General features: G+C 44.1%; 2 protein-coding genes across 2 annotated transcripts; both read right to left on the reverse strand.

Moving 5' to 3' along the window:
• Positions 1 to 13,385: 13,385 nt before the first annotated feature.
• Positions 13,386 to 14,279, reverse strand: T265_06149 (hypothetical protein; the record flags this gene model as incomplete). Its single annotated transcript, XM_009171342.1, has 3 exons — positions 13,386 to 13,721; positions 13,760 to 14,011; positions 14,049 to 14,279. 3 exons carry the CDS (start codon positions 14,277 to 14,279, stop codon positions 13,521 to 13,523), a joined length of 684 nt encoding a protein of 227 aa, XP_009169606.1.
• Positions 14,280 to 27,559: 13,280 nt separating this feature from the next.
• T265_06150 (hypothetical protein) lies at positions 27,560 to 59,187 on the reverse strand (the record flags this gene model as incomplete). The annotated part of the gene is made up of 9 exons (XM_009171343.1): positions 27,560 to 28,053; positions 33,462 to 33,596; positions 34,063 to 34,360; positions 37,063 to 37,395; positions 38,885 to 38,977; positions 51,149 to 51,378; positions 52,591 to 52,678; positions 55,710 to 56,040; positions 58,884 to 59,187. 9 exons carry the CDS (start codon positions 59,138 to 59,140, stop codon positions 27,641 to 27,643), a joined length of 2,178 nt encoding a protein of 725 aa, XP_009169607.1.
• Positions 59,188 to 65,890: the final 6,703 nt, after the last annotated feature.

Consider the following 65,890-nt stretch of genomic DNA (forward strand, 5'->3'; position numbering starts at 1 on the left):
ACCTCGTAGCCGCGGTAGCTCAATGATTAAGACACGAACGTACTGACCGGAAGGTTCGGGGTCAGAACCTATCTCCTGCATCTCGAGTGCCCCCGTCTAGGTTTGGGCAACCTGACAGAATTTCAACCCTCATGATTCCTTTGGGTGACATGGCAGCTAGGCACCGAGATGGTGTTACAGCTGAACGATCGTATTCGATCCGTACTTCCTAACATCTAGTCTGCCATAATTAATAACCAATCCACAGATTTCAGTGGACACAAAAGTGATGATTTGTGAATATACCACTTAGACTGCCGCCATAAAGAAGCTTTCTCAGGTTTACGAACCTACCTTTCATTCATTATACACCCGCTTCATGTATTTGAAACAGTCCTACCAAGACCCGAAAACACTCGCAGATTGGTCTAATCTGCAAAATCAACCGATCTGCTTCCCCCATATTAGTTCACATCAGACGATAATTCGACCTAAAATGTCAAACAGTACTGTTTGTGCGGTTCATCGCACTGTCAGTGCATACGTCACCGAGATCACAAATCTCCGGGACTGAATTCAAACTTTCAGTCAAATGTAACAGATCAGATGTGAGTAAATTGAACTCATATGATGAAGTGCATTTCTACCGCTGCAGAGGAAACTGAACAAACCCCAAGACAATCGTTTGCTCAGCACAGGCAGTGGGGTGGCAATTTGCGGGTATTGATTATTCTGGATTCACATCCCTTATTCGTTCCTTAAAATAACATACAGTACTGTATTTCTAGTATTTCTAATCCGAAAAACAGGATTTCCTATCTTGAAGCAATTCAGATTTAAAAGAATGATCCACATTGTAAAATAATATCGAGAAAATTCAGAGATGATAATGTCACAGCAGTATGTGGAGACTACTGGTGGTAGTATTGGTATTCGCGTGTTTCCATACAAAATTTTTTTACATATGTTGGTATTCATCTCATCTGATAGGAACTTTTGGTGGCATGACTTCGAATAAGGCGTTTCTCTATTTTATCTCATATTCTTCTGTTACACTTGCGCATTCGTCGCTTGCATTCACTGTTTATGTCTGTGACCATGTCCTCCAACAATAGTAGCAGTTGTTGTCGGCGCGTTGAACCACCTCCTCGTTGTACCGACCGGGTAGCCCGGACTTCAGTCTGAGTGACATTAGAGTTCAGCAACTCCAGACAGGGCTAACCAACCTGTTTGTTTTCAGTGTGTTAGTTGCTTTCGACAATCTACAATACGAATTATCTGACGCCTCCGCAACAGTTCTAACCAGTACACAGGAGGGGGTTGTGGGGCTCACGTGTAAGGAATGTGGTAAGTGCTGCAAATCGAAAGCTGGTTTGGTAGCTCACCATCGAGTTCACTTGCCTGAAGATGCTGACACGAACGTTGTCGCCTAGTTGGCATGCGCTGATTGTTCCCACCTTTTTTGACAAAGATTGGCCCGGGGTTACCACCTCTGACACTCACAACTCGCCAGCTTAGCCGAGTGAAGAATTCCGCTGTCGCTTGGTCCCAACAAGTAGCATAATCATTCTTGTGCCTGGCTAACAATCTATATCCTCTCATGAAAAGCAAACTACGTTGTTCGCGAGATCGGAGCAGTATTGTCCTGGTCGATCGACTATCAGCATCAAAACCAGGTTGTGGGTGCTTAACTGGCAAGCACACTAGGACGAATCATCATCTAATGACCCTGACGAAACCACCGATCAAACAGTGGCCTACTCGCCAGAAGCTGATGACTATAGTGCCTGATAGTTCGCTTGCTAGTGCTGACCTTCTGGCGTTTGCCCGAGGGCTGCGGTCTCACATCATGACACCGGGTCAAGTCCTATCGCTCCTGGAACTCCATGCATCTACATTTCCATACACCGAATCCTGTCTCCCGACGCCGTGGTCAGCTACCCATTGGGTTCCGGCCGATCGGAACCAGATCCGCCGAGCCAACTACGCCGTCATTCGCACTCTATACCACCAAAGACGGAAAGATGCAGCATCTGCTGTGCTTGATGTGTCGTGGAAGCATCTATACAAAGGTAACTGTGGCCTACCGTTGGACACCGAGAAGTATTGAAAACGGGTGATCATTGCTCCAAAACACGTGAACAGCCGACCAAGTCGCGCAGTGTTACCATCCGATAGGAGTTTGATCGCGCCAATCTCAGGTGAGGGAATCGGCCGTATGATCCGTTTAATGGGTAATTCGTCCCCAGATCTGGACAACCTAAGCCAAGGATGCCCCTTGCCGATTCAATGCCAATGCGCCGCCTGGTTATTTCAACTTATTCTTGTTGTCTGGGGGAGTTATCCGTTGAATATGTGTTGTGATCGTACTAACTTAGTTCCGAAGGTCGCAAATCCGACTTAAACGGACTAACTGAGACCGATCTCCGTACCATCCACTCTTGTCCGATGCTTTCATAAGGTGCTTGCTGATCGCAACTTCCTTCACTCCAGGTTTCACTTCTACATCAACACGCTGGTTTGGGAGCTATATCGCTTTACACTCTCTGCATCGTCACTCCTCAGCGATTGCTTTTAAATTCAGCTTGCTTTTTGTTGATGTCTCGAAAGCGTTTGATTTGGTTCCGCATATAACACTTGTCAGATCTGCTGGAGCTTTCGGAGCACCATCACACCCTGTTTCATACATCGCATAGTCTTATGAGAATGCTGTGGAAGTTTTCCCCAATTCCGAGGTTCACTGCCACAGAGGTGTGAGGCAAGGAGATCCACTGTCCCCATTATTGCTCCTCATGGCAGTGGGTGAGGTTCTTGTATTGTCAATGCGGCAACTAGGATACCAGTTTCATGACACCTGAGTGAATGTCTTTGACTTCGGTGACGACTGAGTCGTGTGTGCGGAAAGTCAGGCTCGACTTAAGTAGAAGCTTGAAGCTGCTGCGGTCGAGTTGGGAAGAGTCTGTATGAAGAGCAGTGCCCAAAAGACGAAAGCGATGGTGATTTTTGTGCACAGTAAACATTGAGCAACAGCAGTCCCTGTGGAATCATTTTCCTTCGCCGAGGAACTCAGCACTCCTCTGGGTACCACAGACACCGTGACATATTTGGGAATCCCTTTTACTTTCGAGGAATCTGCGGCCACTGACATTAGCTGCTCAGGGTGCTTGATTAGGTGTCGCGTACTCCGTTGAAACCGCGTCAAAAGATGACGATCACAAAGGTCTACCCGAAAAGGAGGCTAACATATATGCTCGTTCTCGGCCAAGCCCACCGAAATACGCCCAACAGGTTGGATAATTGTATAAGACAATCTATTCATGGATGGTGACGTCTACTGAAGAATAACCCGATCAACAACATCCACGCCGGTAGACAACATGGGGAACTTGGTATCCCAAGTCTGAATGCAACCATCCCGATGCATCAGAGAGTGCGTATGGAAAAGCTCCAGTCTACACAGTGCCGAGTACTGTGCAATGTGGTCAGTGATTCCGCATTCGGCAAGCGCTTTCTGGACCTTAGTCTCCCGATCCGAGTCCCAGGTGCATACGTAAACCAAGGAAGAGCTGCTGGCTACCTGGAGCAATAGTCTGCACAACAGCATTGACAGTCACTGTTTATGGAAGTTGGTAGCTTCGCTTCCATAACGAGTATTTCCTCGGATATTTATTCGTCGTATCCAGATCCTATGCAACTTGCTTAGGACGAGATTTAGAAGTGCTCGGCATGGTTATATTGACAAGGTGACCTTCTGTCGAGGAAACTATGACCAGTCGGAGAGTTTGGCGCATATTCTACAGTCCTGCTGGATTATGCATGATGTTAAATTTGCTCTTCATAATCGAGTTGCAAGGGAACTAGCAAAACGTCTTCTTTGACTGGATTGCGCCTTTTGCGAGGAGTTAAGAGTACCTACGTCGACGTGCTTCATCAAGCCTGACCTAATCGTTGTTCGGTGGCGCCTAGCAACTGTGATAGACTTAAGTATAGTTTCGGGAGGGCGCGGAGCGACTGTGCGGAATGAGAAGAGGCAGAAGCATGGTGCTGATGAATGTTCCCTCGTCGTATCAACCCCACGTGCAATTGATTGTGATGTATTTTTTGGTTCATAAACCTATGATTATTTCTTATCGAAAGTTTGCTTTCCTCACTCTGCCAAGCCAGTTGTTGGACTGGGACTTCCAGTCATTGACTTGTGCTTGCTTGTCAATTCAGGCTCTCTGTGTACTTACGACACTCTTGCCATTGATTTTCACCCCAGTATGATGGATACTTTGTGCCTGTTATGCGAGTTTTGACTGTGCTAGCGCTTACCTCGCCTTGAAGAGCATTTAGCATTGTTTACTCTTTCTTCGGTGGTTGGTTTTTACACGCGTTTCCATACCAAGTAATTCTACACAATTTGAGGTTCATCTTGCATGATTGGAACTATTGGTGGCACGCCTTCGAATGATGTGCCTACATTGTCTTACATAATATTCTCCTGAACACTCTTCCACATCTATCGGTCGGATTTACTTTTTACGTTTGTGACTGTGCTTTTCAAAATAAATGATATTAGTAATAGTAGTGGTTGTAGTCAGTGCACTGCATCCCCTGCTCGTTGTACCGACTAGTTAGCCCGGATATCAGTCATGATAAGCTAAAATTTCAGCAACACCGAACACCCTGTTTTGCTTTAACGTAATGACCCCCAGTTGAAGTGAACAACACGAACAATATGGTGTCTCTGCACCAGTTACGATCAGTAAATTGGATAGAGTCATGTGATTCACCTGTGAGGACTGTTGTACATGCTACAAACAGAAAGCTGCCTCGGTAGTCCACCGTCAGATACACATTTCATGAAATTTCAGACACCAAAAACCTTACCAACTGGTACCAATTTTCTTGTCATCCATCCGTGTTCGATGACTCCGTAAAAATTTACCGTCTACACGAGCCGTAGTCTGCAACGGCCTTCACTCCGATTTGCATAAGTATATCGAGAAGGTTGATTGAAAGCCCTCCTTGTGCTACGTGCTTTGCTTTGTCACCCCTCAATGACTGTTTCCAACCTTAGTTTGGCGTTTGTTAAAATCTTGATTTCTTCCAATACAGTTGTGGACTCTGCCTGGCAGTTTGGTCCATCGCTGCCCCTAATCCTATATAGCAAAGTCCCACGAGAATGCTGCAGCAGTTTTCGTCATTCGAAGTTTCACTGCTGTAAGGAGTAAAACACTTTCCCAAATATTGTTCCTCATGGCAGTGGATGAGTGTCTTAGGTTGTCAGATGGGCAATCAGTTTCATGACAACTTAGTAAGCGGTTTTTTCTTCACTGACAGTTTGGCATGCAGATGTGAAGAAAGACAGTGACCATTTGTGAAGACCAGGAACGTCGAGCAAACGTGGTTCTCGTCGAACCTTCCTCCTTTGCCTTAGGGCTTACCACTAATCTCGCTCCAACAGACACCGTGATATATTTGGAGGCGTCCTTCATATTCAAGTTGAAGGAAGCCTCTGTGTTACACAAACTTTTCTCGCCGTTCGCAAAGTTCCTGGCCTCTAATCTTATTGTCTGACACCTAATATGAAATCTTGCACGTGTCACTAATCTAATGATGGACGATTCCTATTCTCTTAAGTCCTTTGTATATATGTATATATAATATATATTCTTTCGCCACTAGTGTATAGCCCCTTTGTGCTTTAGACCGTACTGTTAAATAGCAGAAGATACTACCAATAGTATCAACAGCGAGATCATGTACCCTTCTCGTGAATATACAAGAGAATGTGGGTACGGAAATCTTTCTGTGAAGACAGGGAATGATGAACACATGTTTATTACGCGCGAACACTCAAGAAAAGCAGTTAGTTTTGTTTGGTCTCGAGGTAGTCTGATCATGGGAGGGATGACTATTTTTATTGAAATTGGCTACGGTAGTGAAGCACCGGTGTTGAACACTGATGTCATGCTGTCGATGATGATTATGATGATGACCGGAATTGGCACGCATTTCTTATGTTCAGTTGTAGTGATGTATTTTGAATATCAGCCTCAAAGTTGATTTACTGTCAAACATGCGCTGATCCTAGAATAGTCTTGACAATTTACACTTCTTACAATGAACAAAAGCCAGCCCAAACTTTTTTGTTGTAAGCATGGGATCTGCAAAACCATATATGCATGTACTCGTCGCAAAATCAAAAAAAACTTGCGATTCCTCCAGGTATCCTTGGAAGTAGACGTACGTCTCACGTGCCAGTTTTCCATTCTGTGTCATTGTTCTTGAGAGGATTTACCATATTAAATCCCTAAGTCGGATCCTCGCCGGTCTTTACGAATTTGTCTCTTCGTAAATAGTGCACACCTGAACTTTAATCACATGGAGTCGTTTTCTTGTCGCAGTTGCTTGATAAACAGTAGCGAATGAACCGAGTGTGGCTGCGGAAAATGTCTTGTTTATCAGAAACGCTCATAGGTGAACGGTTCACGCAAGTGAAATGTCAGTCTGTGACGACGACCCTTAAAGCGGCACCATATGTTCTGGTTAAAACCGCCTATACTGAATCTGATGGATTACGGCTAGCACAGCAATTAGATTATCGCTTGTGTTCATGATGACAGGACAGTGCAGGCGAGAAATAAAGCCGAAGTACAAAATGTTTTCTCCAAGTGTTCAGTGTGCGATCTTGATATGTTCATTATTTGATTCTGAAAATACATTGATATCCTAAGAGCCATCGCCGCGACAAAACCGGCGATTATCTATTTCGTTGTTAGTGCTCGAAACCCATGGCAAATTTTTGTAAACTTTGTATTTGAAGATAAGCAGTTGTACAGTTGTGATCACTAAAGATTCACACTTCCCAAGAAGCGCAGATTTTTGTGAAAACCGAATTAAATCAGGAAAAGCAAAATTTTTCCCTAAAACTGTCAAATAAGTGGAGTCAAAGTAACCCTAGTCAAGCAAAGCTCACCCGTAGCCAACAAACATAGCTGCCCCTTAGGAATGCAGTAGTGCCATTCGGCTCATCATATGAATAAAGACGTAGCCTGACATGCTATTCATAGGCCTTATCAAGTTTTTTTAGCAATGGTATCTCCAAGATCCCTACAAAAGTAAACGGATTCTCAGCGTGCATTTACAAATCCAACTGAAGGATGCGCGTTTGTACGGCTGTCTGATCATAGAATAATTCTGGAAACTCCTCAAATTCGAGAACAGTTGCTCAAGATTGCGCTCGCTACAAAATCGACTTACGCACCACAGCGTCAAGACATGACGTACATAGTCTAAAGGTTAAAACACGGAAATCACACAACAAGTAATGCTATTTCACTGGGTAGTTGCATACAGACTCCGTCTGTCCGGACGCAGTCCTACGTACCTGCAAACCCACTGGAACATGATGAGGATTAGATTGAACACGCAGTGGCGTGACCCCGTACGTCGTAGTAGTCTTGTCTCAATAGTACAAGTCAAACGATCCATGTCCTATTCACAAGTGCAGCGAAATCCACAGAAATAGCTACTTTTAGCTGTTGCATCTTCCATTCGTGTGAAGTAAAACGATTCACATCTATTGAGAAATCCAGTGTTTAACTAGGGGCAGCTATCGCTACCGACAAATCCATAAAATGGTTGGTAGTCTCCGGAGATTGGAGATTTACCAATATGGGTTTCGTCCTGTAGGTGGCGCCAATCTAAGCTGAAAAGCTGAGGAGTATTATAGGGTCGTTTCCTCCTCATTGGGAATACTCAGCAAGTCAATAGTTGACCACCTGGCGTGGATTATCTGAATGAAGGATGATTGGCGCTGTATATTATCTAAGTGCAGTTAGTCACACCGCTGATCAGTTGCTCGTCGGCGAACGGTTGAGTGTTCAAACTAATGGCTAGATAGTCGTGGGTTTGGAGCTCCCCGGAGTTTTGTTAACTACGCACTGCTGATGACTCCTATTAAGGGTGAAACAGCTATATAATGCTTCTGCACCTTACAGCATAGATCAGTTCCATTTATACGACTAAATCTCCATTGGAGATTCCCTGAAAATAACAGCGTGAAACTACCCGAGGGACGGCAATGGCCACGAAAAGTTGTCTGGGTCTGGGCAATTGTCCTAGAACTAGATAAGAACGATGAACTGAAAAACATTCCAAAAATACAGCAAAAAGTTAAGTGTTGGTGGGTACCATGCATAGCCACATGGTTGAATTGAAGCAGTTGTTACAGAGTTGATTGTTGTATAGATTGCTATGTGGCCGACAAATGAAGTGTGATTTTTCACAAGTTTGGTCCTCAGCATAGCACTTCAGCGATGCGCTATGAATGTACGTTTCTTCGTATGAACGTGGCAGTAATCGATAATCGTAACCTGAATGGCGGATGCACATAGACATGCACAGCTTGCCGCCAAATTGAAATGGAACAAATTCTGAACGCAGATGGAAACATTGTTGTATACGTACTGTACTTTATGGTCAGCCAAATGTTACCGTAACTCTGAGTTTAAAGGTTACTGGACCCAATTGGTGACCAATCACTGACCAGTTGGTCATGTCCATTAGTTGGCCATATTCTGCACTACAATGAGAAAACTTCTCCCCAGGCTTTTACCGTTCAACAAGTAGACTCTAGGATCTCCGACTGAACTAGTAGTCCCCATACTTTCTGGTTTACTTCTTCCTTATGAATATGTATCAGAAGTTCATTCTTACCGTCAAAAGTTACCACCACTAAGCTCAAACTAACATCTGTTACTCATCGCCTTTTTAACTGCCGCAATTTTGAAAGCTTTACAAGACGATTCTGTTCCGGCTACTTACCATTAAATTGTTAATAACGAGGTGGCGGACAAAATACAAAAACCCAGCTGGAAGTCTGTTGGTACTTTTGTTTTAAATTAATGGGTAGCGACCGAGATATGGAGTACGAAAACTCGATTGAAAAATTTCTCCCCTATCAGGAAGGTCAGATTCCTGAAAATAACCCCAGAACGCCCGGGACCCACTGAGACCCTAAACTCCACCACAATCTCAATAGCGAAGCCGACAGGCATCTGGGACAGTCAATCACTCAATCAGTTCATTAAAAGTCGGTGAGTGTTCAGGCACGCCACAGAAGCACGACCGACTATGATGACTTCCGGTGTTTCACAGAAGCACGGATGGGTGTTCAGCAAACGCCTTTAAATAGCGCTACGTCGTTGTAACTTTCGCACTTGCATCACTCGCTTGTTGCAATAAAGCTGTTGTGTTTTTGTCGGCGAGTCTTTCCCAGTACTATGCGCTGGAGCGGAGACAGAAGTCATATATAACATTCCCACAACTGATTTCATTTGCACTTTGTTCGAATGAACGGGCTTCGGTAAATCAGTGCAGCAATAAAGGCTTTTCCTGTGACTTTACTAAGGGCCCGAATCTTTTGAGTGATCTGCCTTTACACATTTTTTTCACCGGAGCATTCTTTGGTTACCGAAATTCAATATGACTTTTTTTAGAAAATTTGACAAGCGTCCTTCTAAATGTACTTTGAGTAAACCACAAGCATTTAAGTAGAATCTGGTAACCCAACCAAATTCTTTTTTCCAGTTTTCTCGACCAACAGAATCCCAATCTTCATGACCACCCATCGTTACGCTCCTCCGCGTTTCATAACAACGCACTGGTGATGCCACCTCGATTGATGATAAAACATTTGTAGTCAAATTGCCCAGCTCAGCGTGCATACCAATGACCTAGGCTACAAATATTTTCAATAGCAAAGCAATATCTCATTTTTAACACACTCTAGAAGCGATATGTCATTGAGAAGATGAAAAATGATTGAAAAAGTTTGTTCCAATCTTGTGGATCTGTTCGGTAGTGTGGTAGAAAAGTTTGAAGTAGTCGTCGCTGGGGCTTCTTCGATTTACCTAAGGTGGTCGGGAAAATGAGATGGCAGTTTGACCCTACACCATTCCCCAATGGCATCTGTAATGTGCACACTTTTAGTATATTTTCTGAGGAAGAGGTGAGACACCAAAAGTCGAAAGCAATGACACTTCCGGTTTCTAGTACTAGAATGGTTTTCTTGACTTGCAGGAGTAGTTCAGACCCAATGAGACACTGAATATTGTCCCAGTCGATCGAAGAAGGCTTTCAGAGCCAGACAAGTGCTGCAAAAGCAAGTCATTTCGTCACACTTTGAAAAGTCACTTTAGCCAGTCCTCCGACTATCAAGTGCTTACTGAATATACCAACAAATGCACGCATACTCAACGTGAACAACGGAAATGCTTTTTATAACAAAAATGTACACAAGTTTGTTTCGACCAGAAATTTAGGTTTGGTTTTAATGCATTTGATTACTTTATGGTTCCGATCATTTGCCTTTTCTTGTGGCTTCCCGCGCATTCAGACTGTTGGTAATTAGCGAAAATCCTACGCGGTCACCTGCTCTTGCTTATTTGAGCTATTTTTCTCTCAAAGAAACTTGACTCCTCCACAAACGCTTCCAGCTGGAGTGCAGGAAAGTGATGGATCCAACAGCACATTACCCTCTTCCTATACTGTACGTAGAATAAATGGCTTTTTATGGACCTCGGACTGAAATGTAAATGAAATTCACTTCTCTGACATTATTTGCAGTGAATGGCGTTTGTAGATTTGCAAAGCAATCATGTAGGATGTCAGTTTAACCACCCTAACCACCATGATATTGCTCTTTTGGCCAGAAGAGCTATAGTGATCACTTTAGGCTATGATTTAACCACACTTAAAGATATAATAAAGAGAAGACTTGTGCCAGCTGTCTTTCGCACTTTGACGTGGGTCAGAGCTTAGTATTCATTTTAAATTTTGGACCTTCTCGGGGCAAGCAAACAATGTATTAGAAGAGTAGAGGACGGACTACGAACTACGCAGTTTACTTCGTGACAAAATGGAATCGCCTGAAGGAGAATTCCCTTTGTAGGGTCAACCGGCGATGTTGCTTTTCTCGTGCGTGTGCACGTTTACCAAACAAAATTTAGCTACCAAATATATTCCCTTTATCGCTTCAGTAAACAAATCTGTTCCTCGTTGGGATGCAACCACACCTAATTACTGCGCGCTATCGTCTTCAACAAGTAGTCAACACCGGTCCACGCCCTCGGCGACTGACGAGTAAAACTGGTACCCAGAATCAGCACACCCCATGTTAACTGACAGACTGAAGTGAAGCATCACCGTCAACGCTGACGTTGCTGTCCCTGGTGGTGACGACGCTGATAATGATGATGGCGATGATGGCATACTGAATGAATTGCTGAATGTAAGCAAAAATAAGAAAGGTCAGGATTCTGATAGATCATTGTTCATCATTGATTACAGGCTAATCTCTCCATCTTGATTTCAAAAGTGCCTAAGAGTTACACAGTTTTTTTTTGTATTTTCGTCACCCTCGTTTGAATTGGAAAGAATTGGAAAAAGAAAGTTACCAATTACAGGTAGTAAAGCCGATTTATAAGAGACGATCTAAAGAGGATCCGACCAACTATTAACCGGCGGATCTAATGTCTGTCTTGAGCAAAGTGATGCAGGAACGCATTTGCCCGGCGCCAGAAGAAGAATTTTGAGGTCAACTTACGATGGAGTTAAAAACACGGATTTCTGTAAAGACGACCTTGCGTCATGAACCAGCTATTTACCAGAGGAATATGGACAACTGATTGATTCTGGAAATATGATGGCACCTGTCAGTTTAAGCAGAGCTTTTGACAGTGTTTATGGTTGATATTCACTCAATGAGCCTCCTTAATCCTGAGTTCAAGAAAAAAATATTTGAATGGCTTACAGCAGCTACAACCACTGTACGACGAGTACGCGTTTATTACAGCTGACAATGATGATGATGACAGCAATTATGACTAATTAGGTAAAGAACGTTAAGAGGGGTGGCACCTTTTGAAGCCTGTCTGGTACAAGTAGAGAGGTCACACAGGTTCGTGGGCCAGCGCTTTCAAAGAATTTTTCAGTGACATTCCAACATTTACCTGTTAAATGTTCCATGAATTAAAACGGGACACGTTTTGTCCACGATCCACGTGGGTGTGACGCGAAATGCTCCGGAAATCTTCCGCTGGAGGCCATCAGTTAGGCACAACAAATACTTATTTTTACGATCGAAAACCGGAAATGCATTGAAGCCTATCAAATTGGTGAATTTCTACTGTGTGAGGTGCAAATGAAGGAAGACCTTGCCGGATTCCATTGTCGATCTCGACTTGAATGTATAAAGAAAAAGCGGTGGCCTCTACCAGGAACATTTCTCATCCCTCATATGCGTGAGAATCTAGAGCATGGACAACGAGATCATTCACCAAGCGTGAAGCCGACCTCTTAGAAAAGATACAACAAAGAGACTCAAGTTCTGCTCAGTTCAATTCAATTTATCAGCTATAAACCATGTGCCATATGCTCACTGTTTCCAACTGCTACAGTTTTGATCACCGGAAAACGGGAAAGTGGAATACAAAACCAAGCCTCGGAGGCGAAGGCATGCTCAGTTTGTTCGAAATTGGATAGCTACGCATTGAAGGCGATAGCTTTGATGCAAAAGCGTCACTGATTGCGCGATTAAGCCATTTCCGCCAATGTCAATAACCATTGGTGATTTGAGTCCCGGGGTCTTCAACCAGGGAGGCGGCAGTTGCCAGTGATGTCAACGAAACAGCAGGGAGACAAAAGATTCAGGGGCCAGGAAAAACGCTCTAGGTTAGTAACAATCAACAACCCGATAAACTGGAAGTATAAGCAAACATGGGAGCAGGAGATCCCCAGTAGAAATCAAGCGGCGGACCACAAGTGGTATTTAGAATCAGCGCCAAGAATCTGATTACGATGGGGATGAAGCTGATTCCTCCATGTTAGCCAAATTGCAAGCACCCTTTTTGAAAACCGGCACAACTAATGTCTCATCTCTGTTGGCTGGAACGGTCCCCTCTACTCAGAGAGCGCCCCTAAGCAGAGCAGGTGACAACAGCAGCTCTGTAACGCTTGAAGAAGGAAAGATATTCGCATACTTCCAAAGGAAGCAAGTTTGGGATATTACAGGTTCACTACTGAACGCTCCCTCATGGCTCGACACACTGTGCTAACTGCAATGTGACACCCTCAAATAGCTTGTCCAAATTCGGGATGTAATGAGGCTCACAATCAGTCAACCGATCATGTAGTCGGTCATTTATCACCTACAAACCATATACCGAAGTGCATGAGCATTCAGGTCATCTAAATTCCACTCAACGTCCGTTCGGCTGGTTGGTGATCATACATGTGGACATGAACAGTCGTTTCTCCCTTGCTGTTTTCTTGTAGGCTGTTATCACGGCGCTTGCTTCAAGAGCCATCCAAACGTGGCACTAGTCGACCCACTTGGCAGTGAAATTTACTGAGTGCCGAAACTATGAAAACAAATTATAATCAACTTAAATGTGAGAAATATGCAAAAAAACACTGGCGAAGAAAGAGTACACGAAGAAATTAATGGAGTGGGTAATTTTTGAAGAACCCATTTCTCACTGATGAAACCATTACCCCTGCGTTCTTGGTTGGTCAACGTTCTCTCGCTGTTGGGTTACAGTGGGGTCTTTTAGGTTAGATTCGTAGTCGTTCAGCTGATCTCTAGCCAGTCGTTCATCTTGGAGCCTTTTCTTTTCCCTCTTCTGAGACGATAGTCTCTCAACCTTTTCATGATGTTCCCGAAGTTTCTGCTGTTTCTGATCATCTAATTCCTGACGTACTTGCGGTAGAAAAAAACAAAAGCACATACCTTTTTTCGCTGCTCTTGTTCTCGTCTCTTTTCTTCAGGGCTTTTGGTTGAAACAGGTCTATTGGTCAGTCTTTCCTGTAATCTGGCTGGCATTTCTCGTCTGTGTTCGGATTCTCCGATAAAAAACTCTACACTATTTCCAGGAAGTTCCATTTCATTGTCATGTTTAGCCGAATCGCCCATTGAACTGATTGTGAGCTGTTTGCCGAACAAATTCCGCTCCTCAGGCATGCCAGTTAGCGGTGAATGAGACTGACGTACTGCGGTAGAAAAAAAACAAAGCACATACCTTTTTTCGCTGCTCTTGTTCTCGTCTCTTTTCTTCAGGGCTTTTGGTTGAAACAGGTCTATTGGTCAGTCTTTCCTGTAATCTGGCTGGCATTTCTCGTCTGTGTTCGGATTCTCCGATAAAAAACTCTACACTATTTCCAGGAAGTTCCATTTCATTGTCATGTTTAGCCGAATCGCCCATTGAACTGATTGTGAGCTGTTTGCCGAACAAATTCCGCTCCTCAGGCATGCCAGTTAGCGGTGAATGAGAGCAGATGATTTATTGATCTTTGCCGCTGTCGACAATTTCAAACAGGACCACAAGTTGGCGAATGAAAAGTTCTGTATTCCTAATGAGTGACATATGGGGTGTTTTCAGAACAAGACGGAAGATAGGCCAAGATGCATGGTCAATTCAGAACTACTGCTGGTAACTGTAAATAGTCAAGTTTCTTTCCAAGGAGGTTTCATTGGCTGTGGGCAGTTGTCGATTAATTCAGGCAATAATTTACATTGGACTAAATATGTGGTTGAAAACTGTTGTGCGCTGTTCTACTGCCAGAAATTTGTGGCCAGATTGATCGAAATTATATCCTGCTCATCACAGTCTGACTGGCTTTTACGCGCGATGTTTCGGGGCAGAGCAGTAAAAAGGCTGTACGAAAACGGAAGTGAGATAATTATGTAGCAACTTACTCCGATTTTGCATCACGCAGGGTTACAATGATAGGCACGCCTTAGTACAGGAATACTGGAAGTTGAACTTGCTTCATAATGAATTTTAACTTACCATCGTACAGCGCAACAATATCATATCAGTGCAGAACCTACACCAGAAGTGTGTGGATTAGAAAATCCATTCTTTTCAATCGTGTTATCTTGGTATTTACAGTGGCAATCGAGAGATTCAGATGTAGTTTCTAGTAGGCAGTTTGATTAACATGCATCTGGACGCATTAAAGAACCCTATGTATATAGTCTGCAAACAGTACACACTAAATAGCTAACAGAAACAAGCGGGATTTAAAGTGGTAAAATTGTCGGTTGGTCGTGGATAAACAAGATGCTTGCTCACATACAATTTTTTGAGGAATGTAATGTGTCATGAAGTTGTGTGCTTCCGAGAATTCACATGTATTGGGAGGTCAGATGTGGCACTGTAAGAAGTCGAATACATCAATGAGGCCAGACAGTTCGAAGATTGAGCAGCGGAATCCCGAGTGCTTAGGACGCTCAGGCGAGAGATAATAGAACTATGGACCGAGATACAACCAGTAATGAACTCACCATTACCAGGGCTTCAACGGTAAACTTGCCGGTCCATGATTGCTCAGCGAATCTGTGCCAGTTAAAGATCAGCTCCATGGAAGCTTGACTGCTATCCGATGCTGGCCACTGAGATGAAGATGGCAAAAATTGGAAGTGAATGGCCAAGCATTACTTAGTGACTCAGAGGGTAAATGGTTGTAATGGAGGGGAAAATCTGTGGCGACTTAAGTGGCTGGAAACGAAGAACCCAGATGGTGGTGTGGATTAAGTAGGAGGGGCAAACAGTACTGTGGTCGCTGCGAATGGAGATGGCCGCGTGACTGGGTTACGAAGCTTCTGGTGAAGATATGTATAACAGGATGAAAAACTGCTCTCCTGTTGCTCGTATTATGTTCAGGTATTGAAAGCTTCTTGCTGGCCGTACGTATTCGGTGGTTCAAGGCTCTCTTCAGTTTTGGAAACCACTCACTCACACGAACAAATACTTTTTAGGGGTAATCTGAGTTCTTCGTGTGACCCACAAGTGCAAGTGCCTGAAGACACTGAGAAAAAATATCGATAACAGGTATAAGGCCAAAAGATAGGTATACTTGAAGTAGATTAACTTGACATTGGTTCATAATTTGGTCAACATAACCGTCCCATCGAACGCTCGCTCTTTTTGTTTGCCGCATTCCCAGTTTCTGCAGAGACCAAGACAATGCTGTTTGCTTTATTCCACCAAGGTATCGATTCGGAAACGTCGTGAGAGTCGAGCCGAAATCCTGGGGACGGGTAGTCCGTTTAGCCATGTGAAACTAGGACTCACATCTGTGTTGCTGGGAGGTGGGTTTCCAAACACGAGAAGAACTATATTTGAGATACGGCTACTGGAACTGAAGAAGTGAACAATTGCAATTTTCGGCAATTGTACGGAACGCGTGGAACGGTTGCATAAGTGTTGTGGTTGTTTGTCAACTTTGACTTTTGAGGATGCATTAAATGATTCACTGATGAGCGCAATAATTCCTGAATTTGGGCTTGAATGCTTCTATGAGTTTCTCTCTTTCTTGAGGCAAGATTGCCTGGTGATTTCGTGTTTTGACTTGCCTTCTGCATCACTGTATTCGGCATGCATATCATTTAGTGAATGCTCGTGTCTGGATTCAGGTTCAGGTTACACGATGCAACAATTTAAAGGCCTCCAATTTGTGGCTCCAGCATACACGCGGGCAGTACATTACGGGTTGTTCTGAACAGATGATGTAGCCGTTCTATTAGAGTTATCCACTCAAAATCCACACAGAAGAGAAGCGAATTTGAAACGGTTTGATAGGGTCGAGGCTTTGATAGTCGGTCTAGTACGTCAAGGATGGTGAGGCCGCTAGCACGGCCAACTTAGTTAGGAAAGGCATATTGGCAGAGTATAGGCCTTTTTCGGTCAACTGTCTTGGTACTCACACGAAGGTAGCTGATGCGGCCCAATTCCATGCTTTCGCCGAAAGATACGCCTTAGTTATCGATATGCGGAAGCCGTAATCCACAATCAAGTGTAAGAAATATGACTGACGGCTGCTACATGGTACCAATGCCTGTAAATGGTGAGAGATTTCATGATTAGCATGGTTTGGAGTTGTACCGAATGTTCAAAAATGCTCCTTTGGTGAGAAGTGAGAACTATCAGACGGTGTTTCGGATGTCAACCCTATGGAGGTTCTATACATTACAGAATGTTGCCATTTAGCAAGACACCGCAACAACCTGGCTTAGTGCTAATTCACGATTGACCGTTGTGGTACGGCGACCCTACTGGGACTACCCCTACGCAGAATGATACGTACTCATGGTTACCAAAATGCACACGGTTCTATCAGCATTGATTCAGACACACCCTTCTACAGAAAGTGCTGATAATCATGAATAATATCCGTTTTGGAAGGGGCAGCGTTTATTTGAGTTGCCAGTAAATGATAAAAAAGGTTTGGCACAAAAGTTCTCCCCTACTTAGCTGATGAGATCGAATCCACCAGGCCGTTTGATCTCCTGACGGTAATTGTAAATAGAGGACATGTGTAACCCTGAAAAAAACAAGGGGTAATCACATTTCGTCTTTAGGATGACTATTTCCGTTTAATAAAGAGAGGCGACGACCTCAGAGACACAACCTTACTAATGAGCCCCGAAAATGGCGAACCAGGTAGTGAGCCGTTAAACAGTTTTCACCGAATATAATTTATGTGTTATATCAAGAAAGTCACTACATAATTTGGGGCTTCCATATAGTCTTTGGATGCGCCGAAGCGGCTGCATCTTAGGAATATACCGTCACTCAGCTTTGGTGGGTTGGCCGTTACTATGATGTCACAGGTTCACAGGTTTTGGCGACCGGTCTGAGGGTTCAGCTACATTAGGAAACCACGTTCAACTAGCAGTAGACACTGCTCGGAAATCAAGTTCTTTCCGGTATTCATCGTGAACCTGAGTCAAACACTGGGGACATATGGTGGTGGGAGGAAATTTATTTTCAATAATCGTTCTTCTGTCACGCGAAGAAACTGTTATTGTGCGGTTAGAATCAAATGAAATTAGCACCCTTCATCGTCGTCATTGACGTCGATACATCAGCAGTAGACGATGATGGGCAACTGCTGAGCATCAGTGAAGAATTCTTGGTAAAGAGTGGAGGGAATGGGGAAGGTTTCAGAGCTGGCCCATGTCTCCAGAAAACTACTAAGATTAATGTATCCAATCCTTGGAACAACAACGCATGTCCGTGTGAGGTTGACCAAACAGCATGCAGAATTCTGTACAGAACGACAAACAAAGAGTAGCTAGCGAGTTAGGTTTGGAAGAAACGGCCGACTCGCCAGTAGTACGGATTACGCTAGATATACCGTAGGTTTTCTTTATAGTATGCGAACGACAGTCTTGTGGGCCCCAGCAAGAAAGGTGTCCATGGCATTCATTCCGACACAAGCCGTTATCCTTTTGGGTGGCCTTATCAGTACCTTTACCTACGGGCCTTTCATAAGCAACAGCTCGAAGAAACAGTGGATGATGGACAGTAGCTGGACAGGCTAAGCATGTTTCCTTCACCTAATAAGGTTTATCTGCTGTTCTGTTGATTCCGATCATCAGCTACCGGCCTACGTGCCACTTCACTGCGAACAATGTAGCGCTTGTTATACTACGACTGCATTAAGGATAAGAGTAAGACAGTCTCTACAGTTGCTTCAGTAAATTGAAAGTATGGTGCCATAAATAACAGATTTGCAGATGCATAAACATCCGTCATAGAGCGTTCACAGCTTTTGCGCCTGCCAGTAAGGTGATCAATAAACACCAGTTTTGGGGAAAACATCCGTCAAGAGCGTTCCCAGCTTTTCCCCCCGCCAGTAAGGTGATCAATAAACACCAGTTTTGGGGAAACGCAGAGACTGAAAATTCTTGAGCAACACTGCATCCAGCACTTGATACACCAAATGATCCGTTCAGCCAGTTTTTCCATTCAGTCTACCAATAATTCTGATGACGACACGAGGCGTCATGAAGCTCTCTCTACAGAAATCCAGACTTGAGAATAAGGTTGCCTGCTATTTAAATATCTTAACATTTCCGAATTTCTTAGGTTTGTACTAACTGAAATCTTTCTACCGAAGTCGTCGTACTGCACATCATGAACTGCCTCAGGGGTGAAAACTCAAAACATCAGACGGAAGAATCTAAACGTTTTTACTAAAATTTTGAGTGGTTCTCACTGGACAACAGAAGTAATATTTAATCCAAAAGACCGAACGTTAGGAGCTTAGTGGAGATATGACCAGTCAACCTACTGGATGGGAAGTACAGACTAAAAGCCACCAAGGCTCCAGTAAGCAAGAATCGTGCATCAGTAGTGAAACGACGACCGACACGTGGGTATCAGCGGTTGATTGGCTGGTTTTCAGTAATTTTCGTTCAAACAATGCGGTCTACCCAATCCTGATTATCCCACTTCTTCCTTTGTCGGCCTAAATCAATAGCGCTTGGTAATCGTTCTTTTCCTTCTGCTAATTAGGCACCTATCCATGCAAAGGGTGAAAACCAAGCTCGCATAGCTTTGAGTTCGTTTGAGCCAATGATAGATACGCGTGAAGAATATGTGAGCCGATATAAAGTTACCAACTTTTCGTCGGATATCCCTTATGAACGACATGTTAAATCGCCAACAGCTCCAAACTTTGCGTATTGATGGATGGTCTGGCATTCCGATGTGCTTCTACGGGCTTGGAGAACAAAAAAAAATACGAATGAAGTTCATCCCGGAAATATCTGGTTGCATTAGAATTCCGCAAGTTTTCCATACAACCAAGATTAGGAGGTTAATTTGTTACACGAGACCCATACTCCTCGAAAAAATCGAAAGGTAAGAACACCAAAGTAAAATTCGACACGAATGAGTATAGCAGTGTAAGAAGCGTTTCTTTGGACGGATTTTACGACCTCCAAGTAGAAAGCAGGAGTGTCCACAGTTCTGATGATATTCGGGTGTAGTGTGCACAAATATATATGGAGTTGGTACGTTCTGACTGTTTGTCATCGTTCTGTAGATCCTGTTCTAAGTTTCCCCGAGGGCTGACTGGTGACACTGATGTTCTGAACGAAACTAATGGTGGGCCTGAACTTGTTAGCTGACAGAGCGAGCCAATCGAAGTTGATATGTTAGACTTTTCATGGAGATGAGGCTCACATACGTGAGCGACGCTTTTCTTCCAATCATGCTATTGTGCGGTGTTTTGGAAACCAACATTAAGGACCCACGTTGAACCAAGTAATCCACCGTGAGAATTGCGCCCATATGAGACTTATGGGGCCGGAATAATGTTCACACAAACTCACTGGAGCACCAACGTGCCACAGACCCACATCCAGCCATAAATAAATGCAAAGACGGACGACGATAAAACTGGTCGATAAAGTGTCTTTTTGCAATTTTCAGCGACATCTGGAACATAGCACTGTCACGGATGCCATTGAAGTTAATGGCCAGTTCCTTAATGAACACCTATAATGAAATAACCCTGCATCGTTTGCGAAACCCATCGGAATCCGAGTACAGCTGTGGAAACGGGTTCAGTTGGACCATCCGACAAAGGCATGATGTGACTTCGCTGTTGGAAATCGTAGGTTGTTTGACGCATGCATGCCATCCTGTCCGTACACAATTCATTTGCTTTACAGACAAAAACGAGTGTTCAGAAACAACGAAAAAGGCTCACAAAACATGGTGTCCACCCGAACACTTCTTTAATGATTCGATGGGCCGCACAGGACTGACACCACCCCAAGAAACAAACGTCCGAATGACGGTACGTTGAATCCCGCTGACTTGGTTCTTCTCATTTAACCTATCCACAAAATTCTGTTCCTTATGTCCTCATTTACTAGTCACGTACGAGCAACGCGTTCCCTGGTATGCGTCTGCTATCCCAAGCACTCATTTTACATCCCATTGGGGACAATGAATTTCCAGACTTAGAAAGTAACGCAACTACTTCTTGAATTCATGCTCGAGTCAGATAATCATTCCATTCCATAGCGGCCCCAAGTGGTTCGCCAACCCGAATACCTCAGTTGGTTTGTTAGCTTCTGTTCAGGCAATTATAGGTATGCATTGTGCGTTAGGAAAGTGTGCAACAAAAGCTTATTTAATGGCATCTTTGTGCCGGAGTTGTCGTCAATGAACTATTAAGTCTCATTAGCCAGTTTCATTCGTAACAGAAATGTCGAGACAGCGTACGAGGTCGCTTTTTCTAAGTTGCCTTCGGTGACTACGATTTATTAGATACAATTGCATCTAAGGTGAGATTGGAACCGTCGTTCGTTTTCGGTGGGGCTTTTGCCATGCATTCTCTCTCCCTGTTTCAAGTGTATCCACACCATTTTCAGGGCATTAAGAGGGAAGTTCAGTATTACACTCCGGTAGTTATTGGTTCAGACTAACCATGAGCCAAAATTTAACAATACCAGTGACTACGCCCATTTGTCGCTGCACTAATATGCGAACTGTTTTGACAGCTAGGTGTTTGTCACCTCAGCCGATTACGCGATCGTAAAGTGGGGTTGGAACCGGAGTGTTGGTTAAGACAGGGCTCGATCATCGAAGTCCCCTCTGTACGTCTGAGTGGAGTAACACCACCCGTATTTCACCTCAGAGGTGGGGCACCGACAAAGCACTGATCATGGACACACTGAGACCTTCCAATATTTGGGTTTACGTGAGGATTTTTATTGAACTAGCAAGAGATCTTAGTGCATCTTAGAGCTGGATCCCAAAACATCAATATTTCCAGTTTTTTGTTGTCTTTAAGAGCATGCTAGGTGCTTTTTTCAGAAAACCTAGTTCCTAACACGTAATCTATTGATGTAGTGAAGCACTGCCTGTTAAACATGGAAACTCTCTTCTTGATCCCCTGGAAAAGATTACATCTCCCGATTTTTCAGTTGCAGTGAGACTATTTCGAATAATGATGACATTCCAGACGATATCGCACACAACGGATACATCCTGGATTACTGAGACTCACGAAGCAAAGTTGTGTCAGTGCGTCACTGATTCTACCGTTGCTTTCGTTTTGTCAGTTTTAGAAACTGAGAGAGAAAGCTCGCCCCGGGTGTTTGGCCCCAGAGTCGTTCCATTGATTGACTGACACTAGGAAACCAAGCGTCAAAATAGCGCTTGTGAGAAAATTCCTTCCAGTTGTTTGGAAAGCTACAGGTTTGAAAAGTACCAATCTTCATTGTTATTGATCTACTAACTATATTACATTTAAGTGCACCTAGATGACAGTCCGTTAATTTCGAAAAACATGAACCTGTTGGAATTTCCCTATCTGACAGAATTATCATACAGACTAGGACCTTTCGTTATACTTCAAAACGAGTAAGTGTATAACAATTCCGTGAAACAATTTGGGTTAACGATTGACTTATGGTGACCGTGGGGTGTTTGAGGGGCATTTATAGGAGAAACAGAAATCAATGTACCGTCATCAAGATCTTCATATACCAACCATAGACGTTAACTTTCTGATATGCAGCCAAAAGGGAACATCATGTCGCTGAAATAATACACAGCGGACAGTTATGAACAACATATGAACGTCGAGTGTAATTGTGGGCTTAAGCATTAAATTATTTCATGAAGCTCAACATAGTACTCATCTAAATTTCTCAGATCGGAACTTTTGTAAATTCTCCGAGATCCTTAGCACCGTTTAGTGAGAGGCTACCAAAAACCTCCAATTTGCTTAAGGTTAGGAAATCATGAAAAGGCTACTATTAAGACCACCATAACGTTCTCCCAGAAGTCACATGAACAGCACATCACTGGCAACTCACAGTTTAAGAAATCAAGACCAATTAGGTCCAATTTTCCCGGTGGCGTAGGTGATTTTGGAACAAGTCAGTAAAAGCAGTGGCACCGACACGTAAACTCATATACTACCCACCCACTATGACGTGGAGTACTGAGTTCCGTAATGGGAGAGGGGATAAGTTGAACGGGCCTGAAACACTGCCGTCCGTTAGCGCATCAGTCTTCTGTCATTAAGTTTCTTCAATAGGGTGAATTTCATCCTGACTTATAGAGGCCAGGTCAAAGCCTATGTGAATAAGGCGTTTAGGATGAGCCTGTCCCAGCAAGATGTTTTGTTCATTTAAATTGTTTATATATGTTCATTTTCGTGTGCACTGGAGAGAGCAGCTGTAACTTGTACCAATGATGCTGTAAGTTTCAAATTAAAGCACGGTTGTCAAGCGAAATCACACTCTAGACCTGTCCTTACGTTAACTTTGGCGCTGTAATAAAAGGCGTTCAACCAACTGTTTTTCGACCGCAATTTGTTCTTCAGGCCTAATGCCTCGGGTAGAATGTGCGCCAATTGCGACGTGGTACGCACTTGGGCTTCAATCCGAATTCGCTACCAACAGTTAGCTTGGTATACAGTTGTCTGACAAGGTACGGCTATCGCGATGTAAAACTATTTCACCTTATGACGTTTTTTTTCGAAGGCTCAACAAAGAAGCACATGAAACATCTCAACCGACGCTGATTATTCATGTAGGACAGGATTAGCCACACACACAGATTTGAAGCAGTCTATCGATTTGTTCGATTTGTTTAGAATACAATACCCTTCTCGGGACTGGCCAACATCAACAACATCTCCTGGAAATGTACAGACCCTGAGCCAGAGTTTTTCACCATCTTCTCAGGTAGAAACCAAATATTAAGAAGGAACATAATCCTAGGAAGCAGTCCCTTTGGTCCGAACTAGTGTACATTGAAAAGGCTAGAAAATCATTCACGGAATAAATAAGTGAATTATTCAGAGCGCTTTTACAGCACGCTGTACCTTCATCAGTTCTGATTTTTAGGGTAGGGTAACCTGGAAAAATGGTTTGGTTAATCGGTAAATTTTACGCAGCTTGTTTCAGTATTGGATACACAGACAGCTTTTCATATTTCTCTAGAGTTAGATACGAAATTCATATCGATATATTTTCCAGGCATCCGTACTTACTACGCAGCTTAGTCTTGAAGACAGGTACAACTTTCACACCCGTCTCACAGTACTGATTAGGATGACGTTCCAGCAGGGTGTGATTACACATGTATTGTAATACATAATTGACTAGTTGAAAGCATACGACGGTACGTGATGGCCAGCATACTTAGTTATGTCTGGATACTCGAAAAAAATTACCTGCATCTGATTTGTCGAAAAGTAGCAGAGCACATAAAACGCCAACCAGCAGTTGAAATATCAAATGTAATTGAGTCGTGTTGTTAAAAATTATGCGTCAGCAAGGTTCGTGGTGACAAGAAGGCATACTGCTTCACCGGCTGTCAAATAATATCAGCAAACTTTGCATGAAACAAACCCAGTCTTACTGATCCCATCGTAAAGTTAAGAAGGAAAACCGTAGACCACTTCCAGCCCAATTACTGGAAGACATCAACTTATCGCGCGATAGCACCAGTCAAAATGCGAATGAGACACGCGGGGAAAGTCGCGTTGTTTGAGACCTAGGAACACAGGCTGTATCCCTCGCATGAACACCCATATAATGGATGCATTCATGATACGATTGTACGGTGACAGAAAAAGGCGACCGAGTCCTCAAATTGATTTTAGTATGGCTTAATCCAGGAACTGAACTCGTTAGGGATATAGCTACTTGTGAATAGTCAGGTAATTATCCCAAATTTGCACAATCCCCAAGTGTCGAACATAAACGCAATTCTCCTGAATTATTACCTCTGAACTAAACGAATCCAAAGGCAGTGTTTTTCACACACCGGAGTACGTTGATGTCCAAGCTATTTTCCGTCTAGGTGACCTCATACATATCTCTGATTTACTTTTTACTAGTCATATATCGATCCATAACATCCCGGAGTTCAATATGTGCCATTAATATCGGTTGAACTAAAACACTGATCGCATTCAAGCCATATCTCGGAGTAGATTTTAAAGAGTTCCAGAACAGAGGTACTGATTGTATCAAGGAGAAACGGGAATGTTGTAAAAGCTCGAGATAGCTCAGCGGTTGAGGCCCGAATCTACTAACCGGAATTTCCATGGTCTGAACGAAATCTCGGATTTCCTGAAGCACCTATCCAGGCCTAGGAAATCTGAAATCTTAGCATACACCCAGATGTGTCAAAGTTGAACGGATCAGGGAAGTATAAGGCTTCGAAGGAATGGGAGACCGAGTGGATGCGATTGTGAACTGACATGAATGAAGCTCTACATGATGCATTTAGATCGGCTACTGTCTTCCGTTCTGATAGACAGTGGACAAGTTCTCCGAAAAAACAGGCGTAGGAAAAATGAACCAACATGAGAACTGTTGTCTTCCTAGGACATACGGACCCACTTGCCATTCACAAGGACGAACGTTAATGGGCTTATTCATGTGCTCACATGGTTAAACGAGCCATCGGAGTATACTTGCCAATAAATCTGTTAGAAAACTACGAATAAATGGCTGAGTCACAGTCGACTAATGTATTTGCTTGGGAGAGTTTGCGATGTGAAATTTGCTTGCGTGTAGTCGGAACTTATCCACTTTATTGGTTGCTTTCATAAACTGGCCTGGAGATGCACCGTGACATCCATCCTGACGTGTTTTTCTCACCAATTTTGGACATGACTGTTCGCTATTTGCTGCGATTCACAACGACTCGAGCGACCTCGGTTAAGCAGTTTGGTGCGTGCCGTACTTCTTCTCGAGACAGACCAGTCGTTGATGCTGAGTCCGATAACATACCACTCATGATGGATCAAGACATGCATTCCCCCCACAGCTTTTTATACGGTTTCCCGCCCACGAAGGTGGAGGGACCAGTCTTGACGGAGGCTACTACGTAATGTGACCACCTAAACCTAGACTGATTCTTTCTCCAAAGTGATCTCTCTTGAGAGGGGAAGTATCGTGTCTCTTAGAGTCAACAACAGTCTACAGGACGGGCAGAAATTACCATTCGCATATAAACCTGAAGATATGCGCCAAATCCCGTGAGGACGTTTAATGAGTTAACAAGATAGCTGTCTAACGAGAAATCGACAATGATCACATTAGCAACCAATATATTCCAAAGATATGCAAATCTTTCAGGTAGATCGGCATGAAAACCTGAGCCTACATGCTTAGTCCGCGTTTTTGCTGGGAACCGATATGACCCTGAAACAAGAGGCAGCCACAAGCAGCAATGATAATTGTTCCGGTGAATGCTGTGAAAAGCATCTAGGGTCGTTTGCTTGGTTGTAACGGCACGACAGTGCAGTCTAAGAACAGTACTGGATCGGTACGAATTTTCGGTTGTGTGTGGACTTGGATACTACCGCGGTATCCTGGAGGACGCGTAGGTTCTTCAAACAAAACTCTGACCACAAGTTAGCGATGTTCGGTACAGGGCTACCAGTGTTTCAATCTTTATGGAACAAGTTGCCATAAACAGTCCACGCAACGACCGGAAAATCAGGCCCGTATACATTAATCAAAGTGTCACGAGACGAGTGCTATGTAGGACAGGCCCCATCATGATTCAGACGGTTACGGAAAGCGTAAAAAGTAGCAATCGAGCTTCTGAACTAAGCCACCACATGCAGTGAACCAATAAATAGCCTGAATTCACGATATTAATAAACAAACGCAGTCTGAAAGGCGTAGTGCCTGAAGAGAAACCATGGGTGTGTCGACACAGTAAATAGTGCCAAATTTAGAGCTGAACAAACAGGTCTGTGGTTAGAGAAGTAAAGTTATTTCAATAAATTCTGAATACAGCTAAAAGATTGTGTAATCCGACTAAGGAAAACCAATTTCGCTCGGTTAAAGTGGACTACTGTTCGGCTGAAAAAAATCTTCGGCGTTCTTTTAACATGTGCTTCTCACTCTACGAAAGTAGATTGGTTAGCGATGTTCGGTATAGGGCTACCAGTGTTTCAATCTTTATGGAACAAGTTGCCATAAACAGTCCACGCAACGACCGGAAAATCAGGCCCGTATACATTAATCAAAGTGTCACGAGACGAGTGCTATGTAGGACAGGCCCCATCATGATTCAGACGGTTACGGAAAGCGTAAAAAGTAGCAATCGAGCTTCTGAACTAAGCCACCACATGCAGTGAACCAATAAATAGCCTGAATTCACGATATTAATAAACAAACGCAGTCTGAAAGGCGTAGTGCCTGAAGAGAAACCATGGGTGTGTCGACACAGTAAATAGTGCCAAATTTAGAGCTGAACAAACAGGTCTGTGGTTAGAGAAGTAAAGTTATTTCAATAAATTCTGAATACAGCTAAAAGATTGTGTAATCCGACTAAGGAAAACCAATTTCGCTCGGTTAAAGTGGACTACTGTTCGGCTGAAAAAAATCTTCGGCGTTCTTTTAACATGTGCTTCTCACTCTACGAAAGTAGATTGGTTAGGAATTAGGTATAACGAACAACTGTGCGGCGTTTGAGCCTCTTGATTAACATGAACATCAATGCCCACCAAACTGAGAACCAGGAACGACTCTGCGCAAAACCTTGCCGAAAGTGAGATGAAGATCATTTCAAAAACGCCTTTCCACCCGGTAAGTGACCTGTTTGAGCTATTATACTCTTTGGTGGTCGTGTCGAATGATGGCAAGGATAGCGCAGAATGAGTTTGCCCGTGGACGTCAAACACACTAGCGAAATATTACGCCTCTAAACAACGTACTACCTATATTTCAATTACTCTATTCTCTGACTGATGGAAACACGTACGAAAAGTTGTCACCGAAAGGGACTCATGAAAAGAGAAAAACTCGTCAATTGTACAAGCTTCATTGATGCCAATTTGCATGATGACCTCGATGGAAGCTTGATAAATTTTGTCCCAAGGCCCTCACAGGGTCAGTAAAAGCTGGTAAATTAAGCGAGGAAGTGGCCGCTGTCAAAGCAGCAAGCATCGCAGGTGTCACTTTGCCGGTGTTCAACAAGCTGGAAACCAATGGGGCGTTGACCACAGACGGACGCAGCACTGATGACCCAAGTGTACCGGCACCAAATAGTTGTGTCTGACTGGCTGCTGCAAGTGCCATGGTCAGACTGTTTGTAGCAGCTGGAGGCCACAGTGAAGATAGGAGGCTTGCTTGTTGATTTGATGCGTTGGGTTGGACATCGATGGTGATATTGCGCGATGGTATTGTATTGAGGCAGGTACTTGTAGCTGTCAGAGCCGACCGGTCCCGCGTACCTGAGGTAAAAGAGTGAGAGACAGGCTGAGTGCCTGAAGACAACGAAATGAATACGGCATATGGCAGTCTCTCCATGAACCAGTGTTCCCGTTTAATCCTATATTCTCGAGCTCAGAAGATGTTAGCCAAACAAGGAAAGGATGTCTTTCTGGGTACCCTGAGTTGCCTGAAAGAAAAAATTAGTCGCTAGAACACTGTTACTTTCCACTTTCAGTCCCAATACACAACTTCCGGAACCGATGAATTACCCGACGTGATCGGACACAAGATTGAGGAGTTCACGTTGCAGTGCTTAACGTTTTGCCGGGTAGATTTCACCTGATGGGGCTTATGATCCAAGAAAGCGGGCTACAAAGCAGGGTGTGGTGGAATTTATTTTCGTTATCACATAGCAATTTACAATCTTGTTAAAAAAAATAGTGGCACTCGTGGCTGATGTTACTGCCGGGTCAAGCTGTGAAAAGGTCCGGGACGTACCGATCGATCAGCCCGACATAACCAAAGCAATGCACCAAAAACGTCCATTACTACTAGGAAAGCATTTTCAGTGTAAAACGACAGCAAAACATCCAGGTTCGAACAAAAGTACCCAACAAGGAACTTATTTAGTTCCTATTCACGGTACATTGAGTAGTTTAGCCCAAAGAACACGGGTTTCTGGCTATGATACAACTCAGAGTGAGGAAAAGCACATGGAATCATGTGATCAGTATTGTAGCGTAGGTCTGACGTGAGTGCGAAAGTCAAGAATGACGGCATAATGCTGGGGACCAATTACAGATACCAAGTGTGCAGTTTCACTTGTACTGAAAAGTACAGCTGTCGTTACAACGACGGTGTAGCGCAGTTGAAAAGAACATGCGCATAAACTCCAGCAACAACGCGGCGTCTTTTGATGAGCACGTCGACACGACTGAAACTTATAATAGCGGCCTTTGATTCGTTCGCTGGGCTGGGCTGGGCTAGGCTAGTCGACTCAATTGCAAACGTCTCACAATCAATCGGATGACATCATCAGCGTGTCGTTGCTCAGTGGGGTATAAGTCACCCACTAGCTAAGTGGGACAACCAAGAGCGAGGTGAATAAGTTTAACTTGTTTCTCAACGTTAATCAAATGCAACAATGTGAATGTTTTTATTGTTTTGTGAAGCGTTTCTCATAATTTGGGTCGCGTTAGCAAGAGTGTACATCTTAGGATTTTGAGGCATTATCCGTCATCATAACTGTATATTTTAATCGCAGATGGTGAAAATCCAATCACTTGGCGCTTGGCAAAACTACCCGTTCATTCTCGACTAAAAACCCATGCGCTACGCATGGACGGAGTAGTAAGCAGAGTGGGCAATAAGGTGGCGGTTCAAAGCACGAACACATGATTTAGTTACCAGCGCAAGTGTTTTCGGCGGTTGTTAATTTAGCGCAAAATGCAAGGCCTAGGACGTGGTCGTTAACACACAGGACAAAGTACTTCACAGTGGTAGAAGCATAGGTGGACGAATGTATAACACAGTGGTGTTGATCGAAGGTTAATACCCCTTCACCTCTTGCTACGGTCCGCGGCAACAATTTGACAAAAGCTCGGTTGGGAGGTGAATGTGCGCAAAAACGTTTGCTACACGAGAAATATGCAAACGTCGATTGAATGCTGAGAACCACACAATGGTGGTTTGTTACGAGTAAATCACGGTGATTGCGTTGTTTAGGTGCCCGAAGGCGCGACATCAACTGGACTAGATGAGAAATAGATAACGCTAGTTTGAAGCGATGACGCCGGAGCCTTTAAATGTTTGGCGACAGCTGTCAACACTTATCAATCTGGATGTTTTTTACCATTCAACATTCAACTACACTAACCGATTTAGCATCACCACGTTGACGCGTGGGTTCATGCAAAATGTTTATATACTGTCAATTGAGGTGCTGGTATTTGACAGGACTCCGGCGCCCAGCTTTGAAAACTTCTGGCAAGAAATTAGTGAGAAAATTCCGGTCCTGTGTATTTTGCCATTAGAATTAAGATCTGCCATGAAAAAACGATGACATGCGTCACGTCCTCACCAGAAGAATGTACAAGAACGTAGTTGCTATACAAGATTTCTCGTTGAAAAGCTGCCTATAACATCATCTCTGTGAGGAATTTTCGCTCGTACGAGCTGACAGAGATCCAACAGCTAAGAGTGAAAGTGATGTAACCACCAACGTGAATGCAGAATGCAAATCAGCTTCCCATAAGATATTTTGCACATGCATTGTCTCACCATTACATGCAATCTGAAATTCATCAGTCACTACAGATCCGTCCTTATGTTAAATGTTCACCTTCCATAGGCAGACCTCAAGGAGTTACCTGATGTCTTGGAACACTGGTCTTCCGTGGAAACTTCGTGTTTCGGTTTTGTCTGCGTTGACTTCAACCAGCAATGCCGACCGGGTTTTTGTGAACAATCCACCTGGATATACTTGCCAACTCGGGATGTTGCTTTATGATAATTCCCGTGAGGTATACTCAAATGACAACAGCCGACGCATGAGAACCCAAAATATGCATCATTCGAAGACAAAATAAAAGCTATGATAACTTGAACTTCCTCCTGCTGACACTCGAGTTCGCAGGCCTTGCATTGCTTGACGATGATGACGTACTAACAGGTTGCGACATTCTTTCAAGCCATCTAGAGTTCTGCCACGATTTGTGCTGTTCCATGGACACTACGTTTATCAGCTTACGTTGTTTTACTACGGCTACAATGAAGAAAATCTGATGACACTAGGATAGAGAATAAAAGTATGGGACCAGAAAAAGACAGGGCCTTATACTATCCTTACTGAAACCCAGAATTCTAGACTGAATAACCTTTACACCGATTTTATCCCGCAGCCAAACGTAAAGCATCTCAAGGACAGTGACGACTGTCTTGTGCCAAGAAACACTGAAAACGTTCTTTGGCCACATCGATCAACTGGGTTGCCCATTGTTCAACAAAGAGAGTATGTTGTAAGTCATAAGTTAGTGCACTTATTCCTCGCTGTCCGTTGCAAGCGCGTTCAAAGAGACCGAAGTAGCCAGAGGCGAAAAAGATAGTTTTCCCCTAATGTGTACTTGTTTGGAGTAATCTCGAACTATTGTGCCTTCCCAATGACGCACTGTGCTGCAACAACGCACCGATGATGCCAATTAGCTTGGTTATGGAAAGTATGCGACCCAAACGCTCGGGTCACCAAACGAACCAAAGTCCACCGATTAGTCACCTGCTCTGCTCTTTCCGGTATATTAGTCATTCGTACACGCAAGTGAGAACCGACTTTACTACATAAGACGCCCAGCATAGTGAAAAGGGGCAATCCATGTGGGTGTCGAAAAAAGTATCACTGATAAAAAGTACTAAAGAGGTGAAACCAGCTGCTTGGATGATGCCCCAGTATTACGGAAACGAGTGAACTGAACTCACAATATCTCCTTTATTTCTGCGTTAACGGGCCAACACGAGTACCTTATTCCAAACGAAGTCAGATATCATGCAAAAATGCAGCAATTTAAACTTCACTCCCAAAAAATGTGTTCAACTCAGTTCAGCTGGTCGGCTACATATTATGCACTAGGAGTATATTGGTTCGGTCACCGAAAAAACGCCAGGTCAGGGAAATATTATCAAGCATTGGGAAAGGTGACCCAGTCAGACAGTTGACTTCGAACCATTCCAGTTATCTAATGCAGTTACCGAAGATACTGTATCGTCAAAGCCTGCGTGACTAAGCTGTCCGTTTTCTTGAGGATTTATGAGACGGGTCCCGGAAAAGCGGCAGCTGACAAACTGGACGAGTTTACTGGTTAGTGCCAGATCGCAGAGCGTTCTGTCTTCGGTTAGTTCCACTCAACACGAGAACCAGCAAATAGTTCAGCGGGGTAGAGGGTCCTCTTGACCAGGGAAACCAACGTAGCGTGATTAGTTCGTTCGTTGCGGAGAAGTCCTTTTCTCCTATAACCATCTCGTTTAGCCACTGACCAGACACTGATACGTTATACTCTACAGAGTTGTCCATATGAAAAATTCGAGAGAGCTCAGTGGTCCGTGGTTTGAACTTACCAGCGGCATCTCGACTGCTACTGTCCAGGCTTGAGTAGCCTAGCAGTACCTAAGCTCTCTTGCTTCCTTCGGGTAGCATGGCAAGTAGGCACAGAAAGCGTGTTACATTTGAATGACTACTACTGTTCAAATAACTACCTGACTGTACACAAAAGCGCATCGAGCACCTTGAACAACGGAAGTATTTCGAAGGCCTGCGAATCAGATAAGATTCTTATGAGCAGACGAATCCCCTGGAATGGGGTAATCACTGGTGAGGTGAGGAATTCACAGGGGAAAAAAATTGAAAAATCGTTCAGCGGTAACACGTTTTCGGCGCCTAGCTGCCATGCCACCAGAAGGAAGCGAGAAGGTTGAAAGACTGCCAGATTGCCCAAGCCTAGACAGGGGAAGTCGAGGAAAAGAGGTTGGGTTCGAACTACTGACCTTCCGGTCAGTAAATCCACGCTCTAACCACTGAACCGTCTCGCCCCCAGGAACTCACAGGCCACGTAGCAATAATATCCTGTTTCGAGATGTCCGTAATATAGGTACAGGATACTATAGAATTAACGGGAAAATGGAAATCTGAACAAACGAGTGAGAAAAACAGCGGTCAACGAATTTCAAATGAAGTCATCTCAGTACTGATGAGAGAAAGAACACACCAGGACCCGTGGACTAAGACATACGTCACACCGCTTAAGAACGGTTTGGTAAATAAGTTTCCTTCATGAGATACCTTCGAAGTGGTCAGGCACCTGGATAAATGATGCGCAGAGTATGTAGAAGCAATATTCTCAGTATACCAGTTAAGCAAAGGAGTCGTAACTTCGACCGGTTGGACACAGGTCGCTTACCGATGGTAACAAAAAGTAGTAGTCACAAGACGAGATGCATGAACCTAAATGAAGTAGGTGAATCAGATAGACAACCTGAGAGAAAACCTGAGGTTACCTAGAACAAACAATCCTCTTTCAAGACAGCTATGATTCTTCATGAACGCATTCGGACCCAGCAAAATTTATTATCATTATTATCGTCCAGCTGTAACGCCCAAGTTGCCAAAGCCACCGGAGGGAAGCATGAGGATTGGGACAATGCCAGGTTGTCCAAGCCTAGACAGGATATTCAACAAAAACAATTGAGAAAAGCACAATCGGACATGATAAAACGAGCTCCTCGGCCTAGATAACATACTGAATGTCGAGCAAAGCCACCGGAAGCATGAGGATTGGGACAATGCCAGGTTGTCCAAGCCTAGACAGGATATTCAACAAAAACAATTGAGAAAAGCACAATCGGACATGATAAAACGAGCTCCTCGGCCTAGATAACATACTGAATGTCGAGCGTGAGGATCCAGGAAAACCGTCAATCGGCATGGGAGAAGGTAGCCCAAGTAACGACGGTTGCAAGCCGCCCGAACCGTGAAGTTTCAATGAGCCACCGAGACCTAACCGGCGTCCAGCGTAGCCTGAAAATACATATAAAACGCACCACATTTAGTTGTACGGACAAAGATGGAGTGGTTGAGCACTTTACACTTCACAGTCACGATGCAATCATGAACTACGCGGATTGTAAAAAAGTATGAAGGGATTCTGTGGGTAGAAGTGAGAAGCTGTCGGTAGACTAATTCCATGAGATAACCTGACGTTATAAAGTAATTTTCGCGAGTTTGTCCCGTTACATCCATGTGATTTATTTTATTACAGTCGTGAGATGTACTGGGCATCAACTGGAACGACAATGCAGAACCTCCAAATCAGTCACAGCGAGGTAGTAAGGACCGAGTGGCAACCATTCCGCACCAAACCAAGTCAAACCATTCATGAACCAAGGGCCAGCCTGACCTTCGCTCTGGAATTCGGTTGATAGTTTGGGTGTGGTCTCAAAGGATGAAAAAGCTACAGCCAAGATAATCAAAAGTATAGACCAACCTGAAAGCTCCACGTTACTGGTCTTGCTAACCGGTAGTGTCTGAAGCAAGTTCCGTGAGTGCGTCGTGGTTATCGTGGTCCCTGCGAGGCCCGTTAGTTCTTGGGACTTGGCTCCCACCGGATTGACCGCAGTCGATGGGTTGGAGGAGTGTCGAGGTGGCGGGGATTTTGGTCGGAGTCGTTCGACTTCCTCTGTGGTGCCCAGTAACGATCCATTTGGATCCTTTGTGAAATTAGCCGCATACAAACGGTGATCGAAGTTGGACGCCGAGAGTTCATTTCCGACAGTAAGCCATCCCTATCGAACAGAGGAAAATACCGTTCTGGGTAGGGGAAATGACACTAGCACGCCACCAAATTGTTCGACGGGTTAAGCCAAGTCAAAGATAACCAAGGCAAAATGAATCGTTGGAACCTACGTTCAGTTCGTGAATCCCGTTAATACAGTCCATCTTCTTTTTCCAAAGATCTAACATCACGTTGCACTTTTTGTTCGACGTTAATTTTGGCGGTATGTTCGAACTGACGTACAGATCTTGTTTGGATGCTGTGTGTAGCCAACAGTCAGCTGTATTCCAAACGAGCAGAAGTACAGCTGTATGGGTCTCAAAAATAAAGTTGGTTCACGCTAACGACACACCAGCACACACACGACACCTTAAGCCGTCTGGACTGTTTTCTATTAACTTTCGATCTCACTTGTGTTCCCACGGGGTAGATTGGCACGTCAGCAGTACTGACTGACGTTTGTTGAGAAGACAGTGAATTTCACTAAACACTGAAAGTGAATAATAATAAGATAGGAAAAGTCAAGCCTATTGGAGTGAGATCGGCTGTTGCACAATGCGTAAAGTAGGGCAATAAAGCACAGCAGGACAACAGAAGTTCTCATGCGGCTTCTAATCAGTTGAACAGTAAAAAATTAGTTGCAATTGGTTGAGGGACTTGTAGAAGTCACATTCATACACCGCTTTCGTTTGAACAGTTCTCCTGTTCTGATGCAAAAGAGCGTGGGGAGGAGTGGATTGGAGTTTCACCCCTATTAGGGCGTGTTTACTGAAGCAATGTATATCTTTGGCCGTGCCGGGGTCTGAACTCCGAATATCTGGAACGCCAAGTGAACGTATAAACACTACGCCGCCGGTGCACGCTGGACGCACCGGAATTGTCACGCCTGAAAAAACGAACGTGTTCACGCGCCATCTACACCTAACCGAAAAATTTTCCAGTAGGATACAAACGCCAGTGGCGCCATCTCGTTACATGGCCGAAGCTTGATAATTCCGGTGCCATCCATGTCAGATTTACGGAAATGAAGTCCCTCCAATATGGCAAGGCTCAATAAGAACAAAGATAGAGCCCAGTGCTTCGTAACCTCCACTTTGGTGTGGACTCATCAGAACAACTGCACTAGGATACAATTGTTCAAACAAGGATGACGAAAATGCGGATTGACCGATTGACCGATGTGTCATGCAGAGAAGGCGTTACGGCGTTGAGATGATTAAACAAACAGCCAGAAAAAAACGATCGTGTGGAGACTCACGCCGCAGCTTCCGAGAATTATTGTATACAACGGTCACATTTTTCCATAATTTGCTGAAGAATGCTAGCCGTTTTGGGGTGTCCCTGTCACTCTTCACACATACTGATAGTTGATTGGAATTTGTGGGAAACAGAGATTCCTTGCGTATGAACGTACCTGCACAGCAAGCGCGATAATTCACAATAGTCAGTGAAACCTTACCCAGGAACAGACGAACCGTTATGGCGCTTCATACATCCATAATGGACAAAACTGTGAAATACTGTATTATCAGGTCACTCAAAGGACCTACGCGGACTCCGTGTGAAAACCACTGGCCTTCACCGGCATCAGGTTGGTACCTGTGGCATCGAAGGTTTCCTCTGGTTTTATCCTTCGAAGGCTGGCTAAACGCAGAGACAGATCCGTGAAAGCTAAGCTACGTTTCATGCTGCAACAGCGTGCATCGATCACATTTTCACCCTCCAACGGATTCTCGAACAACGGCAATGCTTCCGCCAACCAAACATGATGGACTCTCTTGACTTGAAATCTGCCTTTGGCTCTGTAAACCGTCAGACACTATGGCAGTGACGACCATGCTGTCACTCCCTAAAAGAGATCACGGCTAGTGCATCTTTGTGCACTGGATGCTTGGATGTTTGAAAAGGAGACTGGGTCAATCCAACTGGTGGCATTTTGCGTTGGCTTGTTCCATTATTCCCTATAGTTTTCTCCAAAGCTTTAAAGCACCGTCTCCGCCCTCCTTTCTATTCATGCTCAACGAGGGTGCTCTTTCCTCAGTTGTGTAGCATTTAAGTGCCAGAATTCGCTACTGGTGTACGGCTACTGCTGGTGGCGCTATTCTTGAAGTTGATGATGACACTTCATCTTCTGCATCATGATTCAGGCCTTTGAAACTCACACGTTAAAGTCATCACACGCACTTCCATCAGAGAACGAAACTACCGATACATGAGAAATTGCCCACAACCTCTACTTCTTCCTGAAGTATATCGAGAGACTGCGTTTCGGTAGTTTAGATTGTCTGTGTATCTATCCACCCCCATTCTGCACTCCGTCGATAAACAGAAGTACGCCCACTAGAACCACTATCCTATATGTTTAAAAGAAGTTTATGAATCTGGAGTTCGACGAAACATTTGCACTGAATGTCACCATCGACTACGCTCCGCAAAAGGATGAGAAAAGCGACTCACGGGTAGCATCGTCCTGTGCAAAATGCAGCATATTGGATATCTCTACTCAAATAGCGTTACGCAACATATTGAGCGGATGCGCTTCGTTTCAATTCCCTGTACAGCGGTAAAGCATTGCCAAACCTGCCAAGTATTCGAACTATGCGTGTTCTCAGCAGTCCTAACAACAGAATACGGCTTCAGCAATGAAAAGCACACAAACAGTAACAGAATGACCGAAACACCAAGGCTCAGGAATTTTTTTAGTTGACTCACAGCACGCAGAGTACTGTCACGTCCAAAAAGATGCAAACGACGACGTCCCAGACAAAAGTGTTCGATAATGTGGAATATTTCAGTTGGTTTATCCTTCGCCGTGTAGCTACCATATTTCGGTGCATCTTCAATGATCAAATCAATATCAATGTTGGCATGGATGAAATCGCCGTCGGTAGAGCGCCGGACGGTGCCGTGGATTCCCATGAGGCAGTGCTCCTTTGTACGTTGAAATACAGCACCGGGTTCCAGAGCCTCGTGTCCTGGACGACCGTGGTTGGTTTTGATCCAGCAAATATCTTCACAACGCCGGAAGCCCCACTTTCGTAAGCACTGGAAGAAAGAGGGATAACTCTCTGATACGAGTGCTAGCATTTACTGAAAGTAGTATCTCAGGCGATCATTCTCGTTCATTTCATAAAAATCTTCTCTTTGTTCATAACGGTGCAGACGAGTGACCTTCGAATTCGCATAATGAGAGGAAAAGCAGTATGGAAAGATTGGGTAGTGACTGAGCGATATGCTGTACTCAGAATATTTATACAAGACGTGGTTGCCTAACGATGCATGTCGCTAATACGGCTTGCATTCAGAGACATACATGCCCCTTAATACTTTTGATGGACTTTGGGTCTCTTTCTTCCTCGTTGTTCTTTTACAACTAATAAGGTAGCATTAGGGTTGTACGCCAGTGGAATATAAGCATTCGTCCCCGGTGTTATAGGTAGCGAAACGCCATTGTAGCAACCTTTTTTCTTTATTTTCTCTCTTTTGATTTAAAACTTCTATGTATTCAACAGATCAATCACAGAACTGACTATCAATTCTGAATTAAGAAGCAGAGAACTCCACAAACACCACATTGCGTGCCAAATTTGCGAATTTGCAAGAGGCTAAAGGAGTACGAGCTATTTAGGCTGAAAACCGGATCGAGGTCTCTTACTATCGAACTGGGCACTCACTAGGTTGATATGAACTACCTGAATAATCCTGACACCGTTTTTCGAATACTGCATCAAGCACCTACTTACCTACCAATATCGATATCTGGTCGCAGTTGAGGCAATCGCATTCGTTAAGACAACCAAAGCCTGTAAACTCAGAATAAGTATGTACGCGCATTGAGTTTACTATGGTCTGCTCAAGTGACCACCGGCCCCTCCGGCCAAGTGATCGCGACATAAACTTTTACCTGCAGATTCCGACTTATACTTGTCTCACTTGTATGGATCACTCGCTTTCAGTTTTGTAATCGCTCGATCCATAGTGACCAGAAAAGATCGCGAAAACATTAAGGTTCGTCATCCAGTGCTCTTTCGGAGCAATAGATAGTTTTTCATGCGCCTTAACGTGAACTCGCTAGGACTTATATACTCGAGTAATTCTGTCTCATAAATACTGACGTGAATTCAGCTAAATATTCAAATAATATATCGTATTGTGTAAGGTTTTTCGACCAACCGCAGTGGAAATTGTTACTCAAGACGGCGGTGCACAGGCGAAAAGTTTCGTGAGCGTAACTCATCTCTTCTGGCTGATGAGTGGTTGTTGTACTATGGGCTATCTCAAACAGATGCCGCCCAATATCTCCACGCATTTCAGTTTGCCATGTGTACCAACGAACTACAACCGTGAATAGAGTGCATCCGGAACATGTCCGAGGTTTAAACGGGCAATTTTTCAACTAAATTCAAAGTTTTTTTCATGAATTGTAGGTACTTTTGGAGCGCAACTTCAAAAACTTTAGGCATCACGAAAAGATAAGGTCATTAGGAATGCACAGAAAAAAGCGACCAAACATACAGTGTTTGTACTAACCTACCCTTCGAGCAGCATCCAATCCTTCACCTGATCCACACCATATCCACACAAATGCGCGCGGAGCTATAATTTGTTCAATTTCCAACCGTTCAATCTGAATTTAAACATAAAAAAGAAGTGACTGTTTGAGAAGAACAATAGGAAAAGAAAATGGTATTTTCAGCAGATACTCAGACGGGTAGTAGCGCGGGTAGACCACTGTGCTTATCAATTTTACCAACTGGCAACTCTCGATGTACCCCTTTGTTGAGGTCATTCGACATTTGGTGAAACTGAAAAACTTTCTCCAAAACATACCGTCGAATTTTCAATATTGTGTCAACAGTTTGGCTCAGTGCAGACCGTTTTGAGCACTATCTCGGAGAAAATCGAGCCGATGCTAGGGCCAGGTCAGCAAAGTTGAAGGTTTAAACGATGCTCCGGGGAGCCTACAGGCGGATCTAGACGATTTCCGAGCGACGTACACCGCACAGTCTAAGCCACGCAAGACTGAAAAAACTTCCCACGTAAGACAGACCATTATTTCAGCTTATTTCTACTAGATGAAATAGCAAAAAAGCAACGCCAATTTTCTTTTGTTTTCCTCAAAAACGCTCCATCAATATTCTCCATCTTTGAGACCTTGATGACCAATCTTACCTAGAATTTGAGGTTCACTTTCAAGTAAGGGTTCTTATATGAGCACTCAAAAGTGTGGTCGAAAAACAGCACCTTATTAGTAGTACGCCAGTTGCCGGTAAAATTACCTAGAATTAAGAAGGGATTAGTAACTACAATCATACTTTTCAGATGCAATCTAAGTAGTACTATACTTTCTTTGATTCGAAATATTTCGACTGAAAAGAACTACTTTAGCGTGAATGGGGTTGCATAGTATCCAGTGCTCCTAACGTTAACCGGTCGATTCCAATATGCCCGTCTGGCCAAGACAGTTGGGGTGTATGGCTCGACCCGGACCAATTCCATATTGCTCTCGCTCAACCGATCGACGTAGCAATGCGGCCACAGGCGCGCCGTTACATTGGATATTAATCGGATTGGCTGATTATCCATAGCTGAATCGAGCAGCTTATTCGCTCCATTATATCTGTTGCTGTGGTTTGACCGCAACACTGGAGTGTACCGGTGGCATGGTTGGACGAGTGGGCATCGGGAAAGAAATGTGAATGCAACTCAACTCGGTGCTACGTTAGTATCACTACGAGAACAAGTGGATCTTAGGCTACGGGACCAGTGAGAAAAGGTCGATATCGGCTAACGGATGAAGAGTAGGTATACTCGGAAAAGCCAGTTAAACAGTCGCAAGGGCCCAAAACGGGACTTCGTGTGAAAAGACAAAAACGTTCTAACGTCTCTGGATAAAGTGCGTCAGAGTCAAGGTACACGTCTATGAAGTAACAAATAATAATTGTTCTGCATTTTGCAATTCCCTTGTACACCCAAGAACTTCCGCTCTATGCTTGTAAATTTGAACGCGATTTCATTTGACAAATGTAACCATTCCGACACACGTGGGGGTGAACAACTCACCTATTTCGATCAGTTTTTATGAGGGCGTTTCGAAAAATCAATGCTACATGGCTCAACACCAAATGTGAGTTACACCTGTCAATGTTTATTTCACACTCAGAAAGAAAACAACCCAACGGATTGTGGCACGATACTGCAATCCATTCCGCAAGGGGTTCATATTTTCTGACAGCAGATGACAATTAAAGTCCTCCTAAAGTCCACCTTCGCCAGCTTTACTGTTATGCGAGAATCAATCAATCAAAAAAACTTGGAGTGTGGAGTTATATCGTTCGAGGTACTATTGAGCGGCTAACGAAAGAAGTGAAAGGGAGTAGAAGAAACCAACATCGTTCAGATGTTTTGTCGAGTCAGAGCGCTGTGCACAGAAGAGATCGACCGAACGGCAGCTCAAATCGGGATTGCCAACAGACTTCAAGAAATAGGACATCCAATGGGTTTGATTAAGCGTCAGCTAAGAAAGATATTGCCTCCAGTATCTAGACCCAGTAAGGAATGGATTGGCACAGCAGTCATTCCATATAAAGCAGGAACATCTGAGGTTTTTCGAAGACTGTTGAACTTAGTCCACATTCGAGTAGCTTTTCAAAAGGGAAAACGCTACGCTGTCTTGGTGCAATTGAAGGATCCCTTGCCGGTTGAAAGGACTAGGGACTGCGTGTCTAAAATTAGCTGCAACAATTGCAGGTTTACATACGACAAACTGCCAGGGAATTGCACACCAGAATTGGTGAGCATGAAAGAAGGACAAACAAACCACCAGAGAATGCAGAAGAATACCACACGCTGGTCAAAGACTCAGCGGTGGCGGTACATGCCTTAAACACGGGACATAGAATAGATCGGGAGAATGTGGAAGTTTTAAGACGGGGACTGCGATTCACACCACAGCGGCTGATAGCCGAGGCGGTGGAAATTACTAAGCATCAGTGTGAATAGAATCGAGGCGAGGGTATGGGCGAGCGTATGGAAAGCGGTCTCAGATAAGTCGAGTTGACAAGTGACTGTGTGGTCGTCAATCCACGTAGAATCATTACCAGAAACGGGGGTGGGGGTGGAAATCCCGACCCGACCAAAGGTCACAGCATCTCTACTACACAACTATCTTAGCACTAGCTCATCCACACAAACGGACAGAAGGTTTAAACGACGTTCAAGAGAGACCATCAAATGGACCGAACCAGAAGAACTAGACCCTAGGCTGAACCCAAACATAGCACTAGCTCTCCACACAAACGGACAGAAGGTTTAAACGACGTTCAAGAGAGACCATCAAATGGACCGAACCAGAAGAACTAGACCCTAGGGTGAACCCAAACATATGTAGGTTTCCCCATCGATCCAACACTTGTTCAACCACTCCAACACACAAAAGTCCCTCGGCCGACACCCAACAGAGATTTAGCTTGACTTAGCTGATTGGTTCTCCTTCCGCCTTAAATCTCGACTAACCTCGGAACTTAGTCACTTGGCCTGACGAGGCTTTTGTGTCAAAAGCGAAAGTTTGCCCAGCAATAACTCAACCCATTGTCACCAAATGTTTCCGAAAATGAAGTATAGATTGATTGACTACCAATAAGATTATCACCAAAATCTATGGTGTTGGATTTTGTGACGTTATTCGACTACAAAATCGCCTTGTAAACTACCAAATTGTGACACAGAAGACCTACAAGTCAAACTGATAGCCCAAAGAGACTATTACGTCCAGCCACCACAAAACGTCCCAAAGTATCATAGACCTTCCGACTGTACGATACGTTGGAATCAGATGAAAGTTTACACAGTTGTGTTCATACACCAGGGGGATGGGTTTTCGACCAATCAAACGAACAGCAGTGGACTGAGGTATACCTGTCACCGATAAATGACCACGTAATGAGGCACTCTAATGAACTCAATAATCAAACTGATGTGAAGTCAATATGCTTTTCCCCCCAGAATAATGAAGAGTTCAAACTGTATGATGTAAACATTTGGCGTTGGTAAAACTGCCCTTCAAAACGGGCCATCTCAAGTGACATAACTGCAAAGTCATTACTTCTGAAGCTGGCGGCTCAAGCAAGAGCAACTACGATGACTACAGCACAATACTGGTGGTATCAAGTAACACATGAACTACAATCCGTACCTAAAATACTATTAATAAGACTGCTAACAATTTATCTGGTGGAACAAAACCTTGTTTTCTCTATTTAAGCCTTTCATTGATATCCTACTTGACTGTTAACTCTTTTGCATTCTGGTTCACTCGAATCCATATCACGGGACGGTCTAGTTGTTTCTAGTACAACTTCCTCAAATTCATTTGTCTTTCCGATTCTGCTACATCTGATAAGTCAGTAGTGACCATAAAAACTGGCGACGGGAACCCAAACATGTCAATTTAAGCTGAGAATTTGAAATTAATCCTTCAAAGTGAAAAAAGGGGAGTTCGAACAATAGCAATCGCGACTTATTCAATCTCTTACTCAAGCTATCAGTTTGCAGTCATCAGCTCCATCTCAAAGTGGTAGTTTCTTGTCCTCTGCAGATTCGAGACCGTTTCCGAATTTCTCTACAAATGGGCATCTGGTTTCAAATTCGATTTGTGGTACAACCTTTCGGAACATAATTCGCAGAATAGGTTTAGTGACAAGGATGATACGTGGAAATCCCGACTCTTGAAAATCAGAGCCCTAGAGCACGATAGGTTGACGGACTTCATTCCGATCAAACATCCAAAGGATTTAAACTTTATACAAGCAGTGGAACAAACCCGTGACATTTTCGGTGAGCAGCATCAACTTTTTGGTGTATGATACAAATATCTCAAATTAGCCAAGCGATGCCGGCGATTACATTAATCTTGCAAACTCTTGGCCTGATAGAGGTTTATGAAGGAGATTACGAAAAGTCTGGGTGCTTTCGGTGTAACTAGCCTTCCAGGATGGTACCACGTGATCCCCACTGCGCCGGGTTGGAGACGCTGCAAGATATGACTGCTACTCGCTGCCGGTTTCTATCCAGATTTCCTGAATGAGTATCTCAACCCATTGTCACCAAATGTTTCCGAAAATGAAGTATAGATTGATTGACTACCAATAAGATTATCACCAAAATCTATGGTGTTGGATTTTGTGACGTTATTCGACTACAAAATCGCCTTGTAAACTACCAAATTGTGACACAGAAGACCTACAAGTCAAACTGATAGCCCAAAGAGACTATTACGTCCAGCCACCACAAAACGTCCCAAAGTATCATAGACCTTCCGACTGTACGATACGTTGGAATCAGATGAAAGTTTACACAGTTGTGTTCATACACCAGGGGGATGGGTTTTCGACCAATCAAACGAACAGCAGTGGACTGAGGTATACCTGTCACCGATAAATGACCACGTAATGAGGCACTCTAATGAACTCAATAATCAAACTGATGTGAAGTCAATATGCTTTTCCCCCCAGAATAATGAAGAGTTCAAACTGTATGATGTAAACATTTGGCGTTGGTAAAACTGCCCTTCAAAACGGGCCATCTCAAGTGACATAACTGCAAAGTCATTACTTCTGAAGCTGGCGGCTCAAGCAAGAGCAACTACGATGACTACAGCACAATACTGGTGGTATCAAGTAACACATGAACTACAATCCGTACCTAAAATACTATTAATAAGACTGCTAACAATTTATCTGGTGGAACAAAACCTTGTTTTCTCTATTTAAGCCTTTCATTGATATCCTACTTGACTGTTAACTCTTTTGCATTCTGGTTCACTCGAATCCATATCACGGGACGGTCTAGTTGTTTCTAGTACAACTTCCTCAAATTCATTTGTCTTTCCGATTCTGCTACATCTGATAAGTCAGTAGTGACCATAAAAACTGGCGACGGGAACCCAAACATGTCAATTTAAGCTGAGAATTTGAAATTAATCCTTCAAAGTGAAAAAAGGGGAGTTCGAACAATAGCAATCGCGACTTATTCAATCTCTTACTCAAGTTATCAGTTTGCAGTCATCAGCTCCATCTCAAAGTGGTAGTTTCTTGTCCTCTGCAGATTCGAGACCGTTTCCGAATTTCTCTACAAATGGGCATCTGGTTTCAAATTCGATTTGTGGTACAACCTTTCGGAACATAATTCGCAGAATAGGTTTAGTGACAAGGATGATACGTGGAAATCCCGACTCTTGAAAATCAGAGCCCTAGAGCACGATAGGTTGACGGACTTCATTCCGATCAAACATCCAAAGGATTTAAACTTTATACAAGCAGTGGAACAAACCCGTGACATTTTCGGTGAGCAGCATCAACTTTTTGGTGTATGATACAAATATCTCAAATTAGCCAAGCGATGCCGGCGATTACATTAATCTTGCAAACTCTTGGCCTGATAGAGGTTTATGAAGGAGATTACGAAAAGTCTGGGTGCTTTCGGTGTAACTAGCCTTCCAGGATGGTACCACGTGATCCCCACTGCGCCGGGTTGGAGACGCTGCAAGATATGACTGCTACTCGCTGCCGGTTTCTATCCAGATTTCCTGAATGAGTATCTGGAGGTGTGTGGTAAACTAGCACAACGTCCCATCCCCGTCTACCTTTATCCTTTTCTTCAAAATAAGGCTTTTAAACAAATCATGGTGGTACGGATGTGAAGCATCAGTGTTGAACACTGGTGTCATGCTATCGATGATGATGCCTTCCAAATTGGCCTGGGATGTTGCACCGAGAGCAAAGCAAGTATCAAGATATAGCCCGATGCCTGACCGAAGCATCGCGTACCTCTTGCTAGTCTTGCGATCGTGGAGAATGAACTTGTTCGTCTCTAGCAATCCGGAGTTATCCAACCAGTAAACTATGAATCATAGGCGGCTCCTATTGTCGTAATCAAAAAGGCAAGCTGCGCATAGGCGCTGATTATTCCACTGGATTAGACGCCATGTTAGACTCTCACTAAATCCATTACTGATAACAGAGCTGTTCACCAATCACAATGGGGAAAAATGTTTCGCAAAAAAAAATCGTTCGGCTGTAGCACCTTTTAGGACTTAGCTGTCACGCCACCAGAAGGAAGCACGATGGACGGGATACTGCCAGGTTCCCCAAGTCTAGACAAGAGAAGTCGAGAGGGAGAGGTCGGGTTCGAACCACGGGCCTTCGAAGCAGTAAATTCGCTCTTTAACCACGGAACCGTCTGGCCATTTCGCAAAGCTTGATCTCGATGATACTTAGCTTCAAACAGAAGTCCCAGATGACTCCAAATAAATTTTGACAATTAGCACACGTCACGGTTGCTATTTAGGGTAAAATCTGCACAGGCCATTTTATGACAAACAATGGATGTCAGCTAGACGGTTCATCGGTAGTTTCCACTTGTTTGGATGATAGCATTTTCATAAGTTCCAGTCGAATAAACTTTTACATCGTTTGCATTGTGTACACGAACGAATTCAGAAATATGGTCTTTGTTCACGTGTAGGAAAATGCACATTTTTCCCCACATCCATCAAATATATCTTGGATTTATTTTCGAAGAAAATGGTCGTCACCAAAACCGACAGAATATTTCTGCCACACAACACATATCAGCGCCGACGGATTTAGCAGTCTTACACCCCTTCCTCGCTTTGGTGACCCCCTACAGTACATTTCTGCAAAAGGTGTATTCTGTCCGTGAACCACTCAATCATTTTTAAGAAGGAAGTCCCTTGGAACTGGTCACAGGAGTGCCAGTGCGCTTTCAACAAAGTGAAACCACTTCTCAACTCTGATCTGCTACTTACACTACAATCCTCGGATATTGCTGTGATGTCAGACGAAAAAGGGCAAATGCCCACGCAGATAGATCTCTAAAAAATACCCAGATAGAATGCCGATGGTCTTCGCCATTGAGAAGTTGCATACAACGCACTATGGTCGTCATTTCACGCTCGCCCCAGACCATAAACTGCTTCTGGACGTTGTCGGGTAGAAGAAACATATCCCTCTTTGAAGAGCGAACTGTTTCAAATGTTGGGCTGCGATGCTTTTTGGCAAACGCCTCTTCATTTAATACCAATCAACTGATGCCAGTGGCAAGGAGGATGCATTATTGAGACCCATGAACTCTAAATGTCAACAACCCTAGAATGCTGTTGCTGTCTCAATAACGGTGCAGCCATAAGTCAACGCGGTGTTTGCTACTACAATCCTTGCAGTTGATTTTGCCACGGTTCGCGACGCCACTGCTCGTGATCCGTTGCTCCAAAAAGTTATTCATTTTCAGTGCACATATGGAACTATGGTGTGTTTCGAAAAGCGACTCCAACCATTCTACCAACGCCGATCCTCACTTTCCGAGGTCAATGATTGCATACTCTTCGCAGAACGGGCGAGTGTGCCTACGGAATCACAAAGCAATGCTCTTCAACAATTCCATTTTGGACATCTCGGCATTAAAGGCATGAAGGTGCAAACACGTAGTTGCGTTTACTGGCCGCGCATGGTGGTGTGGAAAAGTGGACGCAAGGTATAAGTGTGCGCCGTGCTGGAAAAGTTGTTCACAAGATAAACGTAGGCTCCTCCATCATGGTCCGTCATATCACTCATTTACGCCCTTCCTATCTTTCAGCGACAGTTAAAATCAGTCGTGGGATCTCACTGGAGATCTCAAAAGCCTGAATCTGCCGAGGCGATGACTGAACCAGAAATCCCAAAAAAGTTGCACACATAGAAGATGGACGGATCGAATAAGAAAGCCTATCATACCATAACAGCCGTCTTATGATCATTTACTTCAAAACGAACAAGCCTATTTTGCTAACAATATATCTCGTAGACTAAAACCTTATTTTCTCCATTTCAGGCTTTCATTGATATCCTACTGGACTGTTCGCTCTTACATTCTGGTTCATCTGAATACATACCACGGAACGGTTCAGCTTTTCAAGTACAACTTCCCCAAGGTTGTTTGCCTTCTCTATCCTGATACATCAGTAGAGATCATAACACATCTTCCAAAAGTGAAGCGTTGCTACCCAGAATTTCGCAACTTGTTTCACCATTGGTTAGGATAGGGGATCAATGTCATTCAAATGCTAACGAAAAGTGAATAATAGATGAAAAAACATGACATAATTCGAGATTAGTTAGGATGCGCATTTGTTTCATTTTTAAAAGGGCTTTTTCGCAGAAGCAAATGAGTGATGAAAAAACATCCACCTGAGTCACTGAACGATTGTGGGAATCCGCTTGTGATGCTTTGCTCCCTGAAGCGGATGGCGTAAAGGATGCGCAAGGTTTCTCATTAAGGGGAAGGGTGTTGGGCGTAGCAGTAGACTTTGGATGTCCCACAAAACCTGCGCTGTGAGGGTTGTGATTATGAACAAATCTGTGTGATACAGGAAAGGTCATTCGATACCCGATTGGCTTTTTGGGATGAAATAAAACAGATTAGTTGAATGTTTAGGTATGGCTGTGTAGGTCACATGTTGACAGATTTAGTTTGCCAACTAACATAACAGCAGAGAGTTGATGTTAACCGGAATCTCAAATGGATTTCTCGCTAATGATATTCTTCAACTCAACGTATGCAGAAAGTCTATGCTGTATCAACAAAAATACATCGAAAGCTTGATTATCAACCCAACGAAACATTAGGCGGCCTTTGTGCAGCCCATTCAGTTGAGTCATCCATCAGTTGAAAATGAGTGTAGAAGAGTGGTGGAAACTCGAGGGACTACACCTGCTGATGACCTCAAAAAAAATGAAACTTTTAGTGGGATACTGAAAAGTTTCCAACTTTGCAGACTATTGTATCGAGTATTCATCTTTGTCTTCCTGCTCAACATCTTTGTATGCTCAGGTTAACCTTCGGAGTTCTACTTGAGCACGTAGAAAACACTGTCCGCTGAATGTAGCACAATAAGTGTCAAAAGCTAGGTATTTTATCGAAAAATAGGCGTGAAAGGTTTCCCCACCTTCTCCCACGAAGCCTGGCCCTGGACAATTTACCCACCGAAACTTATTTAGAAGGGGTACTTTCAGAGGTATGAAACTACAAGTAATTTTATGCATTAAATCATGGAGGATGAATGTTGACAGTACTCCAAAATTTCAGGTCTCAGAATACCACATTAGAACCACAAACAAGCACACACACCATACCATCGGCTAACTGATGCAGCTTGGCAAAGCGGATGGGATGCAAGCCGAGGCATGTTCACATCTGGATAACAAATACCGGAGACTAACAATACCTAGTGCGGTGTAGAAACAGCAATCTACGTCTGGGTGACATCATAGTTTACGTAAAAAATGGATGGTGAATACTTAGAATTTTGTACAAGAATTGCCGACAAGTTCTCAGTAGTTCATTTGAAAGTATGTATGGCTTGCAACAAGTTATGTCATAAAGATGTGGTCGTGAAGGAGTGCGGAAGATGCTTTGACGATTCAGCAGAAAAAAACGAAGCAGTTAATTCCGAAGTTGTCAATTGAAAAAAAACTTTCCAATCTTACGAAGGGCTAAACTCTTACACGACCAACTTGAGGGAAAAGCATATAAACTATCTAAGCTTTCTGGCAGCCACTCTCGTACTCTCTAGGTTACTGGATTCTTGACGTGAACACTAGTCGGCGAGTACACGGCAAGTGATTCTCATAAAGTCCAGATACAATCACAAACCTTGGCTATAGCACTGAAAAATAACATACGCGGACTTCCTTAGCCTGTCAATAAACAGAGCAAGTGACTGGTAGTTCTGGTCCAATTGAGGGTAGCGCAATATACTTCATCAGCGAGATGAAAGTGGATATTTTTACGGTCAAACTCGATGACCTTAGATAAAAACAAATAGACGTCATTGTCATTCACACTAACTGATGAAGCTTAGTGTGTATCTCAGTCGTTCTTCCGGTAATGATGCACGCATACGGTGCCCTTTAGGACAAACGATAAGCACCGTACTTTATTGGTAACGGTATGACATGATTACTGGTCACAAAGTAGGAGCGCATGTGGTGATGTCCATGGATTAGCCACCATCACACAATAGCTATGTGCAACTATTGTGGATTTGCGTGAACAGGTTGGTCGATTTCAACTTATCGATCATCTGGTGTAGGAAAGGTGCATTGAATCCGAGAAATTCGGTTGGCATTGACAACAGATCGAGTCACAACAAAAACATATCGATATGTTTGGTGATCACACGATTATCGAGTGCACAAATTAGTGCGACATTTTTCAACTATATGTTTTGAATAGATTGTTAAATGCATGTTGTCGGTGGCCTTAATAAGCATCTTCATATTCATGAAAGTGAGAGAAAACACGAATCCAGTCTCATTCATATAAGACGGAAATATATACGACATTGCCACAATTAATGTCCCACTCATCGATTACCTAGTTCCTGTTTTGTCCACAGTTGAAGTCATTCTCAACGACTAGGTTAGGCCTCCGATTCCTGTGAAAATTTCTCGACAGATCGATTGTATAAGTCGAGCTTCGAGCTGACAGCTAGTTGAATGCACACGTAAGTGTCTTTACAACGGGCGGAATAAATACCCCAGGTCTCCATTTATGAAGCGCTGAAGCTTCCTCGATCAGATTCTGAACTTCTGAGGATTTGCGAACCTCGTATATGATATTTGTCATTTCACTGCAAAGCATGCTGGAAAGCCGAGGAGCACTGCATAGTTACTTCAATCTTCTTGATAGTCATCAGCAGTGCGAGTCTAACGAATTCCCAGAGTCAATCAAACCCGCGACCCACCGATTACTGGTTCGATACGAAACCATTCGACCACGTGTCTGATCGCACTTAGCAGGATAGCACGCCACTGTTCGTCCCCCAGAACTCTTGTAACAACGGAATCAATCCACATTGGTCGGCACCACACATTGCCGACCCAGTGAACTCCACTGTCCAGCTAAAACCAATCACAAGCATCGGTCCGTCACCTTTGCTCATCTGAAATCAGAATCTTATCGTAATAACCACCCACAGTACGGGTTGCCTGGATAAACTAAACTGGCAGTGAGAAGCAAGTCCGTGGGGATAGATCACTGACTCCCCCTCGCTAAGGTCTAGAACTGCTTACAAACCGAATGCAACTGTTCCCATGTGATTCAGATAGTGATACAAAGGCAGCATGTTGAAGCATGTATTCGAGTACTATTGGATTATCCGACGGTCTAGGCACTAAGCCGTGTTTCAGCAGTGGGTGAGCAAGTTACAACCGTTCTTAAGCTTATTCATACGGGGGAATCTTGAGTCTTTTACGGAGGGGGGGGGGGGTATTGGAAAACCTATTCAAATCAGAAGCTGCGGGCACGCACACGAGAATACAGCCGACGGAAGACAGTTGGTTTGGATATTAGTTTTTAACTACTCATCACAGCAAGTAGGTCGTATCTTAGGTAGAAGCCGATTTGCCTGAAAAAATGACAAAGCACGCAGCCTACAGATCGTCTTCGAATGATGAACCATTAGACATCACAACCTCCTACTTGTAGTTGGTTGCAGGGACAGTTGAACTACTCAACGTGTGGAACTACCACGGAAGGCAAATCCTTAAATTTAGCGGAATCGCCCTGCAAAAGACCTGTGTCGATCGTCCATTCGAAAGAAATATGACGACAGAGCGTATCATCCCATATGGAATAACTTCAACGACGACGCGACAACACTGAATTGCTTAGTATCCACATAGCACTTCCCAAACATATGGGGTTAATGGAAACCGAATAATTTAAACAAAAGTCTTACCTCATCCCAGGTCCAGTGCTGATCAAATACTGCACCGTTCATACGATGGTATTCCTCTAAAGGTGGTTCGACCAGGACAACATCAAATTTAGAGTGAAGTTCATTCAAATCAAATGTCTTTAAATCGGCCTTCAAATACATTGGCGGAGTGGCCTTCGTCTGTATCAATTCATCCTTAAGTCGTATCAGTTCCCGTAATTTCGGATATTCTTCAAACCGATTACGCAGACCTAGGAGGTGAAAATACAGCCGGTTGCAGGTATGTGGCCAGTGACTCCAAACTAATGATTAATCAGTTCAGTAATGCCTAACGTTATTACGGTGATCCCAACGGGAGAGACCAGCACGGAGCGACTTGGCATCTCCTAGGGGTGGCCTGTATCCGGGGGGAGGGAGGAAGCAGCAGTCGTAATGCATCCTCCATGAAAGTGGTATTCACATGGAGGAGACTCTCTTGGGGGATATTGTACTGAGTCATTTATACCAAATAAATGAAGACGGTTCACGAGTGCGTACCAATCAGACTGAGCATGCGAAGGCCTCTGAAATCAGTTAGTACAGTCGGTTGAGGATGATGTATGAGTGGTGATCGTACGTATGCATGCAAGGAGAGGGGTGGATCAGGATGCAGGTCAAGACACCACATGGATGCAGAAATTGGAGATTGGCATTCTGTTGCTCTGCCACCCAGGGGCAGACAAACTAAAGACACATTAGTATACGAACAATAAAGTTTTCTCAAGTATTCAGCTGTGATGAGCTGAAGTGCACTCATCTGTACACTTATTTGATTTCAACGGGAGACTTGCGTACAATTTGGGTCCAAGTAGCACATTAAGTCGACGGAAACTCGGAAACTGCACCACCTGATGAGCACCAGAGGAGGAACTGCTCGTCAGCCGTCGAGAAGTTTCCAGCAACTTTATACGTAGCCTTCATTCGAAAAAAAATGGTATTCTTCCTCGGGCTGCTTTCTAAGCCACTGGATGCTGTTGTGTCAGTGCGGATTTTATAGCTATCCAATACGCACACGTATATGTGGAACATTGATGACTTCTATCACAAGGGATGCCAAATACACTAAGTCGACGGAAACTCGGAAAGGAAACTGCATGATGAGCACCAGAGGAGGAACTGCTCGTCAGCCGTCGAGAAGTTTCCAGCAACTTTATACGTAGCCTTCATTCGAAAAAAAATGGTATTCTTCCTCGGGCTGCTTTCTAAGCCACTGGATGCTGTTGTGTCAGTGCGGATTTTATAGCTATCCAATACGCACACGTATATGTGGAACATTGATGACTTCTATCACAAGGGATGCCAAATATTGTCCACTTGCACAGCGATAGCACATTAAAAATTGAATCACATAGGATTTTGATCAAATACACATTCACCCAAAGGCATAATCATGGTTACGACTAGTAACGGAGATAGAAACGAACCGGTATCCCGAATGAAATTTTGTGGACGTTCACCGGTATCGACGAAGTGTTGACAGTAGTCGTTATGTGGATTCGCACTCTGGGTTCCCTGCGAACAAAAAGGTAGAAGTCAGCCAAAGACTAGTTTCGTGACAGGGACTTAGGCTGAAAGGTTGTGAAAACAGTGTACCATACCTACCAGCCCACGTCAAGGGTTATGGCGGTAAGGATGAAGCGAAACCCAAACGTCACCAATGCATGCAGAGTGGTGAGTCTTACGTGAATCTAAGCCGGAGCGAATTTCTTGTAGATTCTCCACATCTGATAAAACCTCGTATCAACTTACAAGGATACACCTCACACATAAGAACAGAAGGGCAAGAGTTCTGTGGAAAGTCCCATCTTCGGTAAAAGCAGCCTTGTGAGGCAATTTTATCCTCTAACCAAGTCACATTCCAGTTTTTTAACCCCCAACCGGAGATCCGCAGTCACCGTATACAAGCAGCCACTTGTCATGCTGCGGGAGCACAACAAAAACGCTAGCGTAATCTTTGTTCAGTGAGTCACTGCAGTCCGGTTGAACAACACACAGGCACACACGTGGATTGACGTTTAACAAGTCGTATACCGTGGAACTACACCTACCTCCTCCGGCTGATGGAGTGGCCGAAAAGCTTCCTGACCTAGCTTAAGTGATTAATAAAAACATTTTTGCCTAATGAACCTTTAATGTTAGACAATCCGGCTGACTAAATAATTGTCGTTCAGTTGTAACACCTTTCGGTGCCTAGTTGCCATGTAACCCGAAGGGAGCACGAGGGCTGAGATGCTGCCAGGTTGCCCAACCTAGACAGAGGAATTCGAGGGGAAAAGGTCGAGTTAACTAGGGAAAAAGGCGGAAAGCTATCAAACACGCCATAGGAAATTTCTAAGCGTAGAGGACTTCGTAATCTTTCCACATAGATGTCCGTTCTTCATTTGCATTCCCTCAGTAAAGCCATAGTTTTCGGACTACGCAGATGAATCAACAGCTCCCAACTGAAGTATACCTATGAAAACAATAAATGTATTCCATAAGAAGCACCACGTTGATTACTTTCAAATACGGGAGTCATACTGCGGTCATATTCCATGATTTCTTTCCATGAAGAGACACTCCTCACTATGGGACAGTTCCGATGTTCTTATTCAATACCCTTCCACAAAGTTCTCACACACGTTGTATGCGTTTAACTAACAGCAGTACGATTGAACAGCTGTACTGAAAAATAACAGTAACGTGAAAACTGTTCGCTGGTTCGACAGGGGAAGAGTATAATTGTAGTCTTTATGGTGCGGAAAGCACCAAAGGTATTTCCACAGATTCGCAGTCAGGATAAACCTGATCCGTAGCCACAATTTCCTCAACTGTTGAAATATTCTGTCAGAAACGATATCTTAATGCACAACTAGTGAAATCATCGTGGCTTGCCCACAAAAAAAATTGCCGTTCGAATTGGTTATTTGTATTAGGAAGCCGTAAGTTATGTGCCATCGAAAACAGGGAAAATCTACCAATATGGGAGATTAAGTGAAGTACAACAACGAGGATGCCAGTACACTTGAATGCTGATACGGCACAAGGCTAAAATATGAAGGACACCGGAACTGATAAAATTCCAGGGTCTTCGTAGCAAAAAACAGCAGAAAGGAGACAGTACCGCACCAAAGAGAGGCTGTATCCATAATTCCAACAAGTCTGTACGAAAACGTGTCAAACTCAACGCTATTTTCCAAGCTGTTCTTCACTTGGTCCACCAAAGTGCGATTTTGACGCTTCCAACTGGGAATGATATGGTCTCGCGCTTGGTGAGGTATACAGAATCTGTATAGGTTCTGAAGTAGTAATTTATTGGCATCAGCTACTTCTTACCCCATATGGAAGCTATTCAACAGGCCATACATTCAACGAGAGCTAAACGAACAAGCGCTTTCTGTAAACAGCACAGACGACGCGGCCGGATCCAGAATTTCCCGGTCACATGGAGGCTTTCGTCATTATTGATACTTGCTAGATAGGTTCAAAGGATTGCAAATACGACTCCACGTTTAACAGTTTCAGTCTGCTGGTCAAGAATACCTGCGTCCGCTGATCTGAATTACATGTGAATCTTGGTTTGACAGGCAGTGAAACAGTAGTCGGGTTATCGGGAGAATTTAATAGTTGGTTATACTAAGTTTATGGCCTAAAAATACTTAGATGCCTCTTATTACCTATTATTTCTAGAGTAACCGGTCGTAGGGTGGTGGTGGTCACTTTTTGTTATCACGCCCAGTAGAACGACGCTCCTCACCTGAGGAGTTTTGATATTCCACCTCGGAGTACTGCACATTAGTTGCATTACGAATTCTAGTTCGAAAAATTCAACTGATCCGAACTTTAAGTTACGCAGTGATGCTCGAGAAAGGCAACTTCCTCATCAGCAACAAAACTCAAACATTGTAAACCAGGAATTAAACGAATTGGAGATTGCTGCTGAGTGTGAGAGTCAACATTCTGCGAGTTCAACTTACAATATAGATGTTGCCCTTATTTGTTAGTCGACTAGGATCACTTTGATAACCTCAAATGCTCACTTCATGTGTTGCACACAATACCACAGATCGAAATTGCGCGGTCTTAACTTTTCTGATCTAAACATCGTTTTATGAGACGCACATAGCAGCGAAGACAGTCGGAACAGGAGACCTGTTAAATTGGAGTTTGGTAAAGTTCTCTCGGTTGTGTGGTAAGCCATTCTATAGGCACAGAAGATGAACTCACGCTAGAGTTACGTAACCTCATTAGCAGCTTTACAAGTAGTACGTTACAGTGGTTTCGTGCACACAGAGCTTAAAATCCGCAGTCGAACAAGCAGCTGGGCTAACACCTGTCTTGTTATTAAACGGCTTCGGAGGATTACCCGGCTTGCGCACACTTGATGGTATGAGCCACAAACGAGATAGCAGAGTAGATTAGATCAAGCTCCAACATGCGCTAGGTTCGGCACTTCGGCCCGGGGCTGATAGTGTCTGTCCAAAGGCCTTCAACACAACTGTCAAACTCATAAGTCCGAACAAATACGCGAAGCATTATGTTCAATCGGCACGAGTCCACTCACTTTGAGGAAGGTAGCAGAACCAGTGTAGGTTTTGATCAGCAAGTCATCATTACCCACTGCCTGACCGGCAAAAGAATCGATAAGCTCTCCATCATTGAGTTTTGCACCACCTGCAGATCGGGTCGTTTTGTTTGACTCCAAGCTTGGTTTGAGCGACTCCCCCGAAACACACGGAGGAAGTGTGGCTAACTTAGGAAAAAGTAAGCCTAGTTGATGTAGTTGCTGAGATGTGTGGACACCAGCCAGTCCAAAATGGTCCCGTAGAAGGCGCTTTATTCTGTTACGTAAACGTCTGCTCAGTGTAGGTAATCTGAGGCGGGATATTACTGGTCTGGTAAGTAAAAGAGATTGGGTGAAAAGGTTACGGAAACTACGCTGAGAACAGAGATACTAACTGATACAATAAATATGGAAGGTGCATTCATTATTGCTCATACTACGAACAGTTGCATACAACCCATTGAATGCAATTTAGAATTGTAATAGAATAAATCACCTGCACTATGTATAGAAGATATTCGAAACAAGAAAGACTCCAAGGTGTGAAAGAATTGAGCCAGCACTACCATTTGAATCCAGGTCCTTAAGAGATTGTACAGAGGGTTCGCATTCCGCCTGAATGCAAAAATGAAAGCAGCGTAGGCTCGTGCCTAAAACTTTCTGGATAGGGGGTAAGAGCGCCATGAACCGAATACGTCAGTGTTCCATCAACCTTTGCTAGCAGAATAACGCTAGCAGAATAATATACCCCGGGTTACGTCACGTATGTTGAGAATAAAAGATCGAGCGGCGGCAAGGGGTAGAAATCGGAGTTCGAAAGTAGGAGCTAACTGTTACTTGTTTTTGCCTCGTTCCATTCAACCCTCGTCTGCCGGAGAAGATAACAATCCAGAGCAATCGTTCAGCTGTAGCACCTTTTCGGTGCCTAGCTGCCATGCCACACGAAGGAAGCACGAGGGTTGGAATACTACCAGGTTGCACAAGCCTAGACAGGAGAAGTCGAGAGGCGGAGGGCGGGTTAGAACCACGGACCTTCAGGAGCACAAGGGTCCAGTGATTGGTTGAATCGGGTGGACACACAAGGGCTGCATTGGTAAACGAACTTAGACACTAATCGTTCGGTTGCTACCTTGTGCCGAGACATTCAGCCATGCAAGATACATGCTGGTCATGGCTAAACTATCCGCACTATACCATCACAATTATGCACTTCTGCACATGTCTGAGAGGAAGGTGGCAACGATGAAAAATGGCCCAAATAAAATGAAAAATCAAAGGAACACCGCACACGTACCACGTACATTGATAAGAGTCAAATTGATGGGTCGTTGGCATCTTTCAAAGAATGTGTTCCCACTGTAAAATTTATTTGGCATAAACAAGTAACTCTTAATTATTTACGACCGACTGGTGGAGAAAAAAGAAAACGAACACCTAACCTACTAAACCTAAATCGTTCACCTGTAGCATTTTTTCGGTGCCCAGCTTCCATGCCAACGGAAGGAGGCACAAGGGCTGGGATACTGCCAAGTTGCCCAAGCCCGGAAAGGAGCAGTAGAGATGCTGAGGTTAGGTTCGAACGAAAGGTCCTCTTGTCCGTAGACTGGCGCCTTAACCACTGAGCACTCTCGAGCCAAAAATGAACGAAGGACCGATGTACAGTGAGCCCGAGAGTGTGTTGTCAGTACGCACTGCTTCTGACTCTTTAGGCAATGAATCCTGTCATAGGCTAAAGGACTGAAACTTAGTCCCGAGGTCATCGGGCCTTAAGCATATCCTACAGAACACTCATAGCTCCATAAAGTGTGCCGAAAGTAGGAAACTAGAGTGACATCATGCCGGTGATAAGCCTTTGCAAAGTCTATACTGGTGACCATGAGGCAATCACGGTATACGAGTCCATGACAGATTCCGCTATTTTTGGATAAATGAATGAGAAGGAACTTCATAAGACGAGGACAGTTGTCTCGCCTGAGTATCGGAAGAACGTGAGACTTTTCCAATTGGAAAGGAGTAGAAAAGGATGAAAGGACGATTAAACAATTCGGTGATAATAAGTACAAGTTCAGGCACATAATTTTAGAGCCATCAAGTTCTTCGAGGCCAATAAACAGTAGAAGCTTCACGAACTATTCGAGCAACAAATATAGGTAAAAATGGAGTAATACCGGAGGGAAAGAAGAGAAATTGTAGCGACAATTTGGCAAAATCCCAAATGAGCGTCTTCCTTAAAGTGAAAATTTTTATCCGTCTCGGTAGGCGACGTTTCGGCATGCATAGCACATGAGCGAACCACCGCAGCTGATGTTGCCACATGTTTTTCGCAATCGAAGTGCTTGCTAAATAACCAGATATCCGTTTTCAAGTTACCTCGTTACGAATTCGTCGACGCTATCGGATCCCAGTAACGGGTCTGAGACATAGTTGGTCAAAAACCTAGGGAAGCCTCAGATCCTCTGACCGCCTCAATCCACATTAGTTAGAAAAGTGCGGCTTTATCCAAGCTTAACAGCACCAGATAACAAGTGTCCAACGCTGACGCATCGCTGCCATGCAACCATGATTTCTTTGAGAGAGTTATTTTAGATAAATGAATAAAATTGAACGAGGAAGGGACTTAGTACCAGTCTATTACCGTCATTTTGAGGTGCCTACACCACCATAAACTCATCCAGGTAGGGTGGTGCTATGTCCCGTCTCAGTGAGGGCCAATCGAACCGATTATAAGCCGCTTGTGGTAGAACTTTCCAACCACTGGCTAGAAGGCCACGAGTTTGAGACTCTGAGTTTCATAAAATGGGCGCTGCTGATGACTTTCGATAAAGATGCAACAGTTGTAAATTGTTTCTTGGCTTTTCAGCGTAAACTGGTTTCACTGATACGATGACTTCTACTGGAAACCTCCAAATTTCCTCACACCACAATCGCGACCCCCCCCAAATGGGTGCTATCTTCATGAAATATTATAACTCAACACCTTGTTATCCGAGTAGTGATTCCTATAACTCTGCTGAAATCGAAAAGAAGGAGTTTGAAGTTTCATTCGACTCGCAAGAAACTTCGAGAAAACAGCTCCACTGCCGCCACATCAGCTTGAAATACACAAAACGCTTTTATAGGTGGAGCTATATATGGAATAATCAAAACCCTGACGAAGGGCAACCTTGAACTTACAGAATAAATCGCTTGCGATAAGCTGCCTCATCAAAGTCCCCCAAGTTCCTCTGGTACTGTGTAATCGGTTTTGCTGAGTGGGGATGGTCTTCCTCAACCGCTGTAACGGATGGTACAGAGTACTGCTGGAGTAGCTGGCGTCGCTTGGCTTGACGGGACTGCCAAACCCGAAATCGGGAATTCGCCTCGTCCAGCAGCGCAAACGAGTTTTGACTACTGCAATCTGGTTTCGATTGTTCGTGTTCGTATTGTTCCATTTAACAAGTCATGGAAAACAGGCGATTTACCTGGTTCTTTGGTGAACCGAGAGCTGAAATCGAGTAATAATGCTGAGGAAGGTCGGGAACAGTCTTCCAAAATAAGCGAATGGAAGGATAGTGTGCTACGCCGGATCCTTTGAAGATGACCACACCAGGAACTTGGGAAAGCAAAAACTAATGATTAGGAAGCAGATTTATGGCAAGCAAATGGAACCACTGGTTATTTAGATGATGTGATAATGCAGTAAACAGGCCGTGATCTTGAACTCTGGTGTTCAACAAGTCCACATTTTTGGATCTCTAACAGCACTCGATCAAGTTTCACAGATTTCAAAACACTACAAACTTCGAGTGAGCCAAGTTGCTGGCCTAATGGACTGCCGTATTTTCACATTCCTCTCCAGCGAAAGTTACTGTTTTACGAAGTTCGGAACATCCTAGAAACTGTATCCTGTGTTCTAATAACAGTGTCGCTGTCCGTCAAGAGATATTGAGGTCTGGATGTTTTACACTGCTGATTCCTATTTTTCGCAGGTGGCACGAAATTTGAGACCCATCCAGGCGTTTCTTAGCAGACAATAAATGCATTCTGCTCCGATCGTCTTCCATTTGTTCCTCTCTTTGGCAAACGGTTACGGGGTTGGCATACCGTCCCCTCGCTTCTACCAAGAGATCTGTCCACTTTCGTACTGATTTGCAACAGTCCATATCATATCGCCATTTTATGATTTTCGTTTTTTTTGGCCCAGACGATTTCTCAAATCTCTCGTCTCCTGACGTATAGACAGTAACTGAGATTCAGGAAGCTCTACCCTGCACACGCAGTCCATATCATATCGCCACTTTATGGTTTTCGTTTTTTTGGCCCAGACGATTTCGCAAATCTCTCGTCTCTTGACGTATAGACAGTAGCTGAGATTCAGGAAGCTCTACCCTGCACACAGAGGCAACGCCCTACAGCTATACAACGAAACATCCCGCATTGCGGCCTGATATCCTGATATACGCACCCCCAGTGATATGCCACAACGGGTATCTAAAAGTATCAAGTGACCCAAGCCTTAGAGATGTGTGAACCGATCTCGTTCGTCACACTACAGTCGGAACCAATACCACTTCCAAGATATGTAAAACACCCCATAAACTCGCGTGCCTCGATTACAAGTGGCATGTGCAGTGATTAATGTAAGGAGTACGACGCACGCAAAAGGTCAGTCCATCCAAAAATACTTATGCCTTCTCATCGGCGAAGGCGAAAGTGACGTCATTTGTATATTGCATTTCGACAAGGTTGCTGTCAGCAGCTATCCAGATAACGGGATTTTGGAGATCTGACGTTCGTCTCGCTATCTCGTCGATCACAAAATTGATTAGGTATGGAGAGTGAGAGAACTTCCTGCATAGTTTCACACGCCAGCAAGACTGAGAAAACGAACTTATTACATCCAGACTACCGCGGTATTTCTCGTTAATCGGGCGTGTTAGGGAAAACAAACAGGTCATCAGAGTCGCATGTGTTTTTGAAATCCCGGAATATCAAAAGTGCAGGTAGTTCATACATCCGGCGTTGTTCTAGCACCTGAGGTAGTGTGAAGTTGCGGTCAACCCAACCACAACGGGCAGGAATTGCGCTTGCGGCTTTCGTGTCAGTGTATCAAGCGAAACCAGAAAGCGATGGAAAAGTGAAGTTAAGGAAATTTCTTAAGCTTTAGCACCCTTTCGGTGCCTAGCTACCATGCCACAAAAAGGAGGCACGAGGGCCGGGATATTGCCGGGTGGCCAAAGCCTAGAGGAAGTTGGAAGGCAGAGGTCGGATTCAAAACACGGAACATCCGTCTAGTAACCTCGCGCTCTAACAACTGAGCCATCTCGAATTATTAATAAAACTAATCTCTGTGTGGTTACCACACTCATTATGGGCCTTTTTAGAAAACGGGCATTATTACCGATACTCTCCAGTGATATGGGACAGTCACGTTTCCCCGAGTGGAGACAAATAAATTGAGCGTTGGCTCAAGACCTCACCAGGATCCTTGAATGATGCGGGTTGGAGGACATCCGGATTTGGAACTCATTGACGCTTAGGAGGAGACAAGCAGTCACAAATCTCCGAGGGCGTAGCGGGTTCCAGGTTTATCGTCTGCAGTTTTAGTGCAATCCGACCGAAGAGCAGCCGGTGGCCACGAGCAGTGTTGTTCAGAGTGCCCGGTCCAGAGGCCGAGGCATTCTTCTCTACTAAGGTATGATGCAGTTTGTCCATTAGTTTCATTCATAGGCAGTTTTCGGAGACCGGTCGCATGAACGGACGAAAATAACCGGACTTATTTGTCCCTCCCATTTCTTCAGCTTGATCGTGTACAAATTCTCCTAGTTGAAAGCGCAACTGTAATCATTGGCATCCAATGTTTTATCAGATAAATCTGAAAACTTATGTTCCAATTTGGTTGCATTTTCAACACCGCGTTATTTTACGTACTTAGACTCGACTCTGGGATAGGTCTTATTCGAAACATGAATTTCCAGCCGAGTGAAGTCCTGATTCTCTAGGGAAACTCCGTTAACATAGTTCATGATTTGTTATGATTTGTTCCACCAGATTTAATACTGCAACCAACATATACTACAAATATTTTATGTACCATTCTGCTAAGGACTTTACCAAGATATCGTCCGAAGTCTCGCAAACACGAAGTGCTCATGTGCTGTGGAAAGTCGCCATTGATTTTAAAAGCTCTTTAGGAACGTTTGCAAACCTTCCTGCGTTTATCAATCATATAGTGACGGTTGCACTAAAAAAAGCCACTGTCCACGGATACTACTAACGGAGCGGTGATAGCACAGAGGTGACGGGACTTTATCTGCCGCCGTGGTCGTCAGACTATCAGCCACAAAAGACCATGCGTGCCTGTCGCATCAACTAAACAATCATTCTGTGTTCGTTTTCTGTAGATTCAGCAGAATCAACAATTGAGGATCCAGGTGCTCTGAGGAAATTATGATATGCAGAACGTACGTTGAGGCCTCTTAGAGGCAACCAAGGTCTGTCAGCTGCTCCACATCCACTATCAGCTGCGGTCCTCGCGATACATGCTTGATAAACGCTGTCGAGTCACGTTCAAAAACTTCGCAGACATAGAACAATTCACTGAGGTGAGTAGTAACGATACCTGCGAATACGTGGCGAAAAAACTGCGCACACGTTGGCTCCGAATCAGGCTGTGAATTCAAATTTGTCCGGGTGTAAATGGAAACAGAGCTTTTGGATCTGCCAGATCGACTAAAGTCCTCCTCCGTAGGCTTTTAGTCTTAATGGTTGGACACAACCTCAAATTTGGACAACCAGTTCTATGGGCATTTAAGGTTATTAAAGTGTTATTTTTTGGCTAGACACACCAACAGAGGCACCTAGCGACAACAGCCCGATTCAAGGAAATCGTGCAACGCTGAGTGGAGAAGGAACGCGCGAACATGCGTAAACGGATCCAGAGAACCGCGAGAACAAGTTCACAAAAAGACGTTTTGTGGAAATTCGCATCCCTTATATAAATGCCTGACCTATAATTCAAAGTTCAGTTTCCGTGTCAGTAACCTGCTGCAGTAGGACGTATGGATGATATGGTCAGTAAGATATGAAGGGACGCTCGCTAAGCAATGCTCACCGGGAGCAGAACTGTATTTCATCTTTGACTATGTCCGCATTTTGGTGCAGAAGTGTAGGGATTCGGTGCAGACATTTCTGAAGACAGGTACAGACCTGAAGCAGGAATGTCTGCACCCGTGCTAATTGAGAAGACACATATGGCTGCTCGAAAACATACGTGCTGACTGGAGCACTTAACCTACCAGGTGCTCCAGTATATAGAGTTAAGGGCAAGGACGGCAACCTGGTCACAGGGATCAGTCGGACGAGGAAGCGCCTGCAGAAAGTCAGTCCCTGCATCGACGATCGTATCAGCAGTAACACGGCATCCACACACACCAGGAGTTAAAGTCATGCACTTCCGACAGCTGACGGTGCCGACACACCGTGCCAAAGGAGAAAATTCTGATTTCAGACATTCACTAATAAACAAGCAAGATTCACGCACCGACTTATATCAAACCAGATGCACAACTCAAAATCTGCACCGATATGCAGATTTTACTACAGCCGGTGGCGGACCTATTGTTGGACGTCTTACGTCTGTACTATCAGGGTATTTTTTGTACTCATCCACCTCTAGAAGACCCGAGCGCATCATCCGAGGGAAGACAACAGACACGGTACACAATGACTCCAGACACTTGGGGAAGTCGGTTCATGCACAAGTCAAACTGAAGCAATTGATTGGCTGGTCCAAGTCACGCGATCCATAACATCTACGACTATTCCGTACGAGGCCTAGCTGCTTAGCAGAGGTTTGCACCAACGCTAGGTGGCTAGGTGGGATAAACTTTTGCACAGGGACTATAGAGGTATTTTCGCACACATCCACCTCCAGCAAACCCGGGCGCATAATCCGAGGGAAGACATTAGACGCAGACCACAGTGATCCCAGACTACTGGTTGTGAACTTGAGCTGCAGGTAAAAAACGACCGGCTGTTGGAATATCACTTCCCGGAAGTTGATTGGTGCAAATTCAATTGCCCAATGCGGACTCACGGATTCTCGGATTGATGCTCAGGACTGAAGTTTTCGCCCAAGCATCCCAGATTGGGTTCGTTCTTGTTGTTCAGCGGCTTCCGTTCAACTGAAATCATGGGCAGAAAAGGGTATAGCACTGCTTTTTACGTTCTCAATGCGGTACAGTAAGCTTGCTAGCGCAGCGACTCAACTGAGAACGCCTCTAAAAATGCATTGAGCTGAGTATTAAATGCCGCGTGAGCAACCATCGGGGGAGGATTATTCCACGCATCAATTACCCAGAATAAGAAAAATTGTTACCTAATGAAGGTGTGCGCTCTCAGCTCAAAATCTTGCCACTTCCTCGACGTATGCCAAGTGGGTCAACAGATAGAAAACTTTTGGCCAAACCCCGTTCAAACAGAGCATAGTTAAGTACTAGGTCTCATCGGAGGAAGCGGTGCCCCAGGAGAAGGGTTCAAGCACAGCGATACACATTTCATAGTTCAAGGGTTTAAGCCGAACAACCATTTTCGTAGCAGCTCGTTGGACGTACGCAGCGGGCATTGCATCTTTTAGACAACTTGGCTGGCACATTCAAGAAGCGGCCTGACGTGGGCACCACCTCACCGGGTACAGGCGCTTGGACTGAGATTCCTATGATCGTTTCTGATAGAAAATGGCGTGGCAAACAGCACATATACCTAAAGATTTTTTCCGCATAGATAGGTGCCAACCAGACACCGAGTACACTTTCATAGGCACAAGTGAAGTTTCGTAGGTAAAGATGGCCAGCTATTAGTGGGGTGCGAGAGAGTAATAGCAGGCTCCTCAGGTAGAGAGAATGAATACGCCAGAGGTAAGACCGTTAAGGTAGTATGGGGAAACTCATCCCAGAACCATGACTTAGAACCCAAAAAGACTTACACGAGTGGATAGGTGATTGAGATTTTTGGGACCCTGTGAAGGCGTCAATTCAAGGCTGGATTTGAAGGAGACGGTGAACATAGATGAGAGCCCACTGGGGCGACAGCGATCGTTATGAAGCAGGGATACCGATCCGATAGTCTGCCGCTGGATACTCTCCAGCACATTCTTACCATGCTTTGGTCGGGGATGGAGATGGACATGGTTGTTAGAATAATTGAAGGTAAAATTCTGTGGACCTATGGAGAGAAAATGTGATAGTGAACTTGATCACCTTGTGGGCCTACCCCGAGAAAAGAATCAAATCAAAGAATTGTAAGGCTGGCCAGGAATCTGACTCAAAGATCGTCGTTGCGGTCGAAGTGAGCATTGGCTGGTGCTAGCTGGCCACGTATCTAGGCCTGGGACACGTCTCAAGAAGAATAGGCGCCACCAGGCGGTATTTGTTTTCACGGACAATGGACATTATTTGTTGAGTTGTATTCAACTCCCTAACCCAACTTAAGTGATGGTCGCTGGGACGCTTTGTTCGGTTGACCGGCCTTCTGATATCAGTACTGCTACCTTAGACCACTTTTCTGGGATAGTGCTTTGTACGCTGTTCCTCTGAGTTGCAAATGAGGGCGCTCTTTCGTACGGTGTACCCCCATCAATGGATCCTAATTACCACCTTGGGCACGTCGCAGTAATTGGTGCACAGTGGACTGGCCGTGGTCAACGTTCTACGGGACCGCGTGAATGTCGACCAGAACGGACCACCGAAGTGAACGTGCTCAACATGCATCTTCTGAATAGTTCACGACAACTGATGGCAATCTGCACAATTTGTGTGGATGAACTTTTCAGTTGCACTGCCTGAGCCGAAAATTATGGGGCAACAATTGGGATCCTGAACGCTTTTTTCACACTTCGAGCCACATCCTCTCGTTACCACGTGGCTCACGGCGTTCGGGTAAATGTATACACTACCCGGTGCAAAATATGGATTCCACATTTCGTGGAGCGGAGGCGTCCGAAGTTGTTCACTAACATGACAGACCAGTTCAGAAACGAAAGAGGGGTAATTATTTGCCTCACACACAGGACGTTCACCAGCATAAATGAAAGGGGAAATAGGCTAGAGGTTTGAGGCTCGATTGTGGGCGAACATACCCAAAAATATGATGGTGGATAACATGATGTCCACGACAGCCAACCAGATGGAAAGGTGACCATC

The sequence above is a fragment of the Opisthorchis viverrini genome (assembly GCF_000715545.1).
Source record: "Opisthorchis viverrini unplaced genomic scaffold opera_v5_122, whole genome shotgun sequence".
Classification (NCBI taxonomy): Eukaryota; Metazoa; Platyhelminthes; class Trematoda; order Opisthorchiida; family Opisthorchiidae; genus Opisthorchis; species Opisthorchis viverrini.